The sequence below is a fragment of the Marmota monax genome, unplaced genomic scaffold (genome assembly GCF_021218885.2).
Source record: "Marmota monax isolate L192 unplaced genomic scaffold, Marmota_monax_Labrador192_F-V1.1 WCK01_AAM20220418_F8-fsc00345, whole genome shotgun sequence".
Taxonomy (NCBI): domain Eukaryota; kingdom Metazoa; phylum Chordata; class Mammalia; order Rodentia; family Sciuridae; genus Marmota; species Marmota monax.
Window position 1 is genome coordinate 601,535 of NW_026694478.1, and position 62,706 is coordinate 664,240.

Sequence of the window (62,706 nt, forward strand, 5' to 3'; positions counted from 1 at the left end):
CCCACATCCTCACCAACACTTATTATTGTTTGTCTTCATCATAGCTGCCATTCTGACTGGAGTGAGATGAAATCTTAGAGTAGTTTTGATTTGCATTTCTCTAATTCCTAGAGATGTTGAAAATTTTTTCATATGTTTGTTGATTGATTGTATATCCTCTTCTGAGTAGTGTCTATTCACTTCATTAGCCCATTTATTGATTGGGTTATTTGGTTTTTTTTTTTTTTGGTATTAAGTTTTTGAGTGTTTTATATATCCTAGGGATTAGTGCTCTATCTAATGTGCTTGTGGTAAAGATTTGCTCCCATTCTGTAGGCTCTCTATTCACCTCACTGATTGTTTCTTTTGCTGAGAAGGAGCTTTTTTTAGTTTGAATCCATCCCACTTATTGATTATTGGCGTTAATTCTTGTGCTATTAAGAAAGTTGGAGCCTAAACCGACATGATAGAGATTGGGGCCTACTTTTTCTTCCATTAGGTGCTAGGTCTTTGGTTTAATTCCTAGGTCCTTGATCTATTTTGAGTTGAGTTTTGTGTATGGTGAGAGATAGAGATTTAATTTCATTTCGTTACATGTGGATTTCAAGTTTTCCCAGCACTATTTGTTGAAAAGGCTATCTTTTCTCCAATGTACTTTTTTGGCATCTTTGTCTAATATAAGATAACTGAGGTTATGTGGGTTAGATTCTGTGTGCTCTATTCTGTACCATTGGTCTACAGGTCTATTTTGGTGCCAATACCATGCTGTTTATGTTACTATTGCCCGTAGTATAGTTTTAGGTCTGAAATAGTGATGCCACCAGCTTCACTCTTCTTGCTAAGGATTGCTTTGGCTATTCTGGGTCTCTTATTTTTCCAGATGAGTTTCATAATTGCTTTTTCTATTTCTATAAGGAATGCCATTGGGATTTGGATTGGGATTGCATTGAATCTGTATAGTGCTTTTGGTAGTAAGGTCATTTTGACAATTAATTCTGTCTATCCAAGAAGATCTCTAGATCTCTCCATATTCTAAGGTCTTCTTTAATATTTCTTTAGCATGTCGTAGTTTTCATTGTAGAGGTCTTTCACCTCTTTTGTTAAATTTATTCCCAAGTATTTTATTTTATTTATTAATTTTTTTAGGCTATTGTAGATGGGGTGGTTTTTCTAGTTTCACTTTCAGTGGATTTGTCACTGATGTACAGAAATGCCTTTGATTTATGGGTGTTGATTTTATATCAACGTAAAGATCTTTTTGCTCATTCTGCCTATGATCTCCACACAGCACATGAGATGGGCGTGGCCTTCCTAGATGTCAGTAAACCTGATGACAACAAGACTTCAGGAAGCTAGATTCAATGCCCTGAAACCTGACCCCTTGCCTCCTTTGAATGGCTTCTCCCCAATAAAAGGGTTCATCATGCGCTCCTCTCTCTTTCTTATCTGCCTTGCCTCTTTTGTGGGAGCTGGGTCAGAGGAGCTGTCACAGAACCCAAAGAAAAAGGCATTTCTCTGTCTCTGTGTGATTATTTCGAGCCAGCAGGGCTAACCTGGAGTGACCCTGACGAGTTTAGTCATGTGTCACAACAGAGAAGCTTTATTGTTGGTAAATGGCAGAGACAGAATATGAACTTAGACATTCTAGCCCCAGAGTCTATCATACTGTGATGCCTCTCTGTGGTGCTTAGTAAATATTTATAAAATCAAAAAATATCTCTTATTGTTCAGAAATTTTAAAAGTTTTATCATCAAATTTGACAGTATTTTTTCTTTAAAGTTTCTGGTCTTAGTGTCATACTAAGTAAGGCAATTTCACTTCATAAAAATTCAATTAGTTATTCTGGTTATCTGTTTTAACTTTCATGTTTCCAAAACACAACATTTCTTCATAGCAGTGTGGTCATAGCTCCTAATACTTTCTCAATCATATAGTGAAGCATTGTCATGCACATCAGAAAAATAATCAAATTATTAACTAACCAAGATAAGCAGAAGAATTTTATCACATAAAACATTACTTTGACATTTCTAATTGTCTAAAATAAACACTGTTATAGATAGACACAATGATTTATTGTATTTTGGTTCATTTTCTTATTCTTGAAATAATGACTTGAGCCAGACCATTATGTCACATCACTTAAGACTCACCACTAAGAGAATGGCATGTTCTGGTAATTAATGGAGAAACCCGGGAGCATCTAATGTCTGGCTGAAAGACTGTTGATGGATGAACAATGGTCATGAAAGACCTAGCCTCTTGCTAAGAATCATTTAGCATGTTTGCAATTGTAGGTCGTTTTCAAAGGAAGGACCTTCAAACAAAAGGATCAATCATTCCTTCATGTCCCTTTTCACCGGCTGGCTGTTCAGAAAGCTACAACCACTACCTTACCCAACAATGGCACTCCCCGCCCCCTCCCCTGCCAAGTCCTGTTTACAATTTCTGTCATTCTCCCTATAGATTTGACATGTAAAATTATGACTATCATTTTAATTTGTAGCCAACTTTTTAGAGCAAATACACCCACTGAAGACTTTCATAGAAATATCAGAAAAATACTATGATTCTAAAGTGCCCTCCAAATTAAATATTCACTAGTCTGGTTCCTAGGGTTGTCATAACAAATTTCCACAAACTGGACCCTCCTAACAACCTCAACTTAACTTGATTACACTAGTCACCCCCAATCCAGCTTTATTTTCTAGATTTCAATTGCCTGGTGTTGACCACAATCCAAAAATATTAGTATAGTGCAATTAGGAATTAAGATATTTCTAGAAGGCCGGGTGCAGTGGCATATGCCTGTAATTTCAGCAGCTTGGATGGCTCAGGCAGGAGGATCTCACGTTCAAAGCCAGCCTCAGCAAAAGCAAGGCACTATGCAACTCAATGAGACCCTGTCTCTAAATAAAATACAAAATAGGGCTGGGGGTGTGGCTCAGTGGTTGAGTGTCTCTGAGTTCAATCCCCAGTACCAAAAAATTCAATTAAATAAAAAAAATATTTCTAGAGAGAAAACAAAAAAATCAATCATTCACATTACACTTATTATGGTATATTGTTATAATTACTCTAGTCTATTGCCAACTATTGTTTCTACTCTCTTTCTGTGCCTGTTACAATTTTCATTGGTATGTCTGTATGTATAAACATATATTGATATGGTACTATCCTCAGTTTTATACATTCACTGGAGGTATTGGAATGTATTCCCCACGAATAAGGGAAATCTACTGTGCATCTATACAGACTCCAAATAAGGTCACATTTACATGAATTGGGAGTGAGGACTTTAACATATCCCTTTGGAGGACACAGTTCAACTCATAACATATACGTGCAAACATCCCTTAGAGGATACTTTCAAGGATGGAATCTGGAACAGCATATAGCTTTTTGTGTTGCTTTATTAATAGTATTCATATCCCCAGAAGGGAAGTGATTAGTAATAAAGGATAGAAATATCTACCATCAGACATGTGGTTAATGTACCACTGTTCAGGTACAGTTGCTCTTCCTTTTGATTGGCTCTTAAGGCTAATGCCCCTCATGTGTAAACCATATGACACCCTCTGCCCACCCTTGCATGGATCCCAGGCTCACCTAAAATTACTCCAACTAAATTGGTCTTAACAGGAATTCCCCTACTAGAGAAAGAGCAGAAGATGCAACACTCTGAATCAGTGTTTTATGAATCAGATTAGTGGAGCTTCATTTATCCTAAGAAGCTCATCAGCTGTGCTCAGGAGGGGCCAGATTTCTGAGCCTGAAAAATCAAGAATCCTGAGATGTCCCAGTAAACAGTGCTGCCTCCAAGAGAAATAGAATGAGTTTAATCAGGCTTTACTCACTATGGCCCTCCCTCGCTGTCTGTTCCTTCAAATTACATTACATATGTTCAGAATCAATCAGGCTAAGATTAGTAGATTAGACTCTGAAAACCCTACTTCAGAAATGATCTCCACTTGCATAAAGAGTGACCTAATACTAAGGATTTAACTGCCCTATGAATCAGAATCAAAATTCTTGTGATATAAACTACAACAACAAAAAATTAGAAACTACTTTTCAATACTGAAGGGGTGTTTGGAAAAGGTCCAATGCTCCCATGAACATTCCACACTTTGGACACTCCTTGGTGAGTTGCTACAGAAGAACTGTGAGAACATGGAAAATGGTGGTGGGTCAACCCCAGCCTTGCATTGTCACAGAGGTGGCACAGCTCCCTGACACTTCTATCTCTGGTTTTGGTTGCTGCTCTTGGATGTGTCTGTGTTTCTCTTTCCCTCATTTTGATTCTTTATCGTGTGCCTTACATGCTGACAACTGCATACCCTTGCCTTGTCCAACTCTAATTATGATCTGACCTCCTTGCTACATCTCTTATTACTCTCTCACACACAAACTCTCTGCTTTCTCCAAGCTAATGGTGACTGTGGTGGTTGCCACCAACTGTATTTGTTTTCTGGGATGCTCCCCTGACACCTAGCATATGACATGAAGCTGATTATCCCATGCTCTGGGAAGAGCACAGCTTCTTTGCCTCTCAGTGCTGTTTGCAATCTCGAAGAAGAAAAGTGCCTGGAACGAGTTTGTTGTGGATGGTTGGATGCAGAAAAGTGATTACAACAGGTTGTCAGTGTCATAAGCGGGAAGTAGCTAGCTGTCTACAAAAGAACGCAAAGCTTGGCATTGCCATGGAAATGTACCATGGCTCAGAATCCAGTTTGATAACTTTTTAAAGATTAAAGCATATAGTTGCGAATGCCAATTTATTTTATTCACTATAAAATTTACTCTCTTTTCCTTGCCTCAGGCCAGAAAATACATCTTCTGAGATAAAAACAGAACCCCCTGAAATCAATGGATAAACCCTGTCAATATCTTTTTTAAACCTTGCTCAGTACTATCCCTGTGGTGCTGTTGATGTTCACACTCATACACCATGCTACTGTTCACAAACTTTCCCTCAAATTAAGCAAAATGCAGTTTATTCCCTTTAAGAGCTCACCCCTTTCCTGTCTTTGAATCTGTAGTTTGTATTTAGTCAGCATGATTAGTTACAGTTCTTAAACATCTAAGCTATACACTTTCTTGGCCTACTCTAATAGGTGTTTGAACATAGACACTATCTATGGATTTTACTAATTCAACTCTTTTATGTCCGATTTTATCTCCAAGTTCTTGGATAAAGCACCTCACTGTTGTTCCCATGTATCATCTTTAGTAACCCACTATGAACATGACCCTCAAAGGGACGGGGACAATGGGCACTGCCATTTCAAGTGTACTCCCCTGAATACATATTTTTACCCACCTTCCCCACATCAGAGACCTGACTGACTCTGACCATATCACATTTGGCCTTGTCAGACTGAATGAATTATAGAACCTTTTGGAACCAGGATTGTGTTTCCCAGGGCTGTGTGCAGCTTCCTCTCTCTCACCCTGAGCCTGCTGAATCTGGTGAAGCTAAGAGTGATGGAGAAATTTGAGACTGTTTCTTTAAGGCATGAACCAAGGAGGGAAGCCAGTGTTTCCATTGTAGACACTGCCCAGCTACAATCCTGGGGCCCAATTAGCAGTGAGCTAAGCAAGGTTCTGTTTAGCTTAGCAACCGCGGTCCCTGGGGCCTGTCGTGGTATCTCCAAGCAAGTCAAAGCCCCATCTACACCCTAAGCCCTCGGTGGTGCTGGCAGCAGCAGCAGTAGGTCCTTTCCTTGGGTTCCCGGACCCCTGACCCTCAGAGGTGTCCCGGCACAGGGACACAGAACGCATTGCTCCTCGCGGAGGGTGGCGGACTTCCCGCTGCGGATCCCGCAGCTCAGCACCCTGTGGGTGGGTCGGGCTGTACTGGAAGGTCTATCCCAACCCCAACCGTGCGGAGCTGAGCATCCGAAGAAGGTTTCCTAGGGGTGGAGAGAGAACCGGAGGCCACCAGGACTCCACCGTGTCCCAGATCCTCGCTCGCACCCGGGCGGCCGTGGATGGAGCCCAGCAGCACGGCTCCTGGTGTTCTTGGGCTTCTGGCAGCAGCGAGGACTTTTCCAAGGTCAAGGCATGAAGGTTGCTGTGTTGGACCTTGGGTCTCTCTTTGCCAAAATCTTCAAGACTTCGACAACGGCGTCCCCCGAAGTTCCCTCGCTGGTCGCCTCCTCCGGCCACTCGGGAGGTGCTGCTACCTCGGGATCAGCGGGCTCTGGCGGGGGCACTTCGCTTAGCACGACCCGGACCCTGACCCTCTTACCCTCCCTAGCTCCCGACTCCTCCTCCGCCTCCCGTGGCCCCGCCACGTCGTTGCACCCGCTGCTCACCGCCTCCCACCCCAGGGTCTCTGCCACTAGTCGCACGGCAGAAGCATTAAGGTCCCCCTTTTCATTACCCGGTAGCCCAAGAACACCGAAAGTCCAGCCTCTGCCCCTGCCTCCCCCCTGCGGCGGCTACAGTGCCACCAGCTCCCCCGCCCACCTGGGGCCCCTGGCGCGGCCACCCCCTGGCCTTGGAGGAGTCTGGGCTGCTCTGCCCTCTGTCGCGGGGGACAGCAGTATAGTCGCGAGCCCACGGAACCCTCGCCAGCCTGGCCCTGGAGAGCGAGAGCCCAGTTCTTGGATCGCTTCTGAGCCTGGCCCCAAAACACTGGTCTTCACCTTGCCGGACATCGGTGAGGAGTGGGCCTCAGACAGCGACTCGGAGGACAGCGGAGAAGGGTGAGTAGCTTCAAAATGCAGGCATGCCTTTCTTTGGTTGAGACCATTCACCCCCACCCCCCACCCCCACCTGCCAGACCTACCATCCTAGGTGCACTTCAGAAAATGCGCTTTTTGCAATAACTTCCGCGAACTCCCCTGGGGGTCCTGCTTGCTTTTGAGCAACTTTTTTAGAGTGAATCCTCTGCTGTTTACCAGTGGAGAGGAGGACTGAAGGAAAGGACAAAAGTTTGTTTCTCTTCTGCCCAAAGCGTGGAAGCATGCAGAATTCAATTATTTGATTTACCCAAGAGCTTTAAAGGAGCCTTAAAGTCTCTTTCTTTGCCACAGAATATAGCAGATATGCAAATAGCTTAATGAAACCCTGGCAACAAGGATTTGATTTCAAGAAACAGTGAAACACTCTGCGTCTCTACTTTCTAAGGATCAGCCCCAACCCTAATCCCTGGTGGGAAGGCTTTCCTTCATGTGACATCTAGTTAATTAATATATGTATCATAGCATCTGACATAAGCAGGGACTTGTAATGCTCAGTATATTTCCCCTAAAGGTCTTCAGTTCTTGCCATTGTGTTAAGTTACTGCAAAAAGTTGACTACCTCTATGGGAAAGGTTTCGATGTGAAAACACACACACACACACACATTTCCCTACCAAGATCAGTAATGAATGTTACTCTTATGTCATGTGTGTTCAGAATGAAGGCGAATTTTAATTTTTAATGAGCAGACCATATAGCTAGCTATCCTTAAACGGGTACAAATTTTTCATCCTTTTGAACGCTACAAAATAATAGTGAAATAGTCCTAAGAAAGATCAGAGGAGCCCATTCACAGTTGGAGGTTTCTGCATTGTGATCTCCTGAGGGAAGAAAGGCAGGTTTAATATCAGGCTATTTCCTAGCTTACCTGCTGCAACCCCACCCCTCATCAAAAACCAAAATAACCCAAAACCAAAAAACATGTTCTGACTGGAGGACTTTTGTTTTAAGACTGACTCTTATTTATTTCACAATTTAAATAATTACAATTTTACAAAACAACATGACATTCATTACAAAGCTAAAACAAGCAGCTAAATATTATGAAGTTATCTCCTTTCTTTTAAAATATTGTATTATGAGATGTGTTTATCAACTTCTGTTTTCCCTGAGGAAAATTAATTGCACTTGGAAATGGCTAGGGTACTATGCTTAAGGAATTAGACCTTTGTTATCAGCAGCTGGTCCTTAACATTTATGCAATTAATGATTCATGAGTAAACAGATCTACACACTGACCTTATATTCTGGTCTCAGTGCTTTTAACAAATAGGCCCAGGAATATGCAGCCTGCTTAGCAAAAGAAGTGGAAATGGTTTCAATTCTTGAACATATTAGCCCACATTTATATTGTCCAATACTTTATAATAGATATATTTTGAACAGCACTGTATTTGGCATTATTTACAGAAAGACAATTCTGTATAAACAAACACATCCACTTTCACTAAAAGTTAATAAATTGAATTTTGGATAATTGCCTTGAGAAACATGCACATGTATTTCAAGACTCTTCCTGATGAAGCATGTTTTCACATAGTATTGTCTGTAATAGCAGATGAAGGCATGAAGGCATGGACAGAGGCAGAAGAGCAGACAAAACTCCCACATGCACACACATACAGTTTTCTTTTTAAATACATAGCTGCTCCATATATTTATATGTATGTCTCATGCATGGTAGGCAAGGGCTCTACCACTGAGCTACATCTCTATCCCACACTGCATTTTTTTTTCTTAATCACTAAAATGCAGAAAGGGACAGAAGGAAAGGATAAAAGTATTGAGGCAATTGTTCCTTATTACAGACCTTTTAAATTTGAAAGACTATTTTTCCATCTTGGATTTGTTTGGTGTTTTTTTGTTTTTTGTAACAATGAATAAGTAAACATCATAAGACAACAAATATAAATTCTCTCCATGCCAGCTCATATGTCAATTAGCAGATAAGTGCTGCTGTTAGCCTGCTTAGTTAATATTAAATTCAGTATTTGATGTTCAAAACCCTGAAGACATGAAAAAAGAAAGATGGTTAATGTAGAAGTAAGAAGGAAAAAAAGATAGCTTGACCAGAGAGGATGTGAATACATATAAAAGCAATGGAACATATCCACCAGGAATATAGATCTAATTTTAAAATGATGGCACTCAGTTATTAAAGAAAATCCTAATTCACAGTTCATATGTGTATATATATCTGATAACCTGTGCAATTTACTTTTGATCTGACCTATACTTGACCTTTGTTACAACTAAACATAGCAAAAGTACAAACATAAACAAACTCTCTTGCACTTCAGAGCCCCCACCCTCAGCCCAACCACCATGATGTTGATTAGCAGCTTGGGCTTTGAACTTTGACAGAAATTCAACAAATGAATGATCTGTGGAACAGATGCTTACCTTGTTCCTTCACAGACATACTGGCTGCTGCTACATATGAACCAGGGGAGAGAATACTGAGTTCTCTTTCTTTACCCAATGTCTTGCACCCCTAGATAGGTTATCCACTTCTTTCTATCCTGACCTTTTTTGCCTCCAGATACATTTCATTTATACATTATTCTGCATTTACCCTGCTTTTCAGTGTTCCTCATCCCTCTTCAGGCTTCAGTTTTGTACTTCTGGTTTGAACCACACAATTGCCACCTTGTAAAGCTCTTATTCATTTCTTTTGCAAATAAAAGAATCCTAGCAGTTGATAGGAAAGTAGGTGGATTGAGGTATGGAAGCAGGTGGGCAGTAGGAAAGGAGGTGGGCAGATCAATAATGAACATATATGAATGTTGGTAGGTTGTAAACTTCATGTAGTGACAAAGTATTTCTGTCTTTTGTAAGTCATTGTCATTAGTTGTACTAATTTCTGAATGATTTGTGGTCTATTGTTGAAGTCATGTTAGCGTGGAAATATTGCAGTAGCTGTAAGAAAGGTTTATCAAATTAGCTGGCAATAAAATCACCAGAGTGACTCATACCTCAATCCATCCATCACTGAAGCAGGCTAATATCTGAGTGAAGCCTACAAACCTAGAAATCGGTCAAATTGGATTCCAATCTCAAATCATTTACTATCTAGTAATTCTGGACCAGTTATTCATTCCAAGCTGTAGTTTTCCTTCCTTGATAAAATGAAAGTGACAATAATACTTGCTGCAAAGTATTCAATTGAAGTAATATATTATTATTAATAAAAGCACTAATTGAAATAATATATTAATTGCCTAACACATGGAGAAGTATTTTTTTTTCAAAAAAACTTATTTACGATGACTATCTGCTTTTTGGTACCAAAATTAACTTTGAACACATTTGATTATATAAAATATTTCCGGTAAAAAGAAGAATGAGATATAAAATGTTTTTCTTATATTATCATGTGAATGTAATAAATGACATCTTTTAGTTCAATAATTTTGGAGAACAAATTACATTACATGATAATTTTTCTTTTTTTCTCTGCAAGTCTTGTAAAAGATAAAGGTTAATTTCATTAACATGTTACGACTGATTTCTGTGCTGTGTAATACCAAGAGGAAAATGTATTTACTACATGGGGATCAAACTTTTAATTTTTAGGAACAATACAGAATAATCAGTAGCATCATAAGTTACACATGGCTGATTCTTTGTATATCAGTTGTTCATTCTTCCTGTAATCTGTGATTTACATTTACATCTCATGTCCTTTATTACACTATAATCACTTTGTCTTATGATGCTTATAGCAATATAGCCCACAACATTTTCTTCCTCATATAATCCACTTTCATAAATTCCTAGTCTCAAACATCTAAAAGCAATTTAAGTATTCTTTTTTTAGAATAATTATTGTCTTGGGTTGTTTTGTTTTGCTGTCTTGGAGTTTTCCCAGAGATAGTGATGCTTTCTGCTGGGACTTTGCATGTCCACAGACATAAATGTTGAGCTCAGTGTATGGTTGTCATGTGTCTATTATTTTCTATAATAGTCACATGACCACTTTCATTAAAAATAGTAATGAACTTGATATGGTCTTCCACGTCTAGCATTTGCTTAAACCCAAGAACACAATTTTGCTCTGCTATGTATTTCAAAAACAGGTTTTTAGTTTTTTCTAATATAAAAATTAACATGTATAGCATTTGATGTCCCAAGTTCATAAAAACAATAATTATGATATGCAATGAGAACCATTTAGACTTGTATAATAGTAACGATTCTTTTAAATTAATCTAATTTTTAGAGCATGGATTGAAGTCATATTGAAGTTGATTTAAATTCCACTTTATTATTTTTCTTAGACTCCTAATTAAGTATTCACATTAAGCACCTTACTTAACCTCTTTAAATTTCACTTTCTCGTCTGTAAAATGGAAATTAACAGTACCTATTCACATAGATATTGTAAAGACTAAAAGAGATAATATATATAGTATTCTCTGTGGTGGCTAGCACATAAGCACTCACTAAAAATTTATTGTTATTATTTTATAATGTTCATTGTTATAAATATATTTTTATTTATCACCCACTTTGTACAAAGTACAGTTTATACTATGATCTGCAGTTGTTAATGTGTTATTTTTCAAATACTAATGGTCAACTTGTATTTAACAGTTATCTCATCCATCTAATATTCATACAGAGCTTTACTTTTTTAGTAACCACAGAAAAATTGGAAATGCATCTTACCATCAAAGGGTAGGAAAAAGTTGATGAGTGAACCAGGAGAGGTTTCAGAACACACAGCTAGGAGAGAAGATGCTCATAGATTGAGCTATAGGAAAAGGAAAGGTGTCAGAGACTGGAGTTCTAAAGAATGGGTAGCACTGGGGAACCTATATTTGGGGTTTGGGAGGACATTCTAGGAGACTAGAACTGTGAAAAAAAGCATGGAGGTATAAAACTACATGGCATGTGAAGAGTATAATTTGTTAGGAACTAGCTTTTAGAAAGCCACGGGAGGCTTGGATACCAGGCTCTGTTTAGTTGACACTGGAATAGCAAGCTACTGCTTATGTTTAGGCAGGAAGTGGCCTCAGCAAGTCTGAGCTTTGAAAGGATTAAGTTCATGCATAGGGAGATACTAGAGTCTCTCTCAATAAACTGTGTGAGAGGTGGGAGTGAGACATAGAGGTGCTTGGGGATGAAGTAATCAAAAGAAAGATATTAGGATGACAAGTATCGTACCTTAGCAACACGTTGGGAAGGATGAAGAAAGCAAGGCAAAGAGCTTTTGTGTGTCTGGGAGGAAACTGTCATCAAGGTGAGAATCCCAGAAGTGGGTTTGGCAGGTAGATGAGGAATTCACTCTGGTGTATTCTTGAGTTGAAGTCTTAGGAAAACATCTAAGATAGACATAGAAAACATCTTAGGACAGAAATGGACAAGCATGATGGATCTTAGAGAAAGGTGAGGACTGCAAATATCCATAGCTCTCCCTCTGTGGGTAGTGAATGCACACAGCAAGTATAAATTATTTAACAAATTACATTATATACTGTGCAAGGTACTTAGTGTTCCCTATTTTTGTCGATAAATATTTTAAGACCTTTTCAAATAAGAGATGTATCCCCTCTCGCTAGACCAGTTTTTCTCCAGGTGGGCTCCATTAAGTTACCTGTGAACAATTACCTGTTGTTACCGTCTCCCTTTCCATGAAAAGGACAGCAAGTAAGGATAAGCATTTAGAAACTTCTACAGAGTACTTTATGTCTATTCGACTCTAATAATTAAATGTTAGTTTTCGTATTTTTGCATCTTTTAAAATCTTATTCATTAATTATTTATTTATTAATAGTAAATTTATTTACTATTAACTTATTTTTCTTATGTTTCTCTGATGGCCAGAATGAATTGGAAATTTTAAAAATGGTTGGACATTGCAGATGATTTGAAAAGCATTGAGTAGATTTTCCTAGATACTTTTTGATCCAATTGATCAAGAGATTTCAGTATGTGAGAATTTAAAAACCCCACATGATTATTATATTTCATTCTCCTTATAATGTAGGGCTAGATATCATTAAAATAGTCTCTTTGGTGAAAGATGAGATTTTTCTAAGTTGTTCAAATGATGCAGAGTTGATGCTCAGTTCACAATGGCTTTGAGAACTAGGGCTGTGGGAAAACGGCCTGTGGACAAGGATCCACTGTTAGGAAGGAGGGACTTACTGATACTTACGATTGCTTTTATCAGAGTTGACATGGTAAGTCAGCAGCAGTGTCTGTGTCATGTCCTGTCACAATTGCCTTGATTCATTATCAGTCTCAGTGACAGTTTTTCTCAGAAAGCATAACCTATAGACAGAGGACCTTTGACAAGGAAATTTATACGTATGGCAAGCTCTCTTCTGTGGTTGTCAATCTATAGTCCATTATTGAGAAGAATTCCATGCTTAAAGCTAATAGATGGTTGCAATTTATTAATCCCTTTGAATTCTATGGGGAAGAATCATGTTACAGTGAGGTCAGTGATCTCATGCCACATGAGGAGATTTTCCCCTAGTTTAATTTCTATTTGAAGATTAGATTCTGCCAAAGTAGCAGGAATTAAACTCAGTTAACATAGGTTTGAGCCTCCTTCTGATGGTTATGTGTATCTATAACATTCAGTGAGAGTGAAGAAACCCACTTGTTCTCTGATGGCCTGTCCTTTCTGGAGTTACTGAAATGATTATAATCTCTTCTGGTCCTTCTTCTTTTTGGCCCAGGTTTCCTGCACACACCCATGAAGGCCCTTCATATTAGTGACCTCTATCCCTTACTTCTGTGATATTCCTGGGAGCCCCTGGAGACAGCCTGCTGCTGTCTCTATTTTCTGAAGCAAACATTTCAAAAGGCAAATGAAAACACTAGGGAAAAAATATATCTGTTTTCCTGATTCATGAATGGTTTACTACATATCCTTCACATACAGAGAACACTGAATTCCCTCCTGGGTGCAGTGCAAATATTTGCTTCATTTAACAACAGCCAAACCACATATACATTTGTGAGTATGCATAATTTTACAATCCATAGGCAATAGCTTTTATTCGTTACCTGAACATTTTATGATCTTACAAATAGTATTATAGATCACGTATATAATAGCACATGATTCATTAAATAGTATGTACTATTCAGGAAGTAAAAGAATAAACACTATTCATTAAATGAACAATGAAAATGCCATCTTTTATGAAGCACAGAAAGTATATAAAGGCTTTCCAATGATTAAATATCTCTGAACTTGGAAGAAAAGTTGATGATCTTTGCAAATGATAAAAAAAATACTCATAAAAACTATTTTTGTTTAGTAAATTGATTATTGCAGCTAAGTTGAACTAAATAAAATGTTCTTTTCATATGTACATTCTTCTTAGAATAGTTGTCTTCTTACATAACCATAAATTTTGAAATTATATTCAAATAATGTAGCTTTATGTAGTGTCAAGAATGAAAATGAGGACAGACTCTACCTTGGATACTTATGACTTCCATCAGGATTTTAATATGAATGATTATATTTCAGAGAATGTCACTAGTCATAAAATGTTTAAAAAATGATTTTTTAAGATGAAATATTTAATTTCATTTAAATTCCTAATATCAGATAGTGCAAAGTCTTAGAAATTATCCATGTATCTGCAGGACTCTTCATAATCTAGGTGAAGTAAGAGTCTATACTGAATAAAAATCTCTCACTGCAAACAAACACAGAATTTCATTGCTAGATTAATGAATGTAAAATAAATCCTAGTAAATTTTAATTTAAATATATGAAGAAATATTTTAGAGAAGCAAGTGGTATGTTCTCAAGAAAAGCTCTACTTCAGTTAGAACTTTATTTATGTATTAGTGTTAACATTTTTGTAAACCTGTTAACTGACTGATATGAACATTATTCAAATAAATAATATTTTATAAGCATTTGAAATACATATTTTATTTTCTAATAAAGTACCAAACACTGCACACATGTTTTATAGACATTATAACAAATTTCCAAAACATATGCACAAGATAGGAACTTTATTTTCCATTTTACAGGTGAAGAAGCTGAGGCTCAGAAAAGATAATAAATTGTCTGATTCTACATAGTTACTAATGAAAAACATAAGATTTAATTCCAGACAGTCAGACTATATTATTTACAGATATGTGATATCAAGGGTTTTTAATGGATTATCTAAGATAATAACTAGGATTAAAATCTGCTTCTAAACTAATGTGCAATATTTTTCCTGAAAAAGAAAAAAAACTGACTCTAAGGAATTATACTCTTTCCAATTGAAAAAATTTGAAAAATAAAAAAATCATGTTATTAAGTAATCTAAAAATATCTTCCTCAAAATAATGTTCCTGTTAGTACTAATAAGGAAACAAATGCCTATTAAAAAGTCATTTTAAAAATGACATTTTAAGAATAAAACATTCATTTTGTCAATTCACTTTAATTCATTATGTAATCATGCTTGTTATTAATTATTTTGTGTATATTTAATGCCAAATCAAATATTTTATTCATTCTAGTAAAACACATAATGAGAAGCATTGTCTTACTTGGGAAAAAAATGGAGAAGCAATTAGATATGGCACTTGCTAGGCAAGGCTGTCTCTGTGCATTAGCATTTTCCTAATTAGAGCTTTCACTTAAAGATTTAGAAAAAGACTTATAATTAAATATTGACAACTGTAATCCTTGCCAGGCCCTAATACTCATGTTTACTATTGAGTGTTTCTTCCACATAATAGTTATCATTTTAGATCTTGTTTGACTGCTGATTTCTAAACTCAATGATGTATTTTTGAAGATCTGGAAAATAAGTTTTTTTAATTTTAAAATTTACTGCAGTGATGATTTTAAAATTAGCCATTAACTAAAAAAAAAAAATCACAGGACTCTACAAAGATGTAAAAGAAGTATTGATTGCCTTTGTCTTATTTTTGAAAGGATACGCAAGGCTTATTTTTGGCAAAACATGGTTGTTGGTTTACACCGTTTGCTCTCATACTTGCAAATCTTGCCTGTATCTTTACGAGATGGGTTAATGAAAAGAGACACGTGCTAATTAAGGTTAGGATTTACCAGTTCTCCACAGACTTTTTGCATTCCTGCACATTCTTGGGGATATGCCCCAAATGCCAGGCTCTTGATGGCTCTTTATTGGGACTATTTCTCACAGTTGCATTTAAAATGATCACCCTTCACAGATGAGGGACAAATTGCAGGCTGGCCACTAGTTGCTGCAAAAGAATTATTGCCATGTTCAGTGTTTTTGTAACGTAGTCAGCTGTTCATGCTGGTGTTTTCTAGAACCAAATGGTCACCCCTGTAGGAACAGGATTCAGAGAATGAACACAAATTATGACACTCTAGCTACTGCTTTTCCCCTAAGTAATAAAAGTCTTTTACCTCTGATTCAGGATTTTACTGCTTCTCCAAGCCATCTACAAAATCATGACACAGCGTTTTAGTCAGCTTTTGTGTTTGTGACCAAAATATCAGACAAGATGAACCTAGAGGAGAGAAAGTTTATTTGGGACTCATGGTTTCAGAGGTCTTAGTCTATTGATGGCCAACTCCATTGCTCTGGGCCTAAGGTGAGGCAGCACATGGTGGAAGAAGGGCCCAGTGCAGGCAATCTGCTCTCCCCCCATGGCAGCAAGGAAGGAGAGAAAGAGAGGAAAAGGAAGAACAACCCTTCCAGAGCACACACCCAGTGACCCATCTCCTCTAGCAATGCCTCACCTGCCTAAGGTTACCACCAGTCAGTCCGTTCAAACTGGGGTGGACTGATTAGTTCACAGCTCTCATAATCCAATCATTTGCTTCTGAATATTCCTGCACTGACAGATACTTTTAGGGAACATCTCCTATCTAATTGATAACATTCTACCCTTGGCCCACCAAAGCAATTGTCCCTCTTACAATGAAAAATGCATTTAGTCCATCTGCAAGAATTCCATAGTCTTAACAGTCTCATCATTTCCCAAAAGTCCAAGTTCAAAGTCTCCCCTGAGACTCCAGCAAACTCTTAGCCGTGAGCCCCTGCAAAAATCAAAAGCAAGTTACATATATCGAGTATATAGTGGCTCACGGCAACTATTCCCATTCCAAAAGGGAAGTTTAGGGGCAAAGAAAGAAGGAATGAGACCAAACAAGATTGAAACCCAGTTGAGCAAAAGGTCCCCTAACTCCACATGACTAGCACATCTACGACATATGATTGTGAAATGTTCTCACTGAAGGGCCTGGGAAGCTCCCGTGCCTTTGGCAGTACTGGTTGAAGTGCACTTGAGCTTTCTGTTAACCTGGCTCTCCCCACAGCCAACGGCTTTTCTCAGAAGACTATCCATATTAGTAGCATCTGCTAACTCCTAGGGTCTCCATTCCAGCTTTGGCTTCCCCTTCACAGCTTCCCACATTATCTTCTCTGGGGAAGCCTGCAGGGATACCAACCTGGCTTGCTACACTGTGCCTGGCCTCCCAGGCCTTCCTTTGGAATTTCAGTGGAAGACTCCATGACCCTTTAACTCCAGTATCCTGCATTCCTGCAGAACCAGCATGGATGGTGTCAAGATCTGCCACCAGCTTAAGCAGAACCTGGGGCCCCTGGAATCATGGCTGCAGTGGCCTCTGAGTGCCTGTGTGGGCTCAACATGGTAAAACAACTTTCTAGACCTCCCTGTGTGAGCACAGCACCCCAGTGATCTCAAAAGAATTTTCCCTTCTATATCCTTGAGACTGTAATGGGTGTGGTCTTGCAAATTCTCAACATGCTCTCAAGCCATCTCTCCTGTTGTAATGTACAAAGTACTTAGCATCTTTTAAGTGCTATATTTTCTTTAACAAGCACAACTTTCTTGGCTACAAACTGCAAGTTTTAAAAACTCCTTTAGCTCTGTTTTCTGCTCCCAGTTCTCAAGGTAAACCTGGCTAAAAGCTGATAGCAATATCCATGCCATTGACTGAATGCTGTGCTGTCTTGATATTTCCTCTGCCAGACTAATGCATCCATCACTTTTAAATTCAGCCTCACATGAAGTCTCAGGATAGTGGGCAAAATATATACAAGTTCTTTGCCTTATTTCCCCTTGAGCACAATCCACATTCCTATCATCACTCTGGTCTTCTGAGCTCCTACCAGAATCACTGTTTAAGCTCCACTACAACATTCTAAGGCTTTTCCAACTTGTATTCCCAAACTTTTCCAAAAGCTTCTGAACCACATAGTCAGGTTAGACATAGAAGTGACCCTACTTCTTGGTACCAATTTCTTATTTAGTTAACTTTTGCATCACTGTGACCAAAATACCAGACAAGAGCAACTTAGAGGAGGCAAAAAAAATCTTTTGGGGGGGTTGTTGGGGGCAGCTCATGATCTTAGTCCATAGAAGGGAATACTCTGCATCCAAACCATAACACACACTAAAATGCTAGCTTGAGACACAGTTTAATGAAATCTCAGATCCTTCACATTTCCTTGACAGCCAACATTATGGTTTCACGTAATTATGTGATAGCAAATTTAACTGGCATACTATTTTATTTATAAAACCATCTTTTTATGCTACAACTGCAAGACAGAAACTCTATTCTTAAAATCTGCAATCTTCTATACTCCATAATATTTGAACTTTCCAAAATTTTGTGGCATATAGGAGAAGGAGATACACTTTGACACAGTGAGAAACTTGGTAGTGGATAGTCACTTTGTTATCTGCGTCCTCCACTCCCAAACATGTACATCCATAGTCAGAAAAGGACAGAATTATGATAAAATTCCTAGATGCATTTAAAACATGATTTTGTGAGTAGAAAATTTAACTATCATATATTCGTCCATACTAGAGACAAAGGGTGTTTAGTTTTCAACATTTTAGCATTTCCATAGAACACAGAACAGTGATGGGCTCATGATAATGTAGGTCCATGACAACAATTATCAATCTCTGCTGGTGGCATCTCACCACCTTTCAGTACTTTTTTTCTGTAAATAATAATGGCATTTTGGACTTGCTGTTTTGTGACATGAGTCTGACACTCCCATCTTGAACCATATCCCTCTCACTGAAAGAGTACAATGCTAAGTAAAATACCTGCATCCACATCCGATGCTGTCTTGACCATGACCCTTGCAGAGGGAAGGAGCCCAGACAGTTTCTCAAACACAGAGCAATCATGCTCCTTTTCTATAGCTGATCAGAGCCAGCTTGGAAACCTGAGGAAGACACTCAATTCATCAGCTGGCCAGCAAGTAGGAAGCTCTGCCCAAGAAAGAATATAAGTGTAATGAGGTATGTTTCTATGAGGATTTTGCATGGGAGGTGAAAGGCAATCAGTAGGGTGAGATGTTGTCCTGTTGCCTGGAAGGCTGAATGACTGTCATGCTATAAAAATTCCCATCCTCAGGGGTCTGTCATTGATGTTTTTGTCTTATATTTCTATTTGGGTGGCTTTTCCCTGTGTATCTGGACTCTTGTTTTTAATATTCCCATTTTCATAATTCCCATGAAACAAAATCTTTCCATTATTATCACCTCACTTTCCTAGTTTATATTATTCATTATGAAGGGTAAAGTGAGAAAGCTCAGTTCTTGTAATCAAAAAGGATAAATTAATCCACTTTCCCTTCAAAACTTTTATCTTCACAAGTTCCCCTTCCCTTGCTCAATGGATAGAATCTATCCACTCTCCAAGGTTCTCTGCCATATAGGAGCATTATGGTTAATTTTACGTGTTAACTTGACTGGGCTAAGGAATGCCCAGATAGCCAGTGAAACATTATTTTGGGGTGTGCCTGTAAGACTCTTTGCAGAAGATATTAGTACTTGAATCAGTGGAATGAGTAAGAAGATCTGCCCTCACCAGTCTATGAAGGCATCATTCAGTCCATTGAGGTCCTGAACAGAAAATAAAGGCAGAAGGGAAAATTCTCTTACTTCTGAGGCTCAGCTGTTGTTCTCTCCTGCCCCCAGACTGTGGAACTCTTGGTTCTTTGTCTTCAGCTTCTGGGACTTAACATCAGCAGCACTCTGCACTTCACTTCTGAATTCTCAGGCTTTTGACTTCGGACTGGGATTTACACCATCAACTCCCGTACTTCTGGGGCCTAAAAACTCAAACTGAATTACACCATGGCTTTCCTGGTGTAATTCAGTTTGAGGTTTTTTTTTGTTTTTTGTTTTGGCAAACTGTTTAGCCATACATTGATTTTTAAAACCTGGTTCCTCAGCTTGCAGATGGCAGATCATGGGGCTTCTCAGCCTCCATAACCACATGAATGGATTCCCCTGATAAATGTCTTCTTACTTATATCTGTGTATCTCATATGGGCTCCATTTCTCAGAGGAACTCCGACTAATGCCAAAGGGATTGAGAGAGGCTTGCTCTTTACAAAGGTGCAGTAGGTCTCACAATTCTGTAGTGATTTTGAGCTAACTTTCCACTTTAGAACCACCGAAGAGGCTTACTGAGGAATAGAGTGGAATTTTATTGTGGCAAAGTTGCTAGATATGTCAACTACAAAAGCTGATTACAATTGTTACTGTAATTGTTAGGACAGTTATTTCAGAGGGCAAAACTTGTAGTCTGTGTGATTTTCTGAGAATCTTCCTTTCCTAAGGCAGAAGTATATTGCTGTTGATTGTACTATCCGACAAGAGCCAATGCTATGGTCTCTTTCCAGTCTGCACTTATTGGCATCTCTTGGGTAGGTTGAAATCAGCCATGGAGGGAGTACTGATACCCTGAAGTCCGCAAACACCTTAAGTCAGGGCTTTTTTTTTTTTTTTTTCCAGTGAATTGGCTTACCAGCTCACTGATGCTAATGAGTATAAAACATGTTTACTTTCAAAGTCATCCTGGATATGACGGGTAGATTGAAACTAAGAGATTGTTTTTACAAAAGCCTTTGAGGTTACTGAAAATGATTCCGTTGTATGAACACTCAAAAGAGACGTTTGAGAGCTTGTACCCAGAAGTCTCACAGCTGGAGCATAGATACCAAGTGACTTTTAATGTTTGTTTGTTTGTTTCTCTGTCCTCCAACATCCATCAGAAAATGGCATTTGCATTCAATGTAAGGTTTCACGAGCAATTGTTTGCTGCAGTTATTCCCCTGAATCTCAACACGGACAAGAATAAGCAACTGTATATGAAAAGGATAGTCTGAAAATAGTCTATTTGCTAATGCAAATTATTGACAAACTTACTGCTACTTTTTTTTTATGGTGGTGGGTGTCACACCTCACAATTAATGTGAAAGTTAAGAACCATGATTTTAGATAATATAGGCATGAGAAGAAATTGTGCTCTGCAGAAGGAGTCATTGCAATTTTCTGTCTTTAAGAGTCATTTTAGACCTTCTCAATTCATGATATAAGGGCTGATTTTTATAGCTAAATGCTGTAAAAAAAAAAGTAAACCAAACAAAATAACAGAAGCTTCTGTGAAATACCTTAGTACGCAATATGTTTTTTCCTTCTTATAATCAGGAACACATATTTTTATCTTTATTAAGATCAAGGACTAAGCTGTACATGTACAAACCATTTACTCATACACTGATTTTTAAAACCTTTGTATATTTCAACATGGTCCTTGGTAAATACTGGATAATTGTTCATTACAGATTAAATTCAGAAAGGATTACATTTATTTCCTATGGCAGACTGTGTTAAGGGCCCTAGCAATCTCAGGTCATCTTAATCCAATCAAGTATTGAGAAGATTTAAAAGTGGGTTTCAGGTCCTGTGAGGTTGGTCTATTTCCAATTCACCTGAACTCCTGGGTGTGTTTCTAAATTTATTGTTTAGCTTTTCTAGTTGCCCTCAGCTTGTGGTTGGTCTAAAACAATCTATTCTATCTTTGTTAAAGTAGAATTGAGGGAATTTTTATTTTGAGATAATGCACAGTGTGGGATGGAAATCACCATTCATCTTCCAAGGAAATCTTCTTGAAACAGTTTTTCCTAACGATTTAATGTCAGAATAATTAGTTTTTTTATGTAGAGTTTCATCCTGCTTTATGGTCCACGTGGGGCAAAAATAGGGGCTTCCAACAGGGACAGTAAGTACGTAAATTAGAAGTGTATTTGGAACACACACACACACACACACACACACAGAACTAAGCTCAACATATTTAACCAAATGAGCGATTGAAATACATTAAACAATAATACATTAAATAATATATCATTCAAGAATTAAAAGAAACATGAAAAGATCACCTGTTTTACACCACACAAATACATAAATTTCAAGTGGATTATATTTCTAAATAGTAAAGGTAAAACAATGAAACTTCATGAAGAAAACTTAGGAGATTATGATGACTTGGATATGTAACAAGACAATATAATAAGTAACCCCAAAATGAAAGATTTTTAAATTACACTATATTAAAATTAAGAACTTCTGTTTATCAAAACAGACAAATGACAGAAAGTATTTAATTATCCCGGTAAGATTTGCAAGCCTGGCTGGCCGTGTAATTATAATTCGTGGCTGGAAATAAAATTCTTTAGAATTTGATTTTGAGTTGAATTTAGCTTCGGTTCTGGCTTTATCTATTTTATCTGTGAAAGGTTGGAAGACAAAAACAGTGGCAGATTAAGACTTAGAAAACCAGATAAATTCTTCATCTCTCTATCAGAATCTTATTAACCTTAATTATTTGAAAAAATATCCTGGTACAATACTATATTCCAATTTGTGCTGTTTTTAATGCAAGGCAAATCTTTAAAGATGTATTATCTATTTTTATAAATGAAGCCATCTGTGTTGAAAAACACTTGTTCAAATTAGAAATTCCTGAATTTCATTGAATTGAAGCTGCTATTGAATAAAAGACTCACTATTATTTTACATTCCACTGCAAAAGAAATGTGCAAATTATTATAAAATACTTTCATCGTTAAGAATTTTAATTTTATTTATATTATGAGCTCTCTTTTAGATTTAATCAGACTTTTACAAATCATAAATTATTCTTATGCTAATGTAAAAGAGAAACTATAGGCTAGATAAATTCTTAAAAGTTGTCAACATTCAAAGACTCTTATGAAGCCCTTTCCTGCATGACGTTGTTGAGGCCTTTGTCTTTCCAGACAATATTTTCCAAGCTATGAAGACACAGGTGAGGCAGCATTTTCATAAGAACAAAGAGCTCTTGATGCTGTGCTCCTAAGTTGGCTTTGCAGTTATGTGAAGCCTGGCTACATTTGACAGTGCCTGGGGAATGTGAATGAAGACCTCTGCTTTGACATCTCCTACCCTCCCTAGAGCAGAATGGGTAAAGGCTGGACAAGTGCTCAAGTGGTGTCCCTACACTTCCTTCTGAGCAACTGACACTCACCTGCAAGCTGGGAGATAAATTTCTGAAGTTGCAATACATACATGTAACATAAAATTTACCCTTTAGCCACTGATAAGCACATAATTCAGTGGCATTAGGCATATTCACAGTGTGGTGCAATCATCACTATTATATAGCTCTAGAACTTTTTTGTCATCCCAAACAGAAACTCTATACCCATTACCAATAACTTCCCATTCCCCCCTCTCCCCAGTGCCTGGCATTCACTATTCTGCTCTCTGTGTCTGAGTTTTACTGCTGTAAGTATCTCAGATAAGTGGAATCATAGAATACTTGTCTGTTTGTGTCTGGCTTATTTCACTTAGCACTATGTTTTTAAGGGTCATTCTATTTTAGCATGAGTAGGATTTTCATTCTTCCTAAAATCTGAACAATATCCTATTGCATATAGTTATTTCATTTTGTCTATTCGTTCATCTGTTGATGGACATTTAGATTATTTCTCTTTTAGCTATTGTGAATAATGCTGCTTTGAACACTGGTATACAACCATTTTTTTAAGTCCCTGCTTTCAATCCTTTTGAATATATAGTCAGAAAAGATACTGCTGGATCATACAGTAATCCTATGTTTCAGTGTTCGAGGAGCTGCCAAACTGTTTTTTTCCATAATAGCTGCACCGTTTGACATTCCCACCAGGAATGTACAGGTGTTCAATTTCTCTACAACCTTGCCCACACTTGTTATTTTCTTTCTTTTGGAATAGTCACTCTAATGAGTGGGAAGCAGGGGGATGAACTTTATGGTTTCATACAAATACTCCATGATTGCTGCTTAGCTGACCCCTGTTGTTAGCAGCTAGGCAGGTACTTTGGAGGACAATCACCTATGCTTGCTGGGGGGTTGGGAGCAATTGCTGCCTCTTTATGGTTGGATTTTTATTGTTGTTTAAGATAAGGGCCTGTAAGATAAGAAACTTACAAGGAACCAAACTATGAAATCATGGAGTCACTCTGACTCACTTATTTTAGGTGATCTGAAGTAAACTTTACTCACTATAACACTAAATTCTCCACCCAGAACTATTCGTGTCCACCATTTTTTTGTTTGTTTGTTTTTGAACATGTGATATATGAACTGTTTAAGAATGTGCTGGTCTCCTACATGTATTGATAAGTTTTTCCTATATGAATATGCAGAGGTTTCCTTGATGAAAGTCCCTTGCTTTCTCTGTTCAGGACAACACTGATTTGAGAATTATCCCTAATGACCTCCTAACTTGCTTCGAGTAATAAAGCTTTCCTCCCTATTTTATGTCTTGGTAGTGCTTATGGGCTTTGCACTCAACAAGAGGCAATCCCATAGTCCCATGTTATGTTGTGAGATTCTGTTGATGATAGACATGTCTCAAACTCAAAGATCAGGATGTAAAAACTCATGGTCTTTATTTTCTATTTTTGTAAGTTCTTAGGCTGACATATCCCTGGGCCTAAAATAGAAATCGAGTTGTATGTAAAGCATCTCCATGCGTGGCCCTGTGCTAAGTAGAGGAAGAATAGACTCTCGATTTCATGGTGGGCATGAGCCAAACAGCTAGAATGTAGTCATCCTGAGACTGTTTGGCAATCTGAGTTCTTCTTTCAGCTTTGGTCAGCTGAGCCTCCTGGAGCATGAAGAAGAGGAACCCTGTGATCTCCTGAGTGTCTCCTTTTCCTTGGTCACATGTTTTTTCCTAGGTACCCAGCATTGCTGCAGAATTGGACAATCTTTTGTGTTTGGAAAGAATGTTCTTTGGCTAGTGTTCCCACCCAAAAGATAGACTGGATTTTACTCATGAGGACTGTAGCACATTGTAAGAGAAAGCCTGCCTGATAGCTTCATGTGCAGGCAGTTTGGGGGAGTTCTGGGGTTCTTGCCCCTGGTATGCATTGAATTAGCTGAGGGCCTCCCTTTCCTCCTCTGTCTGATGAAGGCTTTTGATCTCTACTCCTTCGCATTGATTAAAGGTTCATCAGGTGCTGAGGCTGGAGTACAAGGCTCCATATGACACAATACCTGAGCTCAAGTGCTTTGGGGGTTGGGGACAAGGTGTGAGTGGGAACAGGGGAGAAAGAATGGTAAAGCAAATAAATTCAAGCTGTGGTTCTCAGGGTTCCATCCTGGGCCAGCAATAGCAGCAGCCCTTGGGACTATGAGAAATTCAAATTCTCATCCCACACTTGCAGAAAAAGAAACTCTGAGGTTAGACTCAGCAATTTATATTTTAATGAGCACACAGCGAGTTGGGGTGCATGTTAAAATTTGAGAATCACTGAATTCAATTGTGATACAACAAGCAAAATGCAGAGTGAACAGAAGACAGTGACCGCTGGCCCTTCTCTTTCTGAATGTAGATTTTTTTTTTTAACTCTAGACTTAGCACTTATAAAACTTCTGTTACCCAGTTCTTATATTCTGATTGTTTGTGTGTTGATGATATCCTAATAAGGTTTTGAAGTTAAATAATTAATTTATGAAGACATTGTATGACAGTGTTTCATAAATGTAAACAATGCTACAGGTAACACAGTTCATTTTCATTATTCTCAATAGTTAGGTTTTTATAAAGTCACTGCAAACACAGAAATGGTGAGTTACTGAACCATTGCTACCAGTCATAATACAGAGTTATGCCGGGTTTCTGTTCTCGCGACTAAAAGGCTCAGGGGTCACTCTAGTTAAACTGGGCTAACAGGGCTGCACGAAATAACCACACAAGAGACACAAATACCTTTTTCTTTGGGGTTGCTGTGACGGCTCCTCTGACCTTAAGGGTCCGCAGAAAGAGAGAGAGCAAGAGAGCACACGCTGACCCCTTTTATTGAGGAGAAACTATTCAAACGAGGCAAGGGGTCAGGTTTTAGGGGGCTGAGTCTACATGATGTCCACTGTCAGCAGGTTGACTGACACCTGGGTAGGCCACACCCAAGGGCACAATAAGAGGAGGGGATACACACAAGGCACTTCCATGGAAGATTCTATCCTAAACAGGGCAAGGGGTTGTATTACAAAGGAACAGGTGAGCATAGCTTCACCCATGGGGCTGTAGCAAGAACACACCCATTTCTGTGACTGAGCGCCTCAGCACCCAGCTGGGGAGTGTAACTCAGTCACCCTTAAGGTTGGCCTCCCACAGAGTTACATTCCTATGAACCTCTAAGTATCAATATTTTTGTCAACTAACCAATACATAATCTTGTCTACTGTGTGTTTGTGTATAAAGACATATTATTTAATGTATATGGTTGATTTATTGCAATATTTAATAGCACTATAGTTCATGACTAAATGAAACCTATACATGTCCATCTTGATGCTATAGTTTGGGAAATTGAATTCTTCACAGAATATATTTGGGTAGTTGTTTTCATTTTGAAAGGTGGATGAATCCTTTATAAAAATATAAATCGATTTTGTATTCTTTCTTTTTTTCACTTTTAATTGATAAAAGTATAGCAAAATAAATTCTGAAAAGTAAGAAAAAATTATTGGATATTAAGGAGTGTTATCAAACCCATTTATTAATTGTATTATGTTGAAATAGGAAATTTATGTTTCTTTAGTCCAAAACAGTATAACACTGACAATTGCATATGGTTCTGCCTAATTATTATTGTCCCTATTTCAGCATTTATTTTTAAAACTTGGGGTTCCAGAAGTTAGGCATGTTATATTACATAATTCTCTTTCCATGATTTTAGATAAGCTTATAAACCTCATAGGTTACTTAGAACTTTCTATGTTTTTTCTATATTCTTCATAATAAAAAAAACTTGAAATTTTTCATGTGCTGTCTCTTTTTAAAGACAACTTTCTTATCAATTTAAAACCCTATATTCATTGCTAAATTTGGTGACCTTTAGTGAGTCCATATCAGTTACAGAAGACTTTTGAGGTATGTCTCACATAGACAGAGGTATGTGTTGAATAAACTATGTTATCAACAGCCTAATTTAGAGCATTGGCCCTGCGTGTCTGGCAACTTCTCTATACCTCAGTTTTCTAATCTGCAGAATAGCACTAACAGTAGTGCCTCTTGTGAGCAATTGTCAAATTAATATACTAATTTTTCTCAAGTGCATCAAATAGAGCCTAGCATGTGGTATGTATTCAAGAAAATATTAGTAAATATTATAATAGAATATTTGATAGATTTAAAATACAAAGAAAATATAATGAAAGGAGGTTTAACAGAAATCAGTGAATTAGATTTGAGATTGGATTTCATAAGGTAAACTTTTGTAGTCAGACTGGACCCATCTGGATAAAACTGCTTGTCTTTGGCAATTTACCTGATGCTTTGGACCTGATTTTCTGTACAGAAAAGTGATCCTTTCAGGATAGCTGACTTAGAAGAAGGTATGAGACCTCTAGGTTTTTGCCTGCCAAAGCAAAAGCACTCCACCACCTGGATTCTACTATCATGACATTTTCCGTGAGCTGCTCCTGCAATAGCTCTCCACTGTAATAGTGATTTCTAACCTAAATAATATTCTCCATCTATTCTGGAATGAAAATTCAGGGAATCCTATCTTGCCAAAAAGATACATGCATGATATTAAAATCTGGGCACAGTTCTTAAAGGGACAAAAGAAGGAAAATTGTGACATCTAGTGGCTTTCGGGCAATACTGCAGCAAACGTTTCAATCCCCAAATCAATACACATGCAGTTGCATCTTGCGTTACATAAACTATTCCTAGAAACATTTCATCCTCCCTCCCCAAAATACCTATTCAGTAACAGATATAAATTCTTGAAATTTCCTGGAATAATTTTAAAATAATGTCCTTATAAATTTCAGCACTGAGGTTAACTTTTTTTTTTTTTTTTAAAGTTTCTCTGTACCTGATGAAACATAGATAACCTTGGATCTCACAGGGGAACAGATAGGACAGGTTAGGGCTGGGAAACATACTAACATCCACTTTATTCATCATAATTATTAAAAATTCTATAGTGGAACCAGGCATAGGTAGTACTTAGACTTGAATACTTGGCCTTGAAAATGTATTTTACCCCAGTTAATTCACTCCATTTCCTATAGCTTATGAAAATGAGCTAGAGGAATTTCATTTCCAAGGCTAGAGTGTAGTAACTGGTCCTGATATAGTTGTGTCCCTCCAAAATTTTGAAACAAGTACATATTAATAAACTAAACTGCAAGAATGGAGCCTGATTTGTAGAAAACTTACTAGGTTATGTGACATAAAGCATCTATTTGCAGATGGGGAGGCAGGACTTAAAACGACATAAATCTTTAGTGAGGATTATCAGGCCTAGAGTTCCTGTAATAAATCTTGCATTTACCAGCTATAGGGCTTCATTCTTTTAAACCTTACTCGCCCACCCACCTCAATCTATACATCCCCTGGTGGGGAGAGAGAGTAGGTGAAATCTTTCTATAGTTCTCTTTCTCTTGTGAGTTAAAATTCTATTTCGAAGAAGCAAGGCTGGAAACACCCATCTGGACAGACCTTCAGGCTGAGAAAGACCCGGAGAAGGTATGGTAGGGCCAGAAACCTGCGCGCTGGAGGTCCGGAGAGGACGAAGTGGCGGGTCTCCAAAGGTCAAAGCGCTGAAATCCGGCCTGTGTCGGGGAGAAGGGGCTTTTCCTGAGGTCCCTGGGAAAGCCGCAGGCAGACAGAGGGCCAGAGACGGCGACTGGGGACAGGGGGTGCCGACCAGGATTAGGAAGAGGGGGAGAAGTGGACCCCAGTCCAGCCTGGCCCGGCCCCACCCAGAGAGAGCGCAGCTGCAGAGGAGAGAGGAGGACTTGCGCGGAGAGCTCTGGAGGCGTCGCCCCGCCGCAGCGGAATCTGGCCTGTGCAGGTCCCGGGGATCTGGAGAGGGCAGGAGTCCTTGGCGCCCGCCCCGCAGCAGCCGCGCCCATGGGCCGCGCAGATTGGGTCCCGAACGCCCGGGACTGCGCTGCTGAAGGCCGGCGCTCCGCGAGTGTGGCCCGGCTGCACGTGCAGGGCTAAGTCGGCCGAGGGGGCGCAGGGCTGGGCCGGCGGGGAGCCGAGGCCCCGCGGGTGCGGGGCCGCGCGGCCGCCTTCTGGCAGCCCGGCGCGCGAGGAGGGAGCCAAGACGCAGGGACGCGCAGGCCTCGGGGCGCAGGGCCCGGCCCGGGGGACGCGAGCCAAGGTCTTGGGCTGATTGTAATTGGGTAAGTGTTCATCGGCGAGAGGAGGTGTAATGAATTCTTTCTCGTGTCTTCTTTTTGTACGAAGTGCCGAGATTTTTTTTTTCCTGCCTGCAAAACCGGAGCCTACCCTGGTCTGTATTTTCCTGCATCCATTCGTGAAAGCTTGACGCTCTGACATCATCAGGCCTTCCCAAGTGAAGTTGCTCACTTGGTCTGAGAAGCCTTCGTAGGGTCTGATGGGACTTCTCCATCAGGTCCCCAGAGCCCTGAACTTGTCTTAGGACGTATGAGAGTGCGTGTTGCAGGAGCAGCTTCGTGATAATAACCCTTGAGTGACCTCCTCTGTGTTTGCCAGAAATAGACCAGAAAACCAGCCTGCGGTTTAACCCAGCAACAGTGCTTATTTCGGATAATCCTTTCAAATGGAAGCGCGACTTTCCGAAAACTGAGATTGATCCTGCGGGTCTACTGTGAGGAGTTGTGCTCTCTCACAGGTCCAAGGATAACATTAGAGAAGCATGCGGAGGCAAGCAGGGTTTATTTAAAAAGGGGTGGCATAGACTTCTCCCGGCAGGGAGAAGGGGGCTATGGCTGGTATCCTGGTATCCCAAGAAGCGGCGGTGTTCTTTTTACAAGCCTTAGGCTTCCTTTGTTCTCCTGCCCCCTTTCGCTAATCTCTCTCCTTCCTGCATACTTCTGTGACTAGGCCCAGGGGATGCTCAGTGGGTTGGCCAAAAGGAGAAAAGCAGACATGCTGGAGGGGCCAAGTTGGAAAGATCTGGACGGGAAGGGGGCTTAATTAACAACTCCCTGTAGGGAGGGACAATCCCTGGGACAGGTTACCTTAGCAACTGGTTGGAGCCAGGGCAGGTTATTGTCATAAGGGTGGAGGAAAGGCTCTGGAGGCATTAGCATCTCCAACTTCGAGGACTCATTCAAATTGGCTTCCTTGATCTGACCTGACTCGATTTACTTATCTATACTGACTGCCTATCTAATTCTGGCTTCAAGATCACTGCCTAACATTTTAATTTCTACAGGACAATGTGGCATAGGTTTGTGGGTTATCAAGAAGCAAACTAAAAAGTAAAAATAGATGATTAATCATTTACCTGATAGCTGGAATGGAGTGACTCCTGGAGATTGGTTCTCAGTTTTCACTTTGCAATACAGTTCAGTGACTGCACTTCAGTCCACACTGAGGGAACTTAGGTCTTGCACCCAAAATAAACGCACTGACAAGCAATAGTTAATTATCTTTAAAATGTAAGCAATAGAGAAAGGAACTAGCATAAAATTGTCACATTTCTATGCACAATGTAATATTACTTTGTTAGATATTCCACATTTAAGTTTTTAAAATATTTACCAGTTAGAATGCATTCTGTAAGTTTGTGCACTTTCTAAGACTGTATAGAATGTAGACGTTGATCGTTTGCAAGGGATTAAAAAGTGTTGAATGTTATGCATGTAGTAGCAGTTCAGTGCTTGATTAGCACATAGAGAAACCTAATGGCCAAAACAGAACACAAAAGAGGCAAGACATATTATGAGTTCTGTTTTGAATTCACAATGTTAGTAATTTGTGGTTCCTGGAGAGATATATGCATGTCAGTATCCTGCATCCTTGTCCCAACTGCTTTCCTGTCTTCTTGGTGACCTTTGGCAGTCCTTGACCCGTGGGCTCAAATAAATTCCTCAAATAACATCCAGTTTCTTCCCCAATTTGTGGTCAAAATTTGTAGGTTATTACCCTCAACCCTGGAGTTCAAGAATTTGCACAGAAAGACATGAGGAGGTGAAGAGGAAGAAAAGGTTGCAGAAATGGAGTGGAATTAGTGTTTTAAAGTATCCATTTGATAGAAACCCCTGTGCTCACTGCAGAGCTTCTCTGCTTGCTCCACACCTCAGACCCTCAGCTACTTTCATGTGAGCAGGACTGATGGTTTTAAAAGGATTTGCTGTCACATGCAGAGAGACATTAACATGTCCATTTTGAAATCAATTTTCTTCTTAGTTTGAAAAGACTCCACCCACCCACCCCCCCCCCCCACACACACACACACAAACAACAAATGAATTTTATAGAGGAAGAAATTATTCTTCATCGAAAACAAAACAAACTGGGCATGCTTCCAGTAAGTGCATTTTTGCTTCCAGGTTGCACAAAAGGCAGATGTGCTATGAGCAAGAAGAATAGTGGTAAAGAAGACTAATGGAGCAGAGGCTTCATTTAGTCATGAAAGTCATTTGGGAGAGGTGGATAGAAGCTATTCAGAGAAGAGCTTTGACTTTCTATCCTCTCTAGAAAACTTTAAAATTCTCTAGAAATGTCCTGAATTTGGAGAATTTTTTAAAATGTCTGGTCCCAACATGATCTTTGTGGTAAGTATGAACATTCAGAGTAATTATAGAGTAAAAGGTTTTCTGTGTTTGAGTGACTCATTGAATCTTTGCTTATTGATTCTTTCAATAAACGTAGAAAGTATTTCTTGTGTGACAAGCATTATTTAAGATGCTACAGACAAAAAGATTAATAATGTGTCAAGTTCAAAATTTTAAAATGCCCAAAGAGATCTATTTAATACAGAATGCTAAGGAAGGTACAAGGAAACAACAAGAACTATTATAGGTGCATAATAGTGTAGCAAAGAATATGGTATCAATAGTGGTAAGTGTTATCCACAGTTTCAGACAACCACAAGGAGTCTTGGCCCTTTATCCTAGAATGAGGGAAGAACTTCTGTATTATTTTATAGATGTGGATAGTGTCCAGGAGAAGGCAAGTGTCTTGCTTAAAGTATCAGGAGAGAACAAATTCTAATCCATTGTTATAAAGATATCATGAAGGAACAATATTTTAGTTAATTAATCACACTGGATTTTAAAATTGTTTCTCAGTAACATATTAGCTCATATATGAATGCATACTTCTTAAGTTCAAAACACATCTATTTGATGTATGTTGGTTAGTTGATTTTTGGTCAGCTATTTTGTAGGATTTTTTATGTTTAACTAAAAAAGTTATTGAGTCACAATGTAAATGATAAGTAACTGATGCTTTAAAAACAACTGAACAGAGCTAAAGGAAAAGCAGTTTATTAAAGCATGAAAGTTATATATTTTTTTTGGTACTGGGCATTGAACTCAGGGGCACTTGAAAACTCAGCCACATCCTCAGCCCTATTTTGCATTTTATTTAGAGACAGGGTCTTACTGAGTTGCTTAGCACCTCCCTGAGTTGCTGGCTTTGAACTCCTGAGCCACTGGGATTACAGGCATGTGCCACCTTTCTTCATACTGTATTTACAATATGTAAGTAGTAGGGAGAAAGGAAAAAAATCATATAATTCTGTTCTTTTGTATAAAACACATTTATGAAAGGCAGGGTTCTTGCTAATCTCTATAGTTTTAGTATATTTTTACAATTCCCTTTTGTGTAGATTATGATAGATACATAAGTAAGTGTAATATTTATTCCAAGTATATTAAAATAAAAATGTTGAAAATTAGTACCATTTTATTTATTTATTTATTTGTTTGTTTGTTTATTTTATGGTGCCAGAGATCAAACCTAGAGCCTTGTGCATGTTAGACCCCTGAATTACCTCCAGCCCCCAAATTAGGTACCATTTAAATTGAAAACAAAAACAAACTTTTAAAAAAAGGAAATGCACATTGAGTGGTGTTTTTGTTGGAAATGTTGAAAGTGGAAGTTATTATCACATCTTAAGTTAATTTGTTATCACATCTTAAGTTAATGTACGTTTTATTCGTATGAGGATATGATATCTACTTTAAGAATAAAAGTAGTTTACTATTAAACATCAGGATATTTTGACTAGAGGTAAGTAAATGTTTTAAGAGGTTCATTGAAAGGGCATTTTAATGATTAACACAAATTGTGCTACAGTTAGGTTTAACAGCTTATTTGAAATTTAGATTTTCTTTTGTTACAGTTCTCCATTAAATTTTAATATTTTCAAACTCTGTAAAACTCAGAATATACACCAAGAAACAATGCTAAAGTAAAATAGGTTAGATGTTTGTGTGGCTCCTAGTGATTCAAAAGAATCTGATCTATTTCAGAATATATGGGATTCATGGTATTTACTGGAGTCCCAGTTGGGGTTTTCAAGAATAAGGGAACTTGGTCAAGTTCCCTTAAAGTTCCTGAAATCCAGCCCATGCTTTACCACTTGCCAAGTCTTACACCTTGGAGTAAAGCCATGTCTAAAATATTGACCTGTTTGGGGTAACTTACTTCTCTGGCTACGTCTCCAAAAGTTGTTATTATTATTTCACTTCACATAAAGATGCATGCAGATTATTGGCCACCTTGATTCTAAGAAACATTAAAAATACAAGGTCTGAGGCTTTAGTTTCTTAAGGGGGTGTGTGACATGTACACACACACCTGTGTTTGGGGGACACAGAAGGAGAAGAGGAGCAACCTTATACAAAAGGAATTTTACAAGTTTTAACAAACATTATTTAATGAATATATTATGACATTAGTGGGGCTTTTCATGTTTCTTTTGTTTTTCAGAAGAGGACTTTCAGAAGGTTCTAGAAAGCACAGTGTTGCTGTGAAAAGCAAAGATCCTTTACCAACACATTTTACAAGAAATGTTCAGAAAGCCATTGATAAATATACCTGGTAAGAATTCACCTGTTAAATGCTGCTGATTACAAAAATCAAAAAAAATCCAATAATAAATCAGTGATTGGCCATCATGAACCTTTTAAATTAAAATGCAGTTTTATTTTTAACCTAATGCAAAAATATTTTTAAATTAGTGCACTCTGTGTAAATGTTATGTCTGTTGCTTATGTTCATTCCAGTAGTGAATCCCCGTCATCGTTTTCATCTAGTGGAAGCTGCACACCCACGAGAGCCCACGATTCATGGTCAAGGTCTTCAACACAGAGTTCTACCACAGGCTTGTCTACAGAGAGGAGCTCAGTTTATTCCTGGAGAGATGATGTATGTCTTGGAATTTTTTTGATAATACCATGATTATAAATTATATGAAGAATTGCTTTCTTAGGTTCAAAAAAAATCTTTTTACCATTTACAAAAGCACTACCAATTATATCCATCTATATGCATACATTTGTGTATATAAAAGTATTTACAGATTACTGTGTAAAAATTTTGAAGTACCAAAATATAGGAAAAAAAATTGCTCGTAATTTTATAGCCCAGAGTCTTAGCTGTTGATAATTTTATTCTTTCCATCCTCTCACCCTCTTCCCATTATGTTATGTATGACTCCTTGTATAGTATCTATGGCAATTAGGAACTCAAATAAGAGAAGAATTTTGGAAAAATAAAAATTGTGAAGCATCTCCATTATTAGGGGATTTCTCCACAATATTCTAAACCAGATGTTTTACTTTTATCTTCTAACCCTAAAGAGAGTCATTCATTTAACCCTTCTTGGTTCTTTGTGAGAGTGGGACTCTTAGCTAGGTGAGCTTTAGTTACAGCTAAAGCTTTGCTAAGGACTTTGCAGGCTCCACAGTCTCCTTCCTCCTTATCCCTGCATCGTCCCGAGTCACAGCTCTGTAACACCCATGTGATTAAGGCAGAGCCTCTGTATGGCACCTGGGTGTTCTATCTCCTTGTTTGCTGTGTGTGTGTGTGTGTGTGTGGTTTATGTGTTGTTGTTTTTTTGTTTGTTTTTGTTTTTTTACTTTCTTTAAGAACGCTTCTCCACTCCTCATGGTGCATCTGAATCTAGTTACTGATGTAGTTAGATAGCAGTGAGTCTCAAAGAGGTGGGCAGTCACAGGGCATGGGAAGGATCTGGAAGGCAGTCAGCTCATCACTCAGAGGACTTTTTCATATGTGACTCCCTCACTTAAGATTACCTCTTCAGCATCTGCCTGCCCATGCACTGCAAACCCTCTCACACCCTTTTTCCTTGTGGGCATATCCCTGAAAAGACTGAGAGCCATTAATTCATCATGTCCCGATTCTGGAATCCATTTATTTATCTATCTATCTATCTATCTATCTATCATCTATTTATTTATGAATGACAGTGGAATGCATTACGATACTTATTACACATATAGAGCACAATTTTTCATATCTCTGGTTGTATACACAGTATATTCACACCAATTCGTGTCTTCATACTTGTACTTCGGATAGATCATCATATTCCACCATCATTAATTATCCCATGCCCCCTCCTTTCTCATTCCCCCCCCCCATCTATTCCTCCCATGCTCCCTCTCCCTATCCCACTATGAATCAGCCTCCTTATATCAAAGAAACCATTCAGCATTTGTTTTTTTTGGGGATTGACTAACTTCACTTAGCATTATCTTCTCTAAATCCATCCATTTACCTGCAAATGTCATGATTTTATTCTCTTTTATTGCTGAGTAATATTCCATTGTGTATATATGCCACATTTTTTTTTTATCTACTCATCTATTGAAGGGCATCTAGGTTGGTTCCACAGTTTAGCTATTGTGAATTGTGCTGCTATAAACATTGATGTGGCTGTGTTCCTGTAGTATGCTGGGTTTTTTTAATATTTATTTTTTGTAGTTGTAGTTGACATAATACCTTTATTTATTTTTATGTGATGCTGAGACCCAGGGCCTTGCACGTGCATGGCAAGCACTCTACCACTGAACCACAACCCCAGCATAGTAGTATGCTGTTTTTAAGTTTTTTGGGTATAGACCGAGGAGAGGGATAGCTGGGTCAAATGGTGGTTCCATTCCCAATTTTCCAAGGAATCTCCATACTGCTTTCCATATTGGCTACACAGATTTGCAGTCCTACCAGCAGTGTATGAGTGTACCTTTTTTCCCATATTGTCGCCAACACTTATTGTATACGTAATAGCTGCCATTCTGACTGGAGTGATATGAAATCTTAGAGTGGTTTTGATTTGCATTTCTCTATTTGCTAGTGCTAATGAACATTTTTTCATGTATTTGTTGATTGATTGTACATCATCTTCTGAGAAGTGTCTGTTCAGGTCCTTGGCCCATTTATTAATTGGGTTATTTTGGTATTTTGGTGTTTAGCTTTTTGAGTTCTTTATATACCCTAGAGATTAGTGCTCTATCTGATGTGTGAGGGGTAACAAAACTACAATTATCTTATATTAGACAATAGTGCCAAGAGCAAGGCATTGGAGAAAAGATAGCCTCTTCAACAAATGGTGCTGGGAAAACTAGAAATCCATATGCAACAAAATGAACTTAAACCCCTATCTCTCACCATGCACAAAATGCAACTCAAAGTGGATCAAGGACATAGGAATACAACCAGAGACCTTGTATCTAATAGAAGAAAAAATAGGCCCTAATCTCCATTGTGTGGGGCTAGGCCCCAACTTCCTTTATAAGACTCCTGTGGTACAAGAATTAAAATCAAGAATCAATAAATGCAAATGCCAAATGTTTTCTTTGATATAAGGAGAGTAACTAAGAATAGAGTTGGGAGGAAGAGCATGAGAAGAAGATTAACATTAAACAGGGGTGAGAGGTGGGAGGGAAAAGGAAAGAGAAGGGAAATTGCATGGAAATGGAAGGAGACCCTCATGGTTATACAAAATTACATACAAGAGGAAGTGAGGGGAAAGGGGGAAAAAAAACAAGGGGGAGAAATGAATTACAGTAGATGGGGTAGAGAGAGAAGATGGGAGGGGAGGGGATGGGGGATAGTAGAGGATAGGAAAGGCAGCAGAATACAACAGACACTAGTATAGCAATATGTAAAACAGTGGATGTGTAACCGATGTGATGCTGTAATCTGTATACGGGGTAAAAATGGGAGTTCATAACCCACTTGAATCAAACTGTGAAATATGATTTGTCAAGAACTATGTAATGTTTTGAACAACCAACAATAAAAATTTAAAAAAAAGAATCAATAAATGGGATGGACTCAAACTAAAAAGTTTCTTCTCAGCAAAAGAAACAATCTGTGAGGTGAATAGAGAGCCTACATCTTGGGAGCAAATCTTTACCCCTCACACTTCAGATAGAGCACTGGAATTCTTTCAGTACAAATTTTCAGGAAATTATCCAGGGAAAGTCTTATGACTTCTATTTATAGAATTTAAAGTATTCTAGCTGGGTGAGGTAGCTCACATCTGTAATCCCAGCATCAGAAGGCCAAGGCAGAAGGATCATGGGTGGCTGAGGCAGAAGGATCATGAGTTCAAAGCCAGCTTTAGCAACTTAGCCAGGTGCTAAGTAACTCAGTGAGAACCTGTCTCTAAATTTAAACATAAAATACATGGGCTGGGGCTGGGGATGTGGCTCAAGCGGTAATGCGCTCGCCTGGCATGCGCGGGGTGCTGGGTTCTATCCTCAGCACCACATAAAATAAAATAAAAGATGTTGTGTCCACCGAAAACTGAAAAAAAAAATTTTTTTTAAATTCCCTTTCTCTTCTCTGTTTCTCTCTCTCTTAAAATATATATATATATATATATATATATATATATATATATATATATATATATATATATGTAGGCTGGGGATGTGGCTCATTGGTTAAGCACCCCTGCGTTCAATCTCTGGTACCAAACAACAAACAATCAAACAAACAAAACCTCTACATCTTACAATTACTTTTCATTTCCTTTTAAAAAACTTTAGTTAGTTTTTTTTTATAGAAAATATTTGCAAAAGCAACAAAATGCAAAAAAGAGAGAAACAAAAGTGAGCCTTCTCCCATGCCCCAGCCACCCAGTCCCCTCCTAGGAAACAAATTATTATTAGTTTTTCTCTTATTTTCACTTTAAAAGCAATAATTTGGTTCCCCTATGATCTGGGAATATAGTTTGTTTTCAATTTGAGAGAATCAGATTTAACACATAAATCAAGATGGCTATTTTGGGTCAAGTGTGTCTAGCTGAATGTGCATTTTATTGCTTTCAATTGCAGATTAGATTTCAGATTCACATACTCCTAGAAGAAAACATGGCTAGGTCTCTGTGATTATAAGTTATGTGAAGAATTGCTTTTTTAGGTTCAAAAAAATATTTTTACCATTTATAAAAGCATTCCAATTATATCCATCTATATACACAAGCCTGTGCCAGGGTTGTTTCTCCCAATCACAGTAATGTTTATGTTAGTAATATAATGTTCCACTTCTTGGCTGATAGGACTGTTAGCTTCCAACAGAGACCATCTAGGGTTGCTGAGAGGCTTTCTCAAGTACAGTTCACTACAGCTGAAACTGTTCAAGCCATCAGGAAAAATTAATATGCTGATCTCACCCTAATAACCATACCTCTTAGGACAACTAGGATTTTTTTTTCTACTTCATTGATGAAAAGAAGGTTAACGACCCTTTCTTCAAAAGTAATTTCTTTTTCCCAGGTATAATTAGAAGAAAAAAATAGCCTATACTTTGCAGCTGTGCTTAAGCACAACAGGCTCAACTATGTGAGGGATCTAGGTCTGTGACGTGTGTGTGTTTGTGTATGTGTGTGCACATGTGCATGCAGATATCAGGGTATGTGGGGGTCTGTGCATCCATCTGATGTCTTTGTTCATATGTGTACCTGCGCCTCTGTGTCTATGTAAAATTTCAAATAAGGCTCATAAGTCATGAAAGAAGTGATCTCTTTCATAGTTAAGGAATCTGAGGCTCGAAACGAGATGCAATTAATTCATTAGAAAAGTCAGAGTTGGAGCACGGACTACAAAGACCACATTCTTTTTACCTTATTATACTTCCTGCTATATCATAGATTTGAAAATGCTTTAAATATCATTGATTGTGAAAGCTATGTTTCTATGGCTCTTAGGGTTCTAGCTCAATGCGCATTTCTGTTTCAGGAGTTTGACAAAGCCAATGCACAGAAAGTGCAGCAGTTGTTTTGGGAGGTCGATGAAATGCTATTTGAGGGGAAAGTAAGCCCTCAGACCCAGAATCTAGTGGCTGAATGTGGTGAATGGGCAAGAAGATCCCTCCATCTGAGGTAGGCATATCCTCCATAGAAATTCTCTGGAATATGTTTCGAACTAACCACTTCTGATCTGGGTCTATACAATCAATACATATTGTTGGAAGCCATATATAAATTATGGGTTTGTTTGAGCCAACGTAAGGCAGCTGCTTTTCTGGGAACTCCTGGGTGAAATTCCCCAGTTTGAGAAAGCCCAGATCATGCTGTTTCCCTCTCTTAGCTCACAGCTTTAATATCAACCCCTCTCACACTGAAACCTATCCCTGCTTTTGATGTACTACTCCCCTTAAATAAAGAATTGGAGCCTTTTTCAGTCAAGTTCCTATCAGGACTGGAAGACCTGTCAGGCGCTAATCTCTGGCTTTGTCTTTATTTCTTACCGATTATTTCAGACTGTTTATCTTCCCAGTGGCTCACCCCTCCTAGCAGGAACCTACTCTGCTGGGGTGCTGGTCACCTTGAAAGCACTTGCTCAATCAAAATACTTATCCAAAGCACAGTCTTTTACTGACAGGTGCATCTTTTGCCATGGTGCCTGAGGAGATACTGAGACCTGACAGTATTCAGGTGCTTCTTAATTTGTGAGAAGTAAATGAAGCTCATTCAGAGAAAGGTACTATATATGCAACATGTGCAAGAATATTAGATGTGATCTTTGACCTTCACATTTACTCTTTATGAGCAGCAGGTGGTCGTCAGCACTGAGAATAACCAGAGGGGCTCGTGTGGGCAGAGTATTTACAGAATGACTGGATAGATGAACCTTTCTATGTCATCATTGTTCCTGATATAAAGAGGGTCATTTATTATTTTTTTTAATACCAAAGGTAGAGATTGTAGATTGGGTCTGATGGGAAGCTTTGCTTCCTGTAATTCAGCCAACCTACTTAGAGGAAAGTACATCTGTTATCCCAAGTTCCTCCACATTATATTGGGAAGAATGAATTAGAAATTCAAGTAAGTGCTCATGAATTTTCTAGTTAGCTTGACTAGGAAACTTTAGAAAAAAACCCCTAAGCAATGTATTTTTTCTTTCTTTTCAATCCTTCCTGAATCCCTACCTTAAAGTATATAATGTGTCCATTAGATGTTAATTATACATGTGTGCTTTTCTGGGAGTGGCTTGCCTTCCAAAAAATTCAGGAGCTCCAACTTGATTCTCTTACTGCTCTTCTACATTGTTAAGATAAAAACGAAGGAGGGAAAATGGAAAAAGAAAAGACTGCTAGGTGTATAAGCTTAGTGCAGATATTTATATGTTTTTATTCATTAGATAAGTGTTAGTTAACACATGCAGGGGGTTTCACTGTACTCTTCCTTGCCCTAGGCACCAAGTCTGATATGCTTTATCTCCAAGCCGCTCATCAGTCCTGCAAAGTAAATAAACAAGCAAATGACATTGGTTGCCTAGAGAGCCAGCGCACTGTGCCTCGGAATCTTAGTCTCTGGCCAGAACAGACTGTCTCGCCTTCCCAAAGCTCAGGCACCATGATGCTTCTCATGTGCCAATACACACTACATCATGTCATATCCATGCCTTCAAAAACATTATTGCATCCTTCCTTTACAATCACAAAGCATTTTTTCCTAGTCTACTCAAGGATATTACTAACTCTTTAGTGTCTTTCCATTGCAGAGTATTAGGAAGACAGCTTATCCTGCCAACTGATGAAGGGTTCCAACACTTCCAGGGCAATGTGCCTAGTTCTGCTGGCCACAAACCCTTACCTGATGCCCCAGAATGCAGCAGCAACATCCAACAGTATGTTGATATATGTTACGTCCAAAGTATTTTAGTTATCTTTTTATGTTTAAGTCATCCATGGGCTTTGGCTCCACCAAATATTCAAATTTAGATTTCAATGCAGGGCGAGTGCAAAGAATATTTTCACAAGATGCTTCTGATCCTAAATTAATTATGCTTGAATATATGCATACATGTAAAATATGTATGAAATACAAACACATGCACATAGAAGTTAACTTAAACTTTTATTCCAAAGGCACTGTGAAAGCCAGGCTAAATGCAAAATCAAAAACTGCTTCATTGTGATGGAAGAAATAGCCTCAAGAAAATAGCAGAAGTAAAGCTTTCTCCTATTTTTGAGCTTACAAAAAAGTTTTGTTTGGTTTGTTTTTGTGGTGTTTGGGTTTGGGGTTTGTTTGTTTGTTTGTTTTGTTTTGTTTTATTTGTTTTTTGGGTTTTTTTAATTGTTTTTTGCTGGGGATTGAACCCAGGGCCTCATGCATTCTAGGATATTGCTCTAATAGTGAGTTAAACCCCCACCCTTTTCATTTTTATTTTGAGACAAGGTAATTGTAATTTGCTGCAGCTAGCATCAAGCTTGCTATCCTCCAGCCTCAGCCTCCTCAATAGCTAGGATTACAGGTACGCACTACCACTCCTGGTTTACAGATTTCAATAAATATCTTTATTCCATTTACACCTATTTGGCATTGAGCTGTGGTGGCATCCTTTCAGTACTAGCAAAGAGGATATAGACATATAAAATAATTTAGCCTTTTAAGAAGCCTTTAAGTTGTTTTTTTTTAATGATGCTGGTGTTAAAATGCTTTTAAGGATCAGTTTTTGCAAATGTAATAGTTAATGATTTTTAAATTTGAGGTTCTGTACTTCATGGCGATTTTAAAGATCCGCCATGTTGGTGCACGTGTTACGTTCTTGTTGGTCTACAGAATCCCATATAGGATGATCTTTTCCCATAGGTTGTGCATCTCTGGTTCTCAAATAATCCCAGCCACACTCTCAGCCTCTGCCCTGCCAGGCCCTGTAGGCACAGGGACTGCCCACCTCACAGCATGTTCATCCCTGGAAGAAGAGGTTTACGATATGGATGGAAAGGTGGAAGAATATTTTGCTTTTGACAAAAAAGAGGAGTAAGTAGAATTTTGTTTGACATCCACTTCATAGTATAATAGTTTGACATTTATTTTATTACATGCTCATTTTGTGTTTTGTGTATTTTTTATTTTATCTAAAAGATTTCTATTCTTTTGAGAATACTGTACTCCCCAAAGAGTTCAGATTCCTAACAGCAAGTATATGTGCTAGAGTGGTGTTTCCCTGCCTTCTTGACAGGATGGCACAGAGAGGAAACAAGAGCTCTGTCCAGCATGCTAGTGAAAACAGGCAAGGCCACCAGGTCTCATGCCCAGGGACTGTAGGTTCCTTACCAAGGGCAAAGGGAAAGTTCTAGTCTCCGTACTAAATGCGTATTTTGTTCTTAAAGCTACAAGTGTTGTAGGATAGCAATTTGAAAATTGTTACATTAAAAAACAACTAGTTAATCAATGGATGTGTAACTGATGTGATTCTGCAATCTGTGTATGGGGTGAAGGTGGGAGTTCATAACCCACTTGAATCAAAGTGTGGAATATGATATGTCAAGAAATTTGTAATGTTTTGAACAACCCACAATAAAAAATTAAAAATAAAAAAAAATAAAAAACAACTAGTTGCTAAAATAAGTCTTAACAAATTTAAAAAGGATGAAATATCAAGCATCAGTAACAGGAAGAAAACTGGAAAATTCACCAATATGTAGAAATTAAACTTTTGAATAGCTGAGGGGTCAAAGAAGAAATCAAAAGGGAAAAAAGAAAATTATCTTGAGACAAATGAAAATAGATATATACCTTACCAAACCTTATGTGATAACAAAAACAGTTCTGAGGAAAGTGCATAGCAATCGATGCTGACATTTAAAAAAAAAAAAAAAGAAGAAGAGAGATCTCAAGTCGGCAAATGAACTTTATACCAGAAGGAACCAGAGAAAGAAGAACAGAGTAGAGGAAGGAAATAACCGAAATCAGAGTAGAAATAAATAAATCCGAGACCAGGAAAAAACAACAGAACAGATCCATGTAACTGAGAGTTGTTTTTTATTGTTTCTTTTGGTTTTTATCCTCTAGCTTTATTGTGGTATGAATGATAAAAATTGTGTATATTTTTCAAAAAGTGTGCTATTTAAAAAGAATTTTACATTTATTTATATATGTATAAATATGCATATGCATGCATGTCAGATGATAGAATAACTTTAGAATGGATAGATAGAGAGATTGGGAGAGAGAGAGTGAGTTACTTTAACTTAAACATGGATACCTCTAGTGATTACACTGAGTTTTCATTCTTAGTGGCGATGAACGTCTTGGACAGAAACCAGCTTACCGTGGCAGGAATTGGCATAAACATGGACTTCCTCCTATTTCTCCTCATGACTGTATCAAAGATGCTGTGGCAGCAGAAGTGTTTGATCATGTCTGGAAAAATGTGGTAGAAATATTAGAAGAACTGATTAGGAAAAACTGGGAAACTACACTTAAAGGTACTTATTTGCAGAATTTGGCCACCTGAAAAGATAAAAAATGGGCTTTGTGCTCCCCGCCGCCCCCCCCTTGGCCTCACCTAGAACAGGACTGGGGTGGGAAGACAAGTGGCTTTCTACCTTTACTCACAGGTGATCTTTAATCATTTCCAAAAGGACATGGTTGTTTTTTGAGTTACAAAAATAATACCTTTGCACTCTGAAAAAACAAAAACAAAAACAAAACTCAGAAATGCAAAGAAAGAAACTGGAAGTCACATTATCTTTTATTGTGGTTAAACAAAACAAAACAAAACTTCACCTAACTACTCTCTAATAAGGGGACATTTGTTTTTAATTATTGATGACATTATTTATAGAGTAAAATATGAACATAGCTAACTTGATAATCACTTCGGTTATCTTCACTTAAACATATAAAATGTTCTCTAAAGCACCTAAAATGGAGCAGAAACAAATCATAGTAATTATTGATGGTGGACCTTAATGACTAGTTTTAGGTGTTTGATACAATAGGGCAATAAACATGATAATTCTAATGCTGTTCTTTTTCCAGCCAAAAGGATTAGTCAGGCTTTTATAAAACTCTGAGAATCTTTTTTTGCTCCATTATATAATCTCTGTTTTGCTACTAACCACTGGAATGATGGTATGGTAACCAGTTGGTTCATGGGGTCTGTGCTCTCTAGTGTATTGCTCTTTAATTGATGGCTATAACTTAGATTTTTGGTGACTCAAGAATAGATTTTTTCTTTGCAGAGTGAATTTATTTGTATTAGGTAATCTGATGTTTCTCATAATATTGATTTTTCTGTTGACACAGAAGGTAAAAAACAGAAAGAAAAGTTGAAAGTCGCAGAAAATAGACCTCCACAGGTACTCCCCTCCCGGCTGAGCACTGATGTGGCTAGCGTCCCCCCATCCAGGAGTTCTGAAGCTCGCAGCTTGCCCATGGCTTCTCATCTTAATCTACCCCAGGTAGATGCATTTACATCCTGTTTCCCTTTTGTTTCTTCAGTTTTTACCTTAGTTTTTCAAGAACACCATTCTATTGAATTCAGTTATCAAAATATTTAATAGTGTTTGTCAATAAGATTAAAATGTAATGTGATCACTTCATGGTGTTTATTTAATAGCATCACACATGCCTTATGAGATACTAGTTTGAGATGTGAAATTATTTTTGAAATTTTGTGAGAGGGGGGAAAAATACTTTCCCCTAAGTTTGTAGACATTTTGAAAGTTACAAATGGCCTCCTTCCCTTCCACCAAAGTAACAAAAGAATTAATGAGTGTTCATTAATGAGAATGACTTGGGTTCCTTAAAGAGTTAGTGCTTGTATTAATTGCACCATGTTAGTTGTTTTGAGGAGATATGTAGATGAATAAAACTGGGTCCCTGACCTAGTGAAACAAAAATTATAACATAAGGTGAGATGCATTACCTTCTGTGAGGAATGAGCAAAAATAGGCATGGTAGGAGAATCCAGGAGAGATTGATTCATCCTGATTAGAGGATGGGGTTGATGTTGGACACCAGAGGTGAAATCAGAACAGAAACATGCACAAATGAGTAGAACTTTTGTGGCTAAGAATTTTGGGTGGGCCACTTCAGGCCAGGCAAAGGCATGGATGCATGAAAGATAGATGGTTTAGGCCAGTGATTGGACTGAGGATTTAGAGGACAGAAGACTGGGAACAGCAGGGCATGGTGGGGAAAAAAAAAATGGGGCTTTGGAATCAGGAGGTCTGGGCTGAGTGTTATTTTGGACATGTTAACTTCCTGAGCTTTAATCTACTTATCTGTGTAACAAGGAGAATAATGCGTTGACTAAGATACGGTTGTGAGGATCAAATTCTAGAAAGATGTGAGAACTTTGAATGAAGATTTATAACCATATATAACCACCTGATACACTGTTCTTGAATTTCATCCTCATTCATAGATCTAGTAGGGGTGAGGCTGGAAAGGATGAGCCTGTTCATGGGAGATCTTGGATATGCTAGGGAGTTTGGATTTCATGTTCCACACAGACCTTCTTATGTGGGAGACCAGAGAAAAGGAATCAGACAAGATTCCTGGTCTTGAGCTATGTGCCATTTACAGACCAGTTGGAAGGAGTCAAGCCATACCGAATGCGCGCGCACACACACACACACACACCACACGTGTGCACGCGCGTGCACAGAGCCAATATTATTGATAGTAGTGCGAGTGAGAGTTCGAGCTTTGCTTATTAGAATCCAACTTTGAAACCTGGTGATACCATTCATTAGCATTATGATCTCAAATCAGTCATTTTCTCTCAAAACCTCAACTTTAATATGTTACCTATGCATGAGCTGTGAGAATTAAAGGAGATATGACACTTATTATAGTGTGTAGCCTGGAATAGGCACTCCATAACTTTTAGCTTTTATTATAATCAGATGCTAATTACCTATAATGTATTATATTTTATAATAGATTGCTTTAGCTCATAAGTCCTGTAGGGTTCAGAGGAAAAATATACCTTTCACAAATTAGAATAAGATATACACTAAGTCCTAAATGATAGTAAGATTTGTTAAACTGAAAAAATAGAAAAAGAGGCACACTTAACATAGGTGCAAATAAGCAGAATGCCTGTGTAAGACTGGCAAAACTCATCCCTGAACAGGGCTTGTGGTTTGGGGAGCAGTGAGTTAAACAGTATCTAAGCCTAGCAGCCTTATTTTGCTTTCTAGAGTAAGGGCTTTACAATAAGCTTCTTTGCTTTTTACTGTTCGAGAGAGACTTTTGGAGTTTCTGCCTGGTTCTTGTAGTTTTGGGTCTCTTTAAACTGCTCTGATAAGTTCAATACAGTATTTCCCACTTTGTTTAGTATGCAGTATAAAATATGGTGCCTTGATTAATTTTTTTTTTCAAATTTATCCAGTTTGTACCATTTGTTTTCTGAAGATTTGACAGGCATCAATAATTGGAATATTGTTTTACTTTTTTTTTTTTTGAACTTTTCTCAGATTCATCGCTTCTCCAACAATTTCTACAGTGATTTGAATGGTGTGATGACAATTCAAGCAAAACCACTCCAGCAGAGACCTGTGTATTTTGTGGATAGAACACAGTACGTATGAGGAAGAACCCAACCACTTCCCTATGCTGGAAATGCTGGAACAGGAAGTGTTTATGTTTATACACTGCAGGAACAGTGAAAATCCCATTTAATTCCATGCTCCAGATGTGCCTGAGCATACCCCAGAGGAAGTACAGCCAGAGTAAAAGCAGGTTCTTCTGACATCAACCACAACGTAATTCCTGTTGCATTAGGAAGAGATGAGAGAAGCTCAATGCAGTTATGAATTCCTAAGCTTGTGGGCTTTGCTACCATTTGATTACAAACAATGAAAAAGTGACATTTTTGTTCACCTATGAATTTATTAGTATAGAAATGGAAACAATAGTCTGTCCATTCATTTAACAAGTACCTCCAGGAGTATGTTCTGGGTACCAGGCACTATTGTGCGTGACACAGAGGAAGGTACCAAGAGTTGTGTTCAATCTTCTCGTAGCACTCACATCTGAGCAACTAACTGGATTTTCCTCCTCTAGGAATGAACAAGAGGACAAATCATCTAGTGTGGGCGCCAGTGCTCTGTCCTCTACATGGCTCCGCCTGGCTAGAATCTCAGATACTCACAGATTACAGACTTCTGCCAGGAAAATACCAGCGCACCGGAGGCTGCCTTCTCTTACTTCAGATTCACAGAGAATAAAAACCCCCAATGTGTACAGTGATGAAATTCTTAGGGGAACAAAACTGTAAGTCTTGTTTCTTTATCATGGTAAACAAAAGGTCATAGGGCAGAGACATTGTCAATTAGGATTGATGGATTATTCTGAACAAAGTATCCTCCATCAGATTTTATTTAGATGCTTTTCTTTTCTTACAAGTTCATTTGAGTATTCAACACTAACTTTGTTCCAATAGTTCTATGTAACTGTCTACATACATTTATTTATTTTATTAATGGAATTTCTTGTATTTCCGTTATTATCTTAGTTATTCTCACTGCAAACCTTTCCGGTGGTATTCATATTATCTCAAATATAAGATGTAGAAACAGGCTGAAAGAAGTTGAATAACTTGCCTAGGATCATCATCACAGCAGGAAGGCAGAGCTGGGGAGAGCCACAATGCTCTTGGCTTTGGAGTCCACCCCCTGAGCCCTAGGCTATAGACTTTCTACTGCAAGGGACTGAGCTTTAGAGGAGTTGAACTGAAATCCCCTTCAGGAGCTGATGGGTTGAGCAGCTTCCAACGATTAGTCACTGGACTCTCAAAAAATGCATTTAGAGCACCATTTGCAATGTTTTGATAGACCACCTTTCTTTTACAACTGATATATATTAGGCATAGGATGGATATTCCTGGTGGTATTTGGATCTGTTCTGTTTGTGCTTTCAAGTCATCTCTCCCTCCTTCAATCTCAGCGTGGCCACTCCCCACAAGCTTATGCCCGTGTCAATAGCACGGACCGCTCTCTCCTCTCTTCCAGTCTTCCAGGGCTCCACTATCAAACTTTCATCAGAAACCATTCCTATTTCCTACTGAAACAAATCTAGATACCTCCAATTGTACATTCCTTCCATGTTTTGGTCCCTCTTTCCAGAGAAGAGAATTTTTAAAGTTTTTTCCCCCACTATTAACCATGTCAGGGACCCTTTTTAGACTATTTTCCCTAATTGTGCCCCAATCCTGGGAATTCAAATATCACAGATATACTGTCTATCTGTATGTATAGCAATGCTTGCTTTATGCAGAAGAGTAAAATTTTTTGCCTTCTTTGAGGGGATCCTTCTCACCCTCTTTGACTATGCATAACTATTTCCTATTAGTTCTCTTCTCCTCTTTAATTCTGGGCAAACTTATCTTCCTTTGCCTCACAAACACACCAGCTATGCTTGTTTTGATATGTTTATGGTGTCCTCTGCATTTTTTTGTTGTTGTTGTGTGTGTGTGTATGTGTGGTGGTCCTGAGATTCAAACTGAGGGCGAATTTGTGCCACTTGGGCACTCTACCCCTGAGCTACAACCCCTGCCGTTAACTTTCAATTTTATGAAATAACATTTTTTCTCTAATCCAAATACCCTGGAACATGTTGACAATATAAAAATATGAATAGAAACCAAAGATTACTTGTATGTTTCTCACACAGAAATATAGTAATGACAATGGTTGGTAAAATTTCTATCAACTTTGTCTAGGATTATATTTTTTCCTTCTTTCCCATTGTCTTTTTCCTAACACTATCTTACTGTCGTATAATGTAGCACTTTTTTCTATACTTTTTTCACTTAACATTATATTATTTATATTTCAGTTCTCAAATACTTTTTAAAAGCATGATTTTAATGACTACTCATCATGTGGGTATATCATAATTTGTTAAGTATTTCCCTATCTATGAAATTTCACTCTTTTCTATATTTTTATTTTGATGATGTGCAGTGGACATCATTTGATATCAGTCTCCAAAAGGATATCCTTAAATTGTTTCCTAATGATACAATCCTAGAAGGAAAATGAACAGGTCAAAGGTTATGGATATTTTTTAGGTTCTTGAAATATTTTTCCAAAGTTCTTCCTGCAATGGTTGTACAAATTTATAGTCCCACTGGCAATATAGGTCTCCTTCCCCGCGGTCTCTAAAGTTGAGGTCCTGCATATACTTTTTAAAAACTTTATAGCTTTATAGGTTAAAAAGTCTCCTACTATAACTTTCATGACTTTGTTATTAACGAATAAATGATTTTGAATCTGTTTCTAGAATGTCTTATCTATTCCTGTGCAAAAACCAATTTAAATTTTGAATGTTATTATCTGATAGGGACTGTCTCCTGTCATTACTCTTCTTTTATTAGAATTTAGTCAGTGGCTGATTGACAGCCACTGCTAAATAGGGGCAATGTGATTTGACCCACTGATTTGGTATAAATTTCAAACAAATAATCTTTACAATCAAAGTGTCAAATTTAAAACAGAACATACACATTGGGCATCATAGTGTTAAATCTATAAAGAATGTTGGAAAAACTAAAATCTTCGTGATATTTAGTTTTCCTACCAGAGAATGTCTTTTTGCCTCTAACTTCATATCACCTTTTTATGACTTCACATAAAATTCTGTAGTCTTCCTCATCTAAGCCCTGTGCATTGATAATTAATTGTGCCTCTTATGGATTATGACTTTTCTTAAAATATATATATATGTGTGTATGTATATATATACATACTATTTCAATGATCTCTAATTACTTGTATTTTCAATAGCTGGTCATAGGAAGGAGCTAGATCTTCAGTTTCTTCTGTGTTCTGTACAGTTCCCAGTGTGGCTGAGCACTTGGGAAATCCAGATTGACAGCCACTGCTAAATAGGGGCAATGTGACTGGAGCTGCTGGTCCCTGTCTCATCTCCCTGAAGCATGGCTTGTTTTCCTTGAACATTGCTTTTGGAAGGCAGATCGTGATTGGCAGCTCAGATTGGAGTTGCCTGCTAGGGGCTGACTCCTCCGCACTTGCATACTCAGTTGCATGTTGTTGTGTTTACAGGCAAACTGGCCTAGACCACGTGTCTTCCCCACCGGTTCAAACCTCCTGGAGCAGGTTGCCCCCAATAGGCTCAGAGGCTGGGGAGCAGATCACAGCTGTTTCTGGATCCCGCTCCATTTCCGTAAGACAGATTTCATTAAAAGTGCAACCGTTTTAGTTAATCTGTGGGAAAACAAGTAAACCAGAACAATCCTAGCACTTCTAAGAGAAGTCAGAACATAAGAGAATGCTCTACTTGGCTGCATCCAAAATGTCTTCATAATCCACTTCTAGAATATAAATGGCTCATGAGACTTTAGAGGGGGATGATATAAAAATTTGTCTTGAGCTAAAACAGAAAGTTCAGGTGTCAAGGAAATAGACAGTGAAGAAAAGAGCATAGAGGTTAGGTCAAGAGACAGGCGGAGCCATGTCTCCATCCTGCCATGCAGACCCACCGATTTGGTACAAGTTTGCTTTCATCTCCCTGAACCTTAGTTTTTTCATCTATAAAAGGGTATTAACAATTCCTGTCTCGAGGAATTGTTAGAAGGATTAGATGAATGCATACATTTTAAATGTATGATATAATGACTGACGCAAACCAGGAGCTCAGTAAATTATTATCCCTGTCATTTTTTTTAAACCTTTATTTTTTATTTATTTATTTTATGTGGTGCTGAGGATTAAACCCAGTGCCTCACCTGTGCAAGGCAAGCGCTCTCCACTGAGCCACAACCTCAGCTACCCTTATCATTTTTATCAGCTCTCATTTTTGCAGCTGATTTTTGCCATACTTATTGCAGTACAGAGGCAGTGTCTTTCTCACTCAAGCTTAGTTCACGCATGCTCTTGGTAGTATGGGTAACCAGGTTTCTCACAGATTTACAATGATCCACATGCCTCACTCTGAAACAAGTAATTTGTGTCTTTTGTATGAAACATGAAAGGACGACCTGTTAGAGGAGCATAGGACAGAAAGAGAGAAACAAAACAAAACAAAACACTAAGTTAGGGTTTTCTCTCACATTCTTTTCTGCCACCTTAATCACAGCAATAGAACCTGTTACCAGAAGGCTAGAGTGGCAAAGCTTGAATGTGTAACCTTAGGATGAAATAATAAAACAAGGCAAATGCTTCCCAAGCCCAGAATTACATTTCTAATATAAATAAATGTTAAGAATTTTGTGTGATTAAGGTTTTTAATACCTATTTACCTATTATGGCATTACCTTTTGGGGGGATTTAATAATATAATAATGTAATTAAAACATAGATATTTAGAAGTCCTTGTATTTGGCAAATTTAAATAAGTATTTTAAAAAGTAACTCAGTGAATAAATAAGTGAATGATTGAAGCATCCATAGATGTTGTTTTGTCTTTCTAAGGAATGTATTTCTTTTAAACAAGAGTGTATTATTCTTCATTCAGTACAGGGGAAGGTATCCCCCAAACCATGTGTCAAGTGCAATGCCTGATGGCATAGAAAGATCCCCTCTCCGAGAAAAAACCATTACCCTGGAACAACTTTCAAGGCCCAACACAACCCATACATTCCGGGTAGGTCTGCTGTTGCTGTTAACCATAACATTGATTAAAACAAAACAAAACACAACAAAAAAGATATTTTGTTTTTTAAATAAAGCTCATCCCTCATTTTATTTTCCTCTTAACAGTCGGATACACCTCGAAAAGGATCACTTACAACGATGGAATTTGCTGGTCACACATGGACAGGTCAAAGTATTTTGATAGGTCAGTATTTTCTTGTTTCTTTTTTTTTTAAACCTAAAACTATTTTCTTATTTATATATGACAGCAGAATGCATTACAATTCTTATTACACATATAGAGCACAATTTTTCATATCACTGGTTGTATACAAAGTATATTCACATCAATTCATGTCTTCATACATGTACTTTGGATAATAATGTCCATCACATTCCACCATTCTTTCTTTTTTTATTATTGGTTGTTCAAAACATTACAAAACTCTTGACATATCATATTTCATACATTAGATTCAAGTGGGTTATGAACTTCCATTTTTACCCCAAATACAGATTGCAGAATCACATCGGTTACACATCCACATTTTTACATAATGCACCATTATTTCTAACCCCATGTCCCCTCCCTTCCCCTCCAACCCCTCTGCCCTATCTAGAGTTTGTCTATTCCTCCCATGCTCCCTCTCCCTATCCCACTATGAATCAGCCTCCTTATATCAGAGAAAACATTCGGCATTTGGTTTTTTGGTATTGGCTAATTTCATTTAGCATTATCTTCTCTCCATCCATTTACCTGCAAACTCCATGATTTTATTCTCTTTTATTGCTGAGTAATATTCCATTGTGTATATATGCCACATTTTTTTTTATCCATTCATCTATTGAAGGGCATCTAGGTTGGTTCCACAGTTTAGCTATTGTGAATTGTGCTGCTATAAACATTGATGTGGCTATGTCCCTGTAGTATGCTGTTCTGAAGTCCTTTGGGTATAGACCAAGGAGAGGGATAGCTAGGTCAAATGGTGGTTCCATTCCCAATTTTTCAAGAAATCTCCATACTGCTTTCCATATTGGCTGTACCAATTTGAAGCCCCACCAGCAGTGTATGAGTGTACCTTTTCCCCCACATTCTCACCAACACTTATTGTTGTTTGTCTTCATATTAAATAGCTGACATTCTGACTGGAGTGAGATGAAATCTTAGAGTGGTTTTGATTTGGATTTCTCTAATTGCTAGTGCTAATGGGCATTTTTTCATATATTTGTTGATTAATTGTATATCATCTTCTGAGAAGTGTCTGTTCATGTCCTTGGCCCATTTATTGATTAGGTTATTTGTTTTTTTGGTGGTTAACTTTTTGAGTTCTTTATATTCTAGAGATTAGTGCTCTATCTGATGTGTAAGGGGTAAAGATTTGCTCCCAAGATGTAGGTTCTCTGTTCACCTCACAGATTGTTTCTTTTGCTGAGAAGAAACTTTTTTGTTTGAGTATATCCCATTTATTGATACTTGATTTTAATTCTTGTGCCATGGGAGTCTTATTAAGGAAGTTGGGGCCTAACCCCACATGATGGAGATTAGGGCCTACTTTTTCTTCTATTAGATGCAGGGTCTCTGGTTTTATTCCTAAGTCCTTGATCCATTTTCAGTTGAGTTTTGTGCATAGTGAGAGATAGGGGTTTAATTTCATTTTGTTGCATATGGATTCCCTGTTTTCCCAGCACCATTTGTTGAAGAGGCTATTTTTTCTCCAGTGCATGTTTTTGGTACCTTTGTCTAATACAAGATAATTGTAATTTTGTGGGTTAGTCTCTGTGTCCTCTGTTCTATACCATTGGTCTACCAATCTGTTTTGGTGCCAATACCATGCTGTTTATGTTACTATTGCTCTGTAGTATAGTTTAAGGTCTGATATAGGGATGCCACCTTCTTCACTCTTCCTTCTAAGGATTGCTTTATCTGTTCTGGGTCTCTTATTTTTCCAGATGAATTTCATGATTGCTTTTTATTTCTATAAGGAATGTCATTGGGATTTTGATCAGAATTGCATTAAATATGTATAGTGCTTTTGGAAGTATAGTCCTTTTGATAATATATCCAAGAACAAGGTAGATCTTTCCATCTTCTAAAGTCTTCTTTGACTTCTTTCTTTAGGGTTCTGTAATTTTCATTGTATAGATATTTCACTCTTTCATGAAGTTGATTCCCAAGTTGTGTTTTTTTTTTTTTTTTTTGAGGCTATTGTAAATGGGGTAGTTTTCCTCATTTCCCTTTCAGAGGATTTGTCACTGATATACAGAAATGCCTTTGATTTATGAGTGTTGATTTTGTATCCTGCTACTTTGCTGAATTCATTTAATAGTTCTAGAAGTTTTCTGGTGGAACTTTTAGGGTCTTCTAGATATAGAATCATATCATCAGCAAATAGTGCCAATTTGAGTTCTTTTTTTCCAATGTGTATCCCTTTAATTTCTTTCATCTCTCTAATTGCTCTAGTCAGTGTTATAAGAAGTATGTTAAATAAAAGTCCTGAAAGAGGGTATCCCTGTCTTGTTCCAGTTTTTTAGAGGGAATGCCTTCCATTTTTCTCCATTTAGAATGATGTTGGCCTGGGACTTAGCATAGATGGCCTTTATGATGTTGAAATATGTTCCTGGTATCCCTAATTTTCTAATGTTTTGAACATAAAGGGGTGCTGTATTTTGTCAAATGTTTTCTCTGTGTCTATTTAGATGATCATATGATTCTTATCTTTAAGTCTATTGATGTGATGAATTACATTTATTGATTTCCGTATGTTGAACCAACTTTGCATCCCTGGGATGAATCCTGGAGAAAAAATAGCCTCTTCAACAAATTTTGTATTGGATTTTCCAGAATCTTATTGAGAATTTTTGCATCTATGTTCATCAGAGATATTGGTCTGAAGTTTTCTTTTTTTTGTTGTGTCTTTGCCTGGTTTTGGAATCAGAGTAATATTAGCCTCACAGGATGAGTTTGGAAGTGCTGCCTCTTTTTCTATTCCTGAAATAAATTGAAGAGTATTGGTATTAATTCTTCTTTAAAGGTCTTGTAGAACATGGCTGTTTATCCATCCAGTCCTGGGCTTTTCATGGTTGGTAGACTTTTGATGGTGTCTGCTATTTCATCACTTGAAATTGATCTGTTTAAATTGTATATATCATCTTGATTCAATTTGGGCAAATTATATGACTCTAGAAAATTGTCAAGGCCTTCAATATTTTCTATTTTACTGGATTACAAGTTTTCAAAATAATTCTAATTATCTTCTGTATTTCTGTAGTGTCTATTGTGATATTTCCTTTTTCATCACCTGTATTAGTGATTTGAGTTTTCTCTCTGATCCTCTTCATTAGCATGGCTAAGGGTCTGTCAATTTTATTTATTTTTTTCAAAGAACCAACTTTTTGTTCTGTCAATTTTTTCAGTTGTTTCTTTTGTTTAAATTTCATTGATTTCAGCTCTGATTTTAATTATTTCCTGTCTTCTGCTGCTTTTGGGTGTTGATTTGTTCCTCTTTTTCTAGGGCTTTGAGATGTAATGTTAAGTCATTTATTTGTTGACTTTTTCTTCTTTTAAAGAATGAACTCCATGCAAAGAACTTTCCTCTTAGAACTGCTTTCATAGTGTCCCAGAGATTTTGATATGTTGTATCTATGTTCTCTTTTTTTTTTTTTAATTTTTTATTGTTGGCTGTTCAAAACATTACATAGTTCTTGATGTATCATATTTCACAATTTGATTCAAGTGGGTTATGAGCTCCCATTTTTACCCCATATACAGATTGCAGAATCACATCAGTTACACGTTCTCATTCACCTCTAAAAATTTTTTAATCTCCTCCTTGATGTCTTCTGTAATCCATTGTTCATTCAGTAGCATATAGTTTAGTCTCCAGGTATTGGAGTGGATTTCATTTTTTTATTTTGTCATTGATTTCTGATTTCATTCCATTATGATCTGATAGAATGCAGGGTAGTATCTCTACTTTTTTATATTTGCTAAGAGTTGCTTTGTGGCATAGTATATGGTCTATTTTAGAGAAGGATCCATGTGCTGCTGAGAAGAAAGTGTAGTCTGTCGTTGAAGGATGAATTATTCTATATATGTCAGTTAAGTCTAAATTATTGATTGTATTATTGGGTTTTATAGTTTCTTTGTTCAGCTTTTGTTTGGAAGATCTATCTAGTGATGAAAGAGGTGTATTAAAGTCACCCAGAATTATTATGTTGTGGTCTATTTGACTCTTGAACTTGGGAAGAGTTTGTTTGATGAACGTAGATGCTTCATTGTTTGGGGCACATATATTTAAAAATTGTTAAGTCTTGTTGGTGTATGGTTCCCTTGAGCAGTATGTAGTGTCCTTCTTCATCCTTTTTGATTGAATTTAGTTTGAAGTCTGCTTTATTTGATATGAGGATGGAAACCCCTGCTTGCTTCCGTGGTTCATGTGAGTGGTATGATTTTTCCCAACCCTTTACTTTCAGTCTGTGGATGTCTTTTTCTATGAGATGAGTCTCTTGGAGACAGCATATTGTTGAGTCTTTCTTTCTTTCTTTTTTTTTTTTTTTGATCCAATCTGCTAGTCTATGTCTTTTGATTAGTGAGTTTAAGCCATTAACATTCAGGGTTATTATTGAGATGTGATTTGTATTCTTAGACATTTTCGTTATTTAATATGTCTTAGTTTCTCCTCTGATTAGTTTTTTTCTGATTTTTCTATAGTGTAATCACTCCCTCTGTTGATTTTCCTCATTGTTTTTCATTTCCTCTTCTTTGAATATTTTGCTGAGGATGTTCTGTAGTGCAGGCTTTCTAGTTGTAATTTTTTTAACTTTTGTTTATCATGAAAGGTTTTTATTTCATCATCAGATCTAAAGCTTAGTTTTTCTGGATATAAGATTCTTGGTTGGCATCCATTTTCTTTCAGAGCTTGTTAAATGAACTCCTTCTCTAACATTTCATCAACTTCGCTGTTCATGGGTTCTGTTATTATAGTGTCCTGGCATCCTGGATCTGGGTCCTGCCCAAGTTGGAGTGGATGGATCTGGGTCGCTGGGCTTGACCTTCCTAGGTAGTCTATTGGTCCAAAGTGAGGATGGAAACCCCTGCTTGCTTCCATGGTTCATGTGAGTGGTATGATTTTTCCCAACCCTTCACCTTCAGTCTGTGGTTGTATTTTTCTATGAGATGAGTCTCTTGGAGACAGCATATTGTTGGGTCTTTTTTTTTTTTTTAATCCAATCTGCTAGTCTATGTCTTTTGATTGGTGAGTCCTGCACCAGAGGCTAGGCTCTGGAGGGTGTCTGCCCCGCCGGGGGATGGGTGGACTGTGCCTGCTGTACCTGGGACCCACATAGGCCAATGTGGGTGGATCTAGGCTGCTGGGCTTGACCTCGACAGGTCAGTAGTTTTTACATATAAAGATAATGATGAATTTGCAAAACTTTTAGTTTCATAAAATGAAATTGAAGGTTATCTACCTGATAGGCCTATTTTGACCATGTAGAAGAAAATAGCAAGTGTCCATGATCTGTGGCTCTACCTTCAGAAATTCTATCAAGAGAAAACCTGTACATATCAGCAGGGGCCACAGCAGCTGCAGGGTGGAAAGGAGAAAATGGATCAGTGCTCTTAATGAACTGGGGTCTCATTTTCATTAAAAAAAAAAAGGAAAATCCTTTCTGCAATCAAGTTTCATGCTTTTCTTCTAAATGAAACCATTATCCTATATTATCTTTGAAAATCTAATGATAATAGTGCTTGAGAAAATGAGCACAGATTTGCTAATTATTTTCTATCCTAAAACTTTCCAGATATATTTTCATCCTAGTATGTTTTTGATTAATAAAATTATAGTTTGAATGCAGGCCGGGCATAATTTGATTTTCAAACTAATACCAACATTTCCTTTTTCCCATGGAGGCAGCACTGATCATGTGAGGTGTGCTGTTCTGGAATCTGCTGGGTTCCCACCCTGGCTCTACACTGACAAGATGTGCAGTCCTAAGAAAGTCCAAACCTCTCTGAACCTCAGTTTCTTATTTTATAACAGATTATATAGATAAAATAGTTGTTGGAAAATCTATGAAAAGGACATAGCTAGATGCCAGGCATATACTACTTGCTCAGAATTATAAGCCATTTGTATCATAAATAGTCTTAAATGTCAAGGATAATGTATTTGTGTTAAGGGAAATTTTAAATATCATTCTAAAAGTAAAATAGGTAAATTTTAGGCATAATAAAACAGATTTATCACCGTTAATATCAGCCTTTCGGGGGGGGGGAGGGAGGGCTGGGGTTGTGGCTTAGTGGTAGAGAGCTTACGTAGTAGCATGGGTGAGGCACTGGGTTCCAACCTCCGCACCATATAAAAATGAAATAATAAAGATATTGTGTCTACCTACAACTAAGAAAACCCCAAATATTTAAAAAAAAAATCAGCCTTTCTACAGTTTTATAGCATAGTGATGTCAGGGATTCTTTAGTCCTTTGACGTTTTTCTCTTATACTAATAGCCCTAGGTGGCTTTTGTTGCTTTTTATGTTCCTTAGCAGTGTTACCCATCATTTTTAGTGACAATAAGATTCCTGTAAATGGCCACTGTGCTGCATTATAACGTATGACTTTTAACATAGTTGTAGATAGTAGGGGGAAAGTAAGCACTGATTTGTTTATTATTCAGTAACAATATACCAGGGAAGTCTCACCCTGTGCTAGCTTCTGATATAAGGGCCAAGATTCAAAATATCAACGATGGATCTGGGGGTGTGGGGGTGTGGCTCAGTGGCAGAGCACTTGCCTACCATGTTTAAGGCCCTGAGTTTGATCTTCAACAACTCCCCGCCTCCCCCCCTCCCCCCTCCCTCTCTCTCTCTCTTTCACACACACACACACAGACACACACACACACACAGCAAACAAACACAAAAACATCAGAATGCTTTGGTTTGTGCTTCAAGGAACTTTCGGTCTTATGGGGAAGATGATGGAAATGGTCATGAGAGGTGATCAGGATCACCTAGCTCAATCTTCAGGCAGTAACGGGTGCAGAGGGGCTTCCCAGAGGAGATGAACACCACATGAGGTGTGAGAAAGGATTGAAGGCTGTCAACTGAGATTGGTATCAAAAGAAGGAACTGAAGAAATTTTGAGGAACTCAGTTTTGGAGATGTTTACTGCAGCACAAGTGGACATGTCTAATAGGTTGTTTGGATGCACAAAAAATGAGAGGAGGAGGAGGAGGTAAGAGAGCTGGGCTCTGAACAGTTTTAAATCTGCACTCCTAATCTTTCCCTACCAAATACTTAGTCAGTGTCTTCTCTTATCAATAACTTTGATATCATTGATGGTCAGAGATCATTCTCATTTCTGTAGAAGCAACCAGGGGAACATAAGGGTTTCTAAGGCTTATTTTCTTTTTCTCTGACAAGCAGGCACTTGGCCTCCTTGTTCTCTTTGCTTCCAAGTCAAGAAGCACCAGGAGTTACTAACTTAGCTTTCCATTTATACTTGGGCAGGAAAAATAATAATAATAATAATGACCCTTTCTTTTTCTCAGGACTCCAAATGACAGTCTTTGTATATGAGAATTGCCTGGTTGGTGGAAGAGGAAACATTAAAATATTTTTTGGTGGGGCTGGGGATATAGCTCAGTTGGTCTAGTGCTTGTGTCACATGCACAGGGCCCTGGATTCAATCCACAGCACCAAAAAAAAAAAAAATTTTCCCCTTTTTAAAAAGTATCATGTTGGGCTGGGTTTGTGGCTCAGTGGTAGAGTGCTTGCCCAGGATGTGTGAGGCACTGGGGTTCGATTCTCAGCACCACATACCAATAGATAAATATTTAAAAATTCATCAACAACTAATAAAAATATTTTTTAAAAAGTATCATCTACATGGAATGTACAAAACAATCCTCTTGAGAGGTTGAACTTTTAACATTCTAATGAGAATTACTTTCTGGTTTGTGTTTCAGGTTCACAATATTTGCCTAAATCTTTTCAGAGGACAACTGTGACTTCAAGAAAGAGATTCCAAGTGGCATCTTGATATTAATTCACCAGAACCATGGACTCACTGGAGCATCCAAAGCCTCAGCATGCCATTTTTCACTTGAAAAATGGAAGAACAAGTATTATACTATTTATCTGTTTATCTGACAGTCTGCAATGTTAGGCTACCTGAGTGAAATGCAAATATAATAAGTAATTTCATTTGAACACCTCACATTCTAAAGAGCATGGAAGTCAAAGTCACTAATCTTCTTTACTGGGAGCATTCCTGAGGTTCTTCAGGCTTTTCTCAGAAGATCTAATATGTGTTTCAATTCCATCATTCTATCAGTTACGCACACAGAGAGTGTGTGCCTATATGCACACTCGAATAATATATATGATATATATTATCTAGGTCTATGCCATTTTGTAACTTTGTACCTTAATTTTTTAAATCTCATTCTCTTAATAATTCCATAAAAATCCTAATCACTAATGGATATAACTTCCTTCTTTGAAAACTAGTAAAGTTGTGTTTGAGATAATCTGTCCCATTTGGAAAAGATTCTGGTTATTCTAGTCACGGTGCTGACTTTGTTATATCTGTTTAAAAGTGCTTTAATCATGAGCTTCTTTGTGCATCGTCAGTGGCTAATTAATTTTAAGCCAACTGTGTGTTACTAGTTTTTATTTGAAAGGCAAGCCTTGCATTTGAAAGTCCCCACATTTATACATTTTTAAAGCTGAATACAAAACATAATTAAAACTGGTTCCATATGTCTTCATCCTCATTATTTCAACTGAGTGTCCATGCACTGGAGAGAAAGCTTTGCAGCAGCATCCCTGCTTTTTTGGAACAAACAAACCCATAATTTATATATAGCTCACAACACATAAACACATGTGTATCACATAAATGTGTGACAAATTATTTTCAAACATTTCTGCCTATGAGGGGTCGGGATCATTTTCTATTAGAGATGTTTGGAAATTAAAAAGCATGCTGAGGGGTTGGGGTAGAGCACTTGCCTTGCACACATAAGGCACTGGGTTCAATCCTCAGCACCACATAAAAATAAACAAATCAAATAAAGATATTGTGTCTATTTAAAAAAAAAAGCATGCTGAGACTAAAATTAGTGTTTTTGGTTTTGTTTTTTAAAATCACAGAATAACAAGTAAAAATGGGCCTAGAGTCTTGCCTCCATTTGATGATTTCTCCATTATATGCTCCACTCCATCTTCATAGCCAGGGAACATGTTAGGGAGTGGAAATGAGAAGGACCAGTATCTTTTTACCTCTTTTGGGGTGGCTAGTCTACGGAGCTCAACTCCCTAACTCAGTGAATATTGCTAATGCTTAGTTTCTCACACGAAGAAGACCAAAAGCATTTTGAAAATTTTCTAAATTACTCAACATTAGCTATGGAAACATTTAAGAGAAAACCCCAGTCTTGGTTCAGCAGTTGTCCAGCTTGAGTAATTTCTAGATGGGTGAGTGGTCTGGAACCCCTGTTTGCAGACTCCCTCATTAGTTGCTCTCCGGTCCCCCAGAGCTGCTAGAAGAGCTGTCCATTCTGCTCTCTCACAGCCATTCAGGCAACTTTATATTAATCTCTAGACACCATCCAACTGCTTCCCTATTCAGCCCAAATATCTTGCAAGGGAGATGGCAGACAGGCAGCCTACCTAACAAAGAGATTGAGCATCCAAGATAAATTCTTTTTTCCTAGAAAATCACTGAATCTCTTTATTATTTTTATAATGGTAAAAAGTACTTTGAAAAATATAACCAAATACAATGATAGTGAACTTTATCTTCTAAACATTTAGATTAGAAGATCAAGTGCTGTTAGAGACTACATAAGGACTTGGTTCTCTTATTGATTCTAAAAGTGCTATCCCATAGCAATTTTTTTCTGCTTGTGTAAAAGATATTTTATTTATAGGCTAAATGAGATTGAAAGGTTAGTACATAATCCTTATATCAAGGATGGTGCTTTTAAACTAATAAAGTAAAAATTAGAGCAGCATTTCCACAACTACCTATTTTGCTAAAAGAATCTTAGAATTTTTCTGCTAAAAAAATTGAAAAGAGGCAAATTTAATTATTTCTGAGATCACCCAAAACCAAAGAAGGAATGGAGAAAATTTAAAATAATCTAGGAAAGTCTAAAATATCACAGAAAACTGTTAGATTTTATAAATTTAATATAAAAGGAAGTATTCATATATATTGTTCTGACCTAGAGTGGAATTTCTATACCATATTGAGATGTATGTTTCTATATATAAATCATTTCAGTATATTTTTTATTTTCATATGACTATAGATCATTGTTCAGGATTTTTAATTCCTTAACTTTTAATAAAATATCAAAGTGTTGAAAGTTTTAAGAAATTCATTGCATTTGTAAAAGCACCTTTACACTCTCAATTTTTATAAAATTTATACACCTATCTACTTTGCAATTTCTAATACACAGGCATTCATTCAATCATTTCTAACTACATAACAAGCCTTTCCCAGTGAATTCAAAATATATAAACATACACATCTGTGAAAGTTTACTTCATTTATAAATACTCCACTGTAATCTGTTTCAGAAGATGACATTTCTACTGATAATCATCATGAACTTATTGTTTCATAATATATTAATTCCTTTTTTGTGTAAAGTGTTCTCAGCATTGGACTGAATAAAAGTTTTGCTATAAAAGAATTTAGATTTTAGTAAAGGAGATATGCTATAAACAACATATAGAAACATACAATAAGGTCAGCTAGCAATAAATGCTATGGAGAAACAAAACAAGGCAATGTGACCAAGTACCACTTTAGCTGACATCTTCAGATATCTGCAGCTGGGGTTTGGAGAGGAGGTGTAGACTGGAGATGATATAAATTTGGGAATTGTTGCTTGCACAAGTGCTCCTAAACTTACAGTGAGGTTACATCCTGATAAAACTATCATAAATCTGAAATATCATAAGTCAAAAATGCATTTAATATACCTAACCTACCAAACAACATAGCTTATCCAAGCCTGTCTTAAATGTTCTCACAGTACTTACATTA

General features: G+C 37.7%; 1 protein-coding gene and 1 long non-coding RNA gene across 3 annotated transcripts; one reads left to right on the top strand and one right to left on the bottom strand.

Annotated features, from left to right (window-relative positions):
• The first annotated feature begins 5,695 nt into the window (after positions 1-5,695).
• Positions 5,696-60,404, top strand: Fam149a (family with sequence similarity 149 member A). Of its 2 annotated transcripts, none has more exons than XM_046418965.2 (14): positions 5,696-6,693; positions 33,756-33,866; positions 34,052-34,193; positions 39,038-39,180; positions 40,805-40,930; positions 41,896-42,066; positions 43,327-43,517; positions 44,341-44,495; positions 46,521-46,624; positions 47,110-47,319; positions 50,112-50,232; positions 51,523-51,651; positions 51,768-51,846; positions 59,609-60,404. In XM_046418965.2, exons 1-14 carry the CDS (start codon positions 6,047-6,049, stop codon positions 59,680-59,682), a joined length of 2,403 nt encoding a protein of 800 aa, XP_046274921.1. In that variant the 5' UTR covers positions 5,696-6,046; the 3' UTR covers positions 59,683-60,404. The 2 variants fall into 2 exon arrangements, with proteins under 2 accessions (XP_046274921.1, XP_046274922.1); XM_046418966.2 differs by lacking the exon at positions 5,696-6,693 and adding an exon at positions 29,073-29,227.
• Positions 7,228-11,637, bottom strand: LOC131423231 (uncharacterized). The gene is made up of 3 exons (XR_009224402.1): positions 11,404-11,637; positions 7,972-8,022; positions 7,228-7,553 (listed from the first exon to the last, which is right to left on the bottom strand). It is a non-coding gene; the product is annotated as an uncharacterized LOC131423231 (long non-coding RNA).
• Positions 60,405-62,706: the final 2,302 nt, after the last annotated feature.

Bases quoted from the DNA above. Each gene is read 5' to 3' on its own strand.
- Fam149a (XM_046418965.2), top strand. From the start codon at position 6,047: ATGAAGGTTGCTGTGTTGGACCTTGGGTCTCTCTTTGCCAAAATCTTC. The intron at 34,194-39,037 runs GTATGTCTTGGA...TTTCTGTTTCAG, and splicing joins TTTATTCCTGGAGAGATGAT to GAGTTTGACAAAGCCAATGC. The intron at 51,847-59,608 runs GTCAGTATTTTC...TTTGTGTTTCAG, and splicing joins AGGTCAAAGTATTTTGATAG to GTTCACAATATTTGCCTAAA.